Genomic DNA, 67363 nt, shown 5'->3' on the forward strand with positions numbered 1-67363 from the left:
AAGTCATTCGAAAAGAGTATACTAAATGCTGCCTATACGTAACATTTGCATAACAAAATGCATTATTCTTTTTAAAATTTTGATATAAAAATCTTACTCTGGATCTTCTAGTGCCTTTTAGAGAACACGTTTAAACAGTTACGTAATTTATATAATCTTACTGTGATAACAATAAGAAAAAAAAGAAAGAAAGAAAGAAAGAAAATAGAAAAACTGAAAGAATTTAAGGGTCTAATATTGATGCTTAAAATATGCCCTGATCATCATTTCTAAATAGAATTCCTCTGATGTAAAGTAAGACAAAACAATGTCTGGTCTAACACGATGAAGTATGGGTAAGTGTGAGATAAGTTATCGCGGATGAAAATCGAATCCTTGACAGGAAACGCAGCCAAAGCAATATTGCACCAAGCAGGACATTAAACGAATGAGAAGCAGAATTAAACAAATATTTTGTTTCTGTCATGACTTTTCTGCAATGTCGTGGAATTCGCTTGTTTGTAACTTATAGACATTATGACATTTCAAAATTGGACTATGGCAGTAAACTCAATATAATGACATCATAACATAGCTCAATTTTGTTGAAATTTTACTACGTTATTCAAAACTTGAATAAATTATTGCTAAATGTGTGAGCAATTTAAAAATATACGTGTACATAAACAGGTTTATTTTTTTTAAACTTTGTTAATTTTATACAGAAGTTGATGTGTAATCAATAAACCGCTTTTGGCCATACACATAAACGGACAAATGAGCCATGCCATGGGAAAAATAACATAGTGGCTTTGCGACCAGCATGGATTCAGACCAGCCTGCGCGTCCGCGCAGTCTGGTCAGGATCCGTGCTGTTCGCTTTAAAAGACTATTGCAATTAGAGAAACCGTTGGCAATCATTTTTGTTTTGTTGGGTTTAACGTCGCACCGACACATTTTAGGTCATATGGCGACTTTCCAGCTTTAATGGTGGAGGCAGAGCCCCAGCTGCCCATCCGTGCATTATTTCATCACGAGCGGGCACCTGGGTAGAACCACCGACCTTCCGTAAGCCAGCTGGATGGCTTCCTCACATGAAGAATTCAACGCCCCGAGTGAGGCTCGAACCCACATCGATTAGGGGCAAATGATTTGAAGTCAGCGACCGTAACCACTCGGCCACGGAGGCCCCTACAGCGAACAGCATGGATCCTGACCAGACTGCGCGGATGCGCAGGCTGATCTGGATCCATGCTGGTTACAAACCCACTATGTTGGTTTTCTCATGGCGCGGCTCATATGAATTTTATTATCACTCTTTGCGACAACGTTTTTATCAAGCCACTTGCATAAGTCCCAGATCACACATTTGGAAATTATGCTGGCTTACAAATATATTAGATAAGTTTTGTTAGTTTGTTTGTTTTGGGTTTAACGCCGTTTTTCAACAGTATTCCAGTCATGTAACGGCGGACAGTTAACCTAACCAGTGTTCCTGGATTCTGTACCAGTACAAACCTGTTCTTCGCAAGTAACTGCCAACTTCCCCACATGAATCAGAGGTGGAGGACTAATGATTTCAGACACAATGTCGTTTATCAAATAGTCATGGAGAACATACGCCCCGCCCGAGGATCGAACTCACGACCCCGAGATAAGTTATCTTATATATTTGTTATACATTTATATATTTGTTAGCCGGAATAATTAAAAATATGTAATCTAAGAGTTGTGCAAGTGATTTGATAAAGGCCCCGGGCCGAAACGTTGTCGCATAGAATGATGATAAAGCTATAAAAACAATCCGTATGGATATTTATTCAATATATTAATAAATCTAATTAAACTAATCATTTCAAAAACTTATTTACTAACAGAGAAGACAGCCTAGTCTGAGGGCTCCTGTGTTCAATTTCCGGCCGTGTCATACCAAAAACGTGAAAAATGGTACAAGTGAGCTTGCTTTGTGCTCAGCATTAAAAGGGCAACAGACGTCTCTTCTCTCATATTAAGAGCAGACGCAGTGGTCCGGAGGATATTATTATTATTATTATTATTATTATACCAGATTTATATAGCGCCCCTTTCATGATAAACACGTTCAAAGGCGCTTTACATATAGCAAACGCAACCACACAGGGCGCGAAATTCATCCTCTACTAGTACAGACACAGAGCGATCTGACCAGAGGGACAGAGTGAGATAAAGCCCCCCCCCCCCCCCCCCCACACACACCCCTAGAACAGACAGAGAGAACTTTTTAGATACAGACGTGTCCGGCTGACTTAGCCTAGCTCTTTGCAAATAGACAGTCTGGTTCTTTAACGTGCCCGGTGTATAGCACCGATACACGCGAAGCCGTCTTTCCTGGGAAGAACCAGTACAGGCCTCTAGTTAGGTGGGAGACACTCAAAAGCATCTCAGAAATTTCCAGTGCCTGGACCGGGATTCAATCCCCGAACCTCTGGATTGACAGTCAAGCGTGTTACCACTAGACCACCGGCCCACGGGTACACAGTCTAACTAGGAATCCAGAGTTCTTGAGTTTGAGCCCCCGTTCCTCTAATTTAGTTATAAATATTTGGATAAGAGTCCCGTGTATGGGTACTTTTAACTTTAAACCTGGCACGCTTAAGAGCCAGGGAAGCGTATAGAATTGGAGTGTCTTCTATATCTTGAACTATCCTCCCATTTAAACGTTACTGCAGTACTAACTAGTCTTCGTCTGGCTATTCCATTTATACACTAAGTGTAAAGTATTTAAATAAGGTTGATCGTAGTAAAAAAGGACATTTATTGAACAATTAATGAATAAGCACTTACAGATATAACGTAAAAAGTACTTAGTGATTGTGGGCTTATACGAAATCTACATCTACGACATTTTACTAACACAAGTACAAAAACACATTTTTATAACTTATCACGAACATACAGTAAATTAATAATTTACAATGAAAGAAAATAGCGTGGATAAATAATTCAAAACATTTGAACTCGCTACTAAAATATTAAATATGCTGCGGAACTCTACAATTGAATGTCTATTATAAAAATAGTAGGTTTCTTCGTAATTGACAGAAAAAAAAGGTTTACGGAATTTGATCGCACATATCATTGCCATTGAACAGTATAAATTTGAATGAGCTGTCGCACGTACGATTACGTCAAATCCGCTCATCATTCTTACATAAACTATTGACTAAAGCTAGTTTGGTTGCTCATAAGTATCTTTAACATTTGAGCAACCAAACAAATGCTATAATTATTTTCTTTGAAAATGCCGCGTAAACACTATAAACTTGAATTCCGAAATGCAGTTGATTGTTGTGTATAAAGCGTTGTTTGAGATGAGTGCGTTATCCTGTTACTTCAAAGAAAAATAGTGTTGCTTAAAATTGCGAAAATCAAAAATGAAATTCAACATGGGCCGGAACTGATGTCAAGCTGATTTTCTCTTAAAATATTTTTTTAAAATTATGTTTATTTTAGTAACTTTAAAGGTCTGACTCGTCCAAATATCTTGATTTGAGTTTTTAAGGGGAAATGGGACAGTTGCGTTGGTTTTTTATAAAGGCAAAGAAGGAGAAACTTTAACTAGCGGGGGGAATTTTCTTAAACTTTGCATGATCATAGATCATCATATTAGAAACAAATTTATGAAAAAAAAGAATGGGGGTCCCCATGCTACTTTTTGAGTTATCTGCCCCTGAATGGGAGTTTTTTGCTCTTTTAGGTCTTTTTCAAGGGCAGATAACTCAATGTAATGGTTAGTTACACTTCATTTGATTTCAGATTAGTGGTTGTTACTTTATTTCATGCAACTGTACAAAATTTGCTGGAATTCTAGGTGACGGATTTTATTCTATAGTCGCTTACGCAAACAAATTTCTTCCAATTATGCCCCTTTTTTCAAGAAAAAAGCAGTATGTTTACTCAATGGAACACAGCAAAAATTCTGTTTGATAGAATGGTTTAAAACTTTGCATAATGACTGGAAATGTAATAACAAAAAATAATGTGAAATGAAATAAGGTATCCGTATACTAAATTTTGAGTTATCTGCCCTTGAAAATGACCTAAAAGAGCAAAAATCTCGCATTCAGGTGCAGATAACTCAAAAAGTAGCACCGGGACCCCCAGATGTTTTTGCATAAATTTGTTTCTAATAGGGTGCTCTATGATCATGCAAAGTTTAAGAAAATTCTCCCCGCTAGTTAAATTTTTTCCTTCTTTGCCTATGTAAAAAACCAACACAACTGTGGCATTTCCCCTTGTCATAGTTTTAACGGTTATGATCTCTTAATTAAGGTTTCAACAGAAAAAGGTTTAATAGTAGTATTTTCATATTCTGATTATAAAGGTGGGCATTTCTCAGAACTTATCATAATTTATCTCGTCCTTTCTGTTAATTTCATTTTTAACGTCTTTATATGGAGAGGGGAGATGGGTGGGGGGAGATGCTGTTGACTGCAGCTGTCAACTTTAGGGGAGGGGGTGGGTTCCAGGCGGGTCGAGATTTGGAAGGTGAGGAAGGATGGTCGGGGAGATATGACTTTCGACACAGTGGTCTCTATGCGAAAATTCTGGATTTGCAAACTAAATCCGGAGACTGTTCAACCCTGAAGAGACGACAGTATGAAAATCAGTTTAAAGTGTACTATAAAGATTTGTGATGACTTAAAATTTATTTTTAAGGACACTTGGAAATAACTTGACCTGTATTCATGAACGATTAAAGCCTGAAACTTAAGACTTATGCTCAATTTTCTTTCAGCTCCGGCGCTGTTGATTCAGCACAGAGAGTAAAGAAACTGTGTGAATATCCATTCCATAAACAAAGTTATCACAACGTGTATATTTGCCATTCTTAACTCTTATCATGCTGGACATGACTGATTCTGCCTTTGCGACCAGTGTAGATCATGATCAGCACTGTTCGCCATTTAGTCAGTATTTTTTTTACAAGCACCCCTTTTAACAGTTAATGGTACTGTACAACAGGGTATGGGTTAAACGTTGATAAATACGGATCTTAGACCAATAAACTATTAATAAAACTTCATTGTCTTCGTCTAAGCACCACAAGTAACGGGTCTCAAATCGAACATTTGTTCTGATGAAATACTGACCATTAAATATATGTGTATATTTGCACAGCGTCCAAATAACTGGCTCTGTACGCACGGCGTTCCTTTAGGACATACACGTGTTCCCTGTATGCACGGCGTTCCTTTAGGACATACAAGTGTTCCCTGTATAAACACAAAGCGCAAAGCTTGAAGCTACTGTGAATATACTGGTGCTTCGCGTTGATATAGGAAACACGCGCTGACCCTAAGAGGAAGCAATATTTTCTTACAAACTGGAAAGTTTGTTCTTCATGAAAGTATGGTGGCTGTTAAACACTTAATTGTCTTTCCCACAGGTTATTTCATAATACGTGCCTACGAGTTAAAGTGGTGATGGTTTCATTCGCGGTTTTGAAGGGTTTCAAGAAATTTTAAAGTTTCATTGTTTGGCCGATTGTTTGATTGTCCATGTAATTATTTTCCGTGTTTTTATTTTCCCGCTTTCGTAATTTTCAAGTGTTTTTAAAGAAATTAATATTCAAGAGGTGTTTTTCGCGGTTTTAAAAGTGTTTCAAGATAGTTTCCATTTCGGTTTCAGTTTCTATTACACAATGTATTTTAAAAAATGATAATTTTCCGTGCATTTTATCCGCAGTCACCGCAGTCATTACAGTTTTTCATATACAGCAAAACTAAAGGCCACTATCGTGAAATGAAAAAGTTTTTTTTTTTTTTTTTTTTTTTGTTTTTTTTTTTTGTTGACAGTTATGTCTCTCAACAGATGATGTTTAGATGTAGCTTTTATAGAACTGGTATTTATAAGAAGGCGGTCTTTCGCACACGTTCGACTGTATATGATTCTAAAATGGTTATTTTACATAAAAGGCGTGCTAGAAAAACAGTTCTTTTCCTAGCGGTTCTTTATCCTAAAGCATCCATTAGAAATTATAGGAGTGATTGCAACATCGCTGGCACAATAAGAATACAACATAAATACTTAGTCTATATGCTAATTTTACACTTTGACAAAGACTCCATCACACATTTTCCGCGTTAATTTGAAAGTAATACAGAACAAGGTAACGTTTTCTCAAATAAACCTGTTAGTATTCACACAGGTCCAGTATCATCTCTTTGGTAAAGTATGCAAGTTTAAACGAACTTAAAGAATTTTGTTTTGGCTTAATGATGTCACTATCTATTTGCGACTGTTGGAATTAAAAATACAAAGGTGTCGGCATCATATGCATTTGTTCCTCGTCATGTAACGTTAATTTCATTGTAAAATTGTGTAGAGTTATATTTCTTTATGTTTCACATGCATGCACTACATCATTAAGCAGTTCAAGCATTCTATAAATAACTGCTGTGTTAATGAATTTCGAGTAAATATTGATGTTATCAAGTACCCCACCGCACGTACCCATCAGCAGTAACTCTGTGAATTCATTTAATATGTTTTACGAATCCCCTATGAATGTTATTTTCTTGTTTCTGACTTTGAGATACACATGTTTGGTGTTCAACCCCCTTTAACCCTTTAATGCCGATCACTTTGCTTTAGAAATATGTATTAGAAATTCTATGTTCTGAGTTTTGACACCTATGTTCTGAGTTTTGACACCCAACGCTTTTTGACAGATGGTTAAATACTAAATGTAGTCTACTAATACCAGAAATCTTAAAATATCTTTTATTTCTGTTTTTTTTTCTTATACTTAGTATACTAAGAATGGGCAATACAACATATGTTACCCGGAAACGGCCACAATACATAACAGACGTCACTTCAAAATTCCACATGCAATATCTCAAAAATGTGCCACGGTATTTTGAGGACTTTTGTTTCTGCGTTTCATTTTCTTACATACTACTTATTCCGCACCAAAAAGTTAATGTTGGAATTATGTCAACCCCAAAAGTTATTATGACCAGCTAAATATGCAATTAATTGAATGTTCACGGGACATTTATTATAATAGAACTATTCAAACAATACTATATATTATAAATATATACTCACAAGCGGGTATACAAAGTGTTAGTTGTCAGATTCTATTCTGAAAGGAACAAGTGCGTATATACATTAAGAGATGTTGTTTTCTAAACTATATGAGACAATCTCGAAAGTACGGATAATTGATTAAGTGCTTAGTTAGGTACATAGACAAAATTTCCCTTGCGTCCTATAATGGTACATTTTTTTTTTATACAGACCAAATATTTAAAGTAAGACGCAAACGCGTTCACTTACAGGGGACTATTTCGTTGTTTCCAAATAATGACATGCATTTTCTGTCAGAATTTTCTTAGGAGAAAGTCGTTCACTTATAAAACGATGTTTGCCAGTTTTTCCTACGTGCTTTGCCAGTAGTAACAAAATATCATCGCAGTTATAGCGAAACTATGCGTATTCAGTTGCGTGCTTGAATCTGCAGTTTTCAAACTCTTATTTCAAGTGCCCACTTGAGAAGCAAATGTGCTCATAACTTACTTGGCCCTGCATACATATATATTTGATAAAATCGTCCGTCCAAAGCGTTTTCAGCCATTTCATTGTCTACCGAGTATATTAAAATGTAGATACTATAAAATGTTTGAGTGAAATATACAAAATTAGGAAAAAGGAAAAAGAAAATGAAACAAATTACCCTTTTCGCAATTGTGCTGGTGATATTTATTGTTGTGCTGACTTTTGAAGACGTAAAGGCTTGGAGAGGGTGAGTTTTAAAACAATTTACAAACTTTTAAGTTTTGATTTCTACTTTGTCATATTTATATTTTCATTTTTTAAATATGTTAGAGAAAGCAACTATATTCGGAAACGAAGAAGTACAATAATCATTTAAATGTTTATAACTATAAACAGAAGTAAATAAAGGTATTAAATATTGTAAACAAATTTACGCCATATTCACAGTGGTCTCAAATATAACACACTTTTGTAACATGCAATTTAAATGAGAAAATGATGAACAAAGAATGTTTCCAGCCGTATCTTTACACTGGTAGGTATAATCTCACGATGCTTCCGCCTCTTTCAAAACTGAATCAACGGCACTTTTTTTTTAAATTTTTAACAATAGTTATTCGCTTATTTCTCTCTTCCCCCCCCCCCCCCCCCCCCCCCCTCCCCACCCCACGGTGCAAATGGGTGGTGGAGTAATAAACGACAAATAGAGTCGAATGTGTAGAAAAAGTACGCTGATAAATCTTGAATATATCTATTATGTTTTGAACATTAGTTAAAACAGTATACACAGTGAATGTATGCACTCATTGTGCTTGCATGATCGCATTTTGATATATATTAATCATCATGCAAGCACTATGAGTTATATATATATATATAACAATATATATATATATATATATATATCCATTATATATTTAGCCTTTTTTTCAAACTGGTAAATAGATCGGCAAAAGTCATCGAGCGAATTGTTGGGCTGGTGGATTGATAAGCTGTATCAAAACCATCTTGTTTTTATAACTTAATTTTAGAGTTATATATTTGAATGAAACTTACCGCCCCAATAGCCTAGTGGTAGAGTGTCCGTTTTGAGTGCAGGAGGTCTGGGGTTCGATCACCAACCGCGCCATGCCAAAGACGTGAAAAAATGGTACTGGTGGCTCCCTTGCTTGGCACTCAGCATTGATAAACACAGGTGGATACCTAGTTTGTCGCACAAGAGCATTGTAGCTCGACGTAAAATGAAGCTTATCTTTACCTTTACCTTAAGCCAGCAGGTAGCTGATCGTCAGACAAGAGTTGTGACTGCATTAAAAAGCTGTAGAATTATGCAACAAAATAGAAAAAGAAAACACTGTCTGCTCATTAATATAAACTGATTAACTAAGTAATTAAAACTAATTTTATACTGCTACAGTTTAATACATGCAATTGTTTTAAGTACTCTCAGTTCTACATGCATACAAAATTGTGTGTATATATAAAGCAATGATGCAGCTTTGCATTAATCATGTTTAACTGTGCGTTAAATTTAAGGAATTTATATCCAAATACTAGGTTTTGTTAATTCAAATTATGTAAGGTTTTGCTAACGTTTTGTTAACTTATGATGCGTAAGGTTTTGTTAACTCGTTTTTATCATATAACTGGGTGGACAATCATAGATTAATTTGTTTATCTTCAATTTGTTCATCCATCTTAAAGCTATATTTCACCTACTGTAATGAGGTTAAATATACAAAAGTATGATAATGCCAAAAATCCGAAAATTGAATGTCCGACAATTCTATCTATTTCGATATCCCTTTGCAATAGCTTCAAACTATTAATACGCTCACGTGACATTTACTCACAATTGCCATTCCTAAGAGCAGTAAATACGAAACGAGAAAGGCTTATGGTTGTAATGAATCAATACAATACAAAATTATTTGCCATTTTTTTGTAAAGATTTAAATGAACGTTGATATGGTATTGAGGGTAATAGAAAATGTTTGTATTTTACTTAGCTTTTTCTAAAGCATTTAAAAGCATGCATAGCAAATAACGAACACAACAAATAAATGTCAAAAACACTGACTGAAAATGAATATCATGTTACACTAAGACACACGGGTGAAATTTACTTATATTATTGTTACGGACGTTCTTCATTACGAAATTTCTTATGCAAAGTGCTTAAAATAGTGTTAGATAGATAGATAGATTTATTTCTGCATACAATGTACAATTTCATGGCACCATATATATTGTTTACCAATTATAGTGCAGAAAGCGAACAATACCTTCACATTACACTATATCACAGGCCTTAAATAACAATAGACATACAGACTGAGTGATAAATTTCTTTTATGTATCTATACTTTCAACGAACGAACCTTATACCTATGGAACGCTATTGATATCCAAATGTCATATTATTATGTATCTGATTATTATAACAATATGCCTTGACACACCTTAACACATGGTTAACATTAACATTGTTATAATAATTAGCTAGGTAATGTCTAAATGATGTGGCTACGAAAGAATACAAAACAACCAGAAGCAAAACATATTGAAATAAACCGCATTTAATCGCATACATTACTTTTTTCATTATCAGGATTCTAAACAATTTAAGTGCGTTATACAATGATCTGTTTTTATTTCAGAAGTAATTCATAAACTAGACATTCAGTACAGTTTATTTTGGATTTGTCCAGTTACTTTTTTAAATATGTTAAAGTCACTAATATTATTAAATACCTTTTCTGACTTAAATTCAGGGGGATATATGACCTTTTACCGGTTATTTAAAGTATATATTTACATGTTACAAGCAGGAAATTGTCTTTGAATTTCAGAAATTATTATAAGATAAGAATAAGCAGAGAGTTAAGAAAAGAATATTGTGCTTGCTGGTACTGGCAGTGGTGAGTAAAGTTTTACTTGCGTTAATTTAATGAAAAATATCTTTGAAACTTTTTAATAATTGAATGTATCGTTAAATGTTTAATTTTACAATTATCTCCTGCAATGATGTGTTCCAATCAATATTTCAGCCAGTCAGGGCCATACAGCAAATATGGTTTGTTCAAAGTTTGTCCACTGATAAAAAGAACACATTTTACAAAAAAAAAAAAAAAAACGAAAAAAAAAAAAAAAAAACACACACACACACACACCAAAAACAGCAAAAAAAGCAACTTGAAATTAGAAAAGGAATTAAATTAAAGCTCTGTTCAGAGACATTTCTATTGCCATGAAAATTCATTATCATCTGAAATATTTCAACCAATCCCGCTGACCATTTGATAGATGTACGACGACCTACAGATGCGTTTAATAATCGTGTACATATAACTATGCATTTATTACATAAATGTTTGCCAACCTTTAGACCAGCTTTCAGTTACTTCTACAAAAATCTGATATACGAAGGTATGAAATCGGTGTTCGGTGGGAAACATCACACACTGTGATAAAGTTTGAGACTAGAAAACTGAATTTATGATCTATGCGATAAATAGTTAATCGGTATTAATAAAACAATCACTGGAAACGTTATCATCCTATTCATCTACGTTACATAATACCCAAAAGCTTGCTCTATGAAACTCTAGTTTGCTCTAATAAACCTCTCAGTTTGCTCTATAAAAACCCACAGTTCACTCAATCTTTGAGAATTAGTTTCGACACTCACCCGCACGCACACACACACACGCACACGCACACGCACACATGCACGCACACACGCACACACACACACACACACACACACACACACAAGCGCGCGTGTGATGCATCATTAATTATATATTTGAAAGCATCTGGAAACTTCTAAAACAACTTATAATTGCCTATTTTAAAGACAAATTAAAAGATAGAGCAGGTATGAAAACACCACAGAATGTTGTAGTTATGTCACTACAGTCCCTGTACTGCACCCCGACAAGGTGCAAATGTGTCTTCTATGGATGCTTTGCAAAAGGAAATGTGTTTTCGGAATACAAAAATTGCCTGATGAATATCTTTTAAGCAGTTGTACATTAACGATGTGTCAAGATAGAAAACAATTTTTTTAAATTGTTTATGTTAATTTAGGTAATGATACAACCATTTTCTTATATTTATTAACAAATGTTTTCATCTAAATTACATCTAGAGGATGACAAAGTGTTTTGAAATGAATGTATGATCAAAATTACTAGTGTAAGAGTGTTTTAAGAAAAAAGCGTATTAGAATTTATTATAATGAACATTTAAGAACAATAAAGGCCGTCTAATGACTTACAGACCAATTAACCACGAATTATCGTTGATGTTTAAATATTTAATCACTCGAGTTAGCGTTCTCTGGTTCAGTTCCTGTGCACCGTGGTAAATCAGACGATAAACAACGAAAAAGACCGTTATTATTTGTTAAATACAAGAACATGAAAAGTCAGCTCAATACATTCGCTGTTTAAAGTCTAAATGATATATTCTAGTCTGAATTAAATGTATTTTTGGTAATGCTGGTTGCACCGTGAAAAAATTATGACACCACACTACTATCTTGTTTATAAAGTTTTTTTACAAATTTAAGTTGAAGTACTTAGCGCGTACGCTAGGCTGAAGAACAGACTTCATTCGAATATTTCATTTTCAAAATCTGTACAAAATATATAGCGCGCAAAGAAATAGATGTCTTTTCAAACACACGATCACTGGCGTACTTCTGGAATGGAAAAGTACATTTTACGTGCTGTGACATACATTTTTCCATCTCGAGGCGAGCTGTTTTCGATCAATGATTTCTTAGAATTTGTGGTATATAAGATAATGACAAAGTTACATAGAAGTTACATAGAAATGCAATACAAATATTATGTACATTTTATATGTTTGAAACTGAGTGTGCATTAATCAAATGTTGTCAGACTTAGCCCTGTTCGTATTTCAAAATGATTACAACGATGAAAATACAGTTTGTCTGCAGTAAAAAGTATATTCAATTACAGGGGATGCTCTTACACTAGGTGGTACTGGAAAACTGAATATTACTTTTACAGTCAATGTAGACCTGGATGGACACACAATGGTGACGAAAACTGTAACATACGTACGTTTTCTTTTTGTTGTTTTGTTTTAATTGACGCAAAATCAGTTTATTAAGTACTAGTATCATATTTGTTGCAAATACAATAGGATCTTAAGCTACAAACGCAAATATACACAAGAAGTCAATAATTTTATTGAAAGGTCCTTGGTAAAAATATGTAAACAACACGTCTAAAGGATATGTATTTAGTAATTAGAAAAGTATTCACTAATGCAAGGTAACACCTATAAAATCCAATCTTATGAGAGTGACAACATTGATACAAGTCATAACGTGCTTGTATTGTTTATTTGAATGACATTTCATGAATACATGTTGTATTAAGAAAAACACTCAACAATGTCAACAAAATTCCACATATATTCGTAAATGCATACGGAGAGTTCCCCGTCAGAAGTCAAAAACTCATTTGGCAACGCTTGTTTTCATGCTTTAATTTAGTTACGCGAAAAGAGAGAACAATACGAGGGATGATAATTTTTATTACAATGTTTTTGTTTCTTTGTCCAAGAGCGGGTATTTACCTTAAGTAATTTTCGGCACAAGGTAAATACTACTCCCTCTGAAATAAACAAACAGATATATTGTGAATTATCCAAAGCATCTAAACAACCTATGTAGTTTTTTTTATTAATTTATTTTCTTTTTATGTGATGGTAGAACCTATTGTACACAGCAATCAGACTAGTTGAATAAATATCTTCATGTAAAATATTCCTACCCGCATCAGCACAAAATCACAACCTCTCCAATTACAAAAATATAGAGCCAAATGTGTATTAAGCAGCCCACAAATTAGATAAAATGTTACAGAAAACACCATGATGAGTTACGCGACGTAATATTTCATAATAAAATACTGAAATATGTCCAATAAATCCTTTTGTATGTTTTGAAATTAATCTTACTGGTACAGTAGTACAAAACTTGTGATCATGCTGCCTTCAGGCTCGAATCCATAAAGCCCGCAATTGTATAGCTGCGTACTAAAACTGCAGCAGATGTCAACTGAAAAATATTAGAAACAATTTTATAATACTGGCAAGAGTCACCGATTTGTTGTTTTTGTAAGCCAGCTAGGTTGCTTTTTACATATGCGCTGAACATGTCCCTTAACTTGGCTCGAACCCAAAGCGGAGGGAAACAAGTAACACGAAGCACTCGTCATTATCTGTCAGTCACGGCGGACTATTTAATATGCTTTTTTTTTCAGATTATCATAATTATTATTATAATTGATATCATATTATTTTTTATTAAGTGCCTGAAAATCAATCGAGAAAAGAGCTGAAAAATAACTACTGATACACAGCTTTAATATCAAAACCTTTTACCTTACCTGTAATTCGTTTTACCTGATATTTCCCCCTAATTTCTTGGTATCAACCGTAACCTGAAATCCTTAATAATTAGAAGACATACGATAAAATATCGGTAATATGGAAATTTATCAAAAAATTTATTCACAACCTACTCAGATCAGTAACTGATCATCATCATCATTATTTTGTTATCATCTCATATCAACACAACAACCATCATCATTATCATCATCATATCGTCATCAATATCATTCCCCCATATAAACATATCACCATATAATCAACATCAAATTATCATCATCATCATCATCATCATCATCATCTCAGCGTAATCATTATTAAACAATATTACCATCATGATATAATATCATCTTCATCATATCATCTCCACATAATCACATCAGCAGCATATAATCATTTCATAAAATAATAATCAGATCAGCATCATATCATACCATCATCATCATCATCATAATATCATCATTATCGTCCTGTCATCATCTTCATACCATTATAAACATCACATATTCTATATCATCAAACTGGAATCATCATTAAACCATCATATAATCATGATATCATGTTATCATCATAATCATCATCATTATACAAACACATCAACAGCACGTCAGTGTGATTTCATCATATTAAATTATAATTATGTCACCACAATGTCGTACTTTCATCATCATCATACCACCATCATCAACGTTTCATAAACATTGTATATCAATTAACATATCATCCTCATATCATCATCGTCGTCGTCTTAAAAATTTATCACCATTACACACAAGCTCACGTTACGATGGTTGCAATTGAAAACTAAATAAATCTTTGATAATTGTTATCAAGGTCGCCAGCATTATTGTTTATTTGTTATGAAATGTATCTTGGTAACGTGACAAATGTCAGTATTCTTGCATAAAAACTACTTTTGTAACTGGATCTACCCATGTATTAATGGAAGAATAATCGTGTATCAACAAGGCGATTCGCATGCTTTTAACATGTGATTTTTTTTTTAAATGCTTTGCCAGGGATTAATATCTACTCCTGTGCAGATAGGACAACTGGTATCTACGTCGTGTTTCTTCCATAATAACCTCTTTTTATAGCTTAAAACCTATAGTATGTTTAGCTGTATTGGTTAGCGAACCGAGGCGCACTGCCCTCTCCCCTAATGTACTTACTTGCTTGCTTCTCCCTTTGTTTAATCTCTTTTGAACTCTGCGTCGGGTCAATTTTTATCGATTTCCGAGAATGTGAATATATTGAATCGCGTGTAACTTGTACGATTGCTTGTTTATAGGAATCATATTAATGTTTATCTAATTTCTCACAGAATTCATATAAATCTTGAGAACTTGTTAGTACGTCTGTACTTCTCCTTATTCGAAATAAGTGTTCGTACTCAAAATGATTCGAATGTGAAATCATTATTCTTGAAATTGTGTTCCTGTTTACCGAATTTTAAAATGATATCAAAAATATGAGTACTGTAAAATCATTTAATTTTGTGGGTATGAAATTTCGTGGTTTTGGTCAAAACAGCAATTTCGTGGGGATATGAATTCGCGGATTTCAATTTTTGAACATAAAATGAATCGGATTTTTACTTGTTCGTTGAAATTAAATTTCGTGGGTTGACTCAACCACGAAATCCATGAAAATTAGGCCCCCACGAAATTTAATGATCTCACAGTATTGTTATGTTTGTAAATGCAAAAATAAAAAAGAATCGTACAAAAACTTCAATGCATGCTTTTTGTTAGTGCTGTTGATTTGCGGGCCCCAGTTATGGATATTTAAAACATGTTAACCGTTTCCAAAAACAACAGAATGGTAAATGAAAATTGTACCGAAACGTTTAGTCATTACATATAAAAAGTTATATGTAGTCTTCACCTCATGTTTTTATGCAAGAATAGCGATAATACACGTTCGTTTGTGTGTTGACGTCTGCGGAAGCCCTTTAGATATGTTTGTGACCGAAGCCGTGGGCTTCTGCAGACGTTAACGCACAAAGAAAAACGTGTACTATCTCTAAAAGCAGGCATGTGCATAGAGATAGAATTCTGCAAACGCCGAACAACCAATGTTTCTCTGTTACGAAATAAAATTTGTAATTTGAAACAAACAAAAACAGCTTACATAAAAGCTTATCTGTATTTCCTTATCTCACAATACCATCTTACCAACGCAACAGCTGAATTTCCATACCTCAAGGAAGCCATTATGCAGTAATTTTTCTATCGATATTGTTCGGACGGTTTAAGTTGGCAAACTTGATCATCAGTGGTAATACATTCACGAACCTCTCGTGTATTTTGCCGCCAAGTGTGTAGATTTATAAAATTACGTTTTTAAAACGTAAAACAGAATGCAACTGATTTTGTATACCAGCGGATAAGTCATTAATGAGGAACTGAAAACATATTGCCACCAAAAAATAACATTCTACAACAGACTATGAATGCATTTGTAAATATATCTAACATAATCAGATCTTTGTTTTTCAGTCTTGACATTTGACCTCATAACATTGAATATAATAAACTGTCACTGGTTGTAGACGCAGATGGAAATTGTATACCCTATTTTACGTATTACAGAATTATAGATAATTTAAAAGCATACTTTCTTTGTACCACTCTTTCCTATAGTAGCATATTCAAACAAAGCGCGGGAATAAACGTCCGTAAACAGAAAGTTGCCACATGACGTATGATTGTGTCGGTGCCATATTTAAACCCAGCAAAAACACAACAAACTCAATATTTTTTCGTTAAAGCTGTTTGCAGGCCAACATGCCAAAATGGTGGAACATGTATAAGTCCAAATACGTGTAAATGTCCAAGTACGTCTCGTGGACCTGTATGTGGTGATTGTAAGTTGTTTCACTTACGAAAAAATGAATAGCAGAACCACATCTTAATATATCAAAAGAATACGATTGGGTTATACCCTCGAGGGCGTAGCTCGAGTGAATTATGAACGCCGCGTATAACCAATTCATATTTTTGAGATATATTAGATATCGGTTCTCCTATATATTATTTCGACTCTAACATGTCTTTTATGTAAACAAGTAGATAAACTAATGAAGCACTATTTCATGGGGAATGTATGGCGCCATATATAGTACGACGGTTTAACGTGTAAGCGGCGCCACAATATTTCATACTTATACGAGTTTTAGTAACCACTGGGCTGACATTGACAAATGAAAAAATGAACAATTAATTTTTAAGAATCTTTTATCTAAAAGTATTTATAATCTTATTTATTTCACTTACGAACCCAACTATTTAACTGTTTTGTTATTCCACTGAAATAACAGTCAATTCATTTTACGCCAACTTGTAAAGACTTTTTAGTTGAGACATAGCATATTTTGTATGTAGACTGTTTCGAAATTTAGAACATGAATATTCCACATAGGTTTAAATACTTTTAAAATTGATGAATATTTTTAATGAACCATTTGAAAATAATTTTCTTTTCAACCGATCATTAATTCATGTTAGATTTAAGCCATCAAAAATGTATACTTATTTTAGTAACGTGTTCATACCAGCTTCCATGTTATCCTGGAGATTGCACAGGCGGTACAGACTGTACATGTGAGCCAGGCTTTATCAGTCAGAATCGATCAGACGGTTGCATCATATGTAAGTTTTCTTTCCTTTGGTTTCCGTATTGTTACTATCTTTTAGGAACCGTTTTGCTACTATCTTAAAACAAATGAATGAAGGTTCCCTAACTGCTGCTCTCTTTTAATAATGGCTAATGGCTTCCGGATTGCTACTGTCTTTTAACAAATGATTTAAGGTTTTAGAATTGCTTCTCTCTTTTAATAAAAGGATTAAGGATCTCTATTAATATAAATGGTTTAAATATATGTTTTCATTTTGCTACTTTCTTGTAATAAACCTGTAACTACTCTCTTAACAAATGGTTTAAAGTTTAATACAATCAGTATTTCTATTCGCCGGAAACCTATTCTAAAGCGTCCACATGTAAAATGTGTGACTTTCCACAAATCGCTTAACTAAATTGATGGTGCGGAAAGGCAAAAGGGGTATTGTTATTCTTCCTTTCCTCGGCATATCTCCAAAGCTATTGCAGACATTTTGTTAAAGGCACTGGTCTCCAGATCATACGATAAAAATAGGTATCAGGAAATTAATGCTATATTTCTTAAGAATACTTTGAAACTTAATTACTGACAGACTATATGTTATGGAAACACATGAGAGTTATGTGTTTTTACCAATTTCGCAATGAGAACCGATTATAAATGTCTATATTTCACGCGTTAATTAAAACACATAATCCTCTGTCTGTGGCGGTATTGGTAAAGACAGCAGAAATGATTTTATTGCCTCGTCGGCCTTGGTTCGACTCTTTTGTCCGGAGAATAACTGCAAAACAATTGAAGATAACGGAATCTATGAGGAAAAGTGTAGTATCCAAGAGAGTTCAAAATTCTACATTGCATACTTTTTAAAATGTATCCCTTCAAAACGTTTGTCGAGAGCATAACTCCAAAACCATTAGAGCAACTTTGTTGTTCAAACAATGACAGTGGTTACGGAGAGGAAGTGCCGCATACAATTACTTTAACTCAACTTTACTCACTTTTTGAATTATCTCCCTTTAGTCAAATATACCTGTGCGAGCCATCAGACTAAATTTTTGCAGAGATTTTATTCAGACTGCGTACAAAGACGGAGGATATTGACGAAGGACAATGTAAAAACCCATATAGTTTTGTCCGTACTTACTTTTTGTATTACCTTTCTTTATTTGATTTACTCGTTACACCGATGTTTGGAGCAGAACTCTAAAATTATGAGGAATTTTTTATACTTTATGCAATGACTGAGGCTGCCTTCAAAGGCAGTGCAGTGCACAAGGACCATAACTGTCCTTTGCTTACTGCTTGTATCTCCCTTTGATAAATTTACCTTTCTAAGGCATAACAAGTGCTGACGGAATTTTTTTTTGAAGCTGCATACACAGATGGGTGACATTGTGGAAATGTGCAGTGTACAAGAACTATAACTGTACTTTTCGTACTTTTTTACTTATCTCTTTTTTGGTTAATTTACTAGAAACTTTAAAACGGCACTTATTTAAACTTTGCATGTGTAGAAATGAACAAGTTCAGAATCGTAGTGTGTATAAACAATAACTTTTGCATACATACTGAACACAGCAGTGCTTGATAACACTCTTTTCTTCTGTTACATATTTTTTATTATTTCAAAATATTTCCACTTCTGAAACAACTTTTATATGAAATCTTTTCCGAGGTACTGTTAATATAGATATAGTGCACTACCAGAAAATAAAATCATCTGCTATCTAATACAGTATGTGCGTTTTAAACTTTGAAGAACAATTCTAGCATATTTTACTGCAGTTGATTCATCGCACACCAAGCTACGCCCGATCGTTGGTAAAAGTAACGTTACACTATCCCATATTAGAAGAGCCGACAACAGAGTAGATTTCATGTTCATACTAGAAGGTCTTGAAGAAAAGGATCCTGGAAAGCTGGAAATCATTTGGAGGTAGAATATAAGCCAAATACAAGTTTCTTTATATTTTTCATATATACTTGTGACAGTTTTACATTATCTCGGAAATGACTGAAAGACTTAAGAGCTACTCAGACAAATGCTGGAATAACATTCTCCTCCGCAAGACAAAACTATAAGTGTATGGAAGGCAGATATGTATGGATAAATACTTAACTAAGAGGCTCGGTTGTCAAGAACAATCTCAATAAATACTCACTGCATGTGACTTTGTAGAACAGTAGTTTATTTATATCTGGGTGTCATACAATATAAAACAGCCAAAAAGAAATGTGACTTTGTGGAAAAGTAGTTTATTTATATCTGGGTGTCATACAATATAAAACAGCCAAAAAGACTCTCTCATGTTAGATTCAAGCAAAACAAAATTCTGATTCAAAGTCAAGATGTCGTCAAAATAAAGACACAAACACACCTATTCGTTTCGATTCGATTTTGATCGCTACATTCAGAAAAATGAGTTTTAGCCTTTATTGAATGTTATTGCCGAATTTGCGAAGTTCGAACGAGTTTTTCGAACAACGCCAGTGTATTCGTGTTTTTTTTGTGAATGACGTCTGATCTAATCACAGACAGTTTTGGTTAGGACACCCCACCCTCCTCCACCACCCCGCCCATGCCAACTGTTAGCAAGTATTTTCCAGCATTATAACACGTACTGAGCCTAAATGACTATCACGAGCTTTGTTACAATTTCAGCTTTGTTTTAAAAAATTACGCTCAACGCTCTTTGAAAATAAAGATGGGCATCTGTGAAATTGAAACTGCGAACATTTTTTTTGAGCTGGAACCTCGCTTTGTACCGTGGAGTCATAAACCAGGTACCAAAACTCTTACGACTATATTAAAGTCCAATTTTGGTAGCCGCCTACCATATGCGCAGTTACTGTACAAAACATGGAAGTGTTCCATCGCTGGTCAAGTAAAATTCATCGATTGACAATTATTGATTTCTCATCGGAACCTGAATGTCAATTGTCAGGACCGGTGTCATTTGAAAGAATGTTTGCAGAACCGTCGATTGATTCCAGGGATTCATAGGTAGGTACTATTCTAAAACTAAATCGACTCTTGTTTCCTAGTATCAATTTCACAGATGCCAATCTTTACTGTTAAAGAGAACTAACTGTAAAATGTGCATTTTTAAAACATGCTAGAATTGTAGCAAAATCCGTTTCATGATCGTCACCTATGCTCAGTACGTGTTATAATTGTTAAACTTATTGACTTACAGTTGGCAGGGACAGGGAAGGAATGGGGGTCCTGGCTCCAAATGTTTGGGATCTAGAATGAATGACTCCTTTGATATTAATGCATTAGTGTTGCTTTACGGAAAAAAAAGTTTTGTTTGTCTACTGTCGAGTTGCACGGTAGTTTAAACCCGACTTTATGAACATGTTATGAATCTTAAAACTTTCATATTATTTTCCAACAAGTCATTTGATTAAATGGGGTAAAGGCAAGTGGTTACACTGTCAGCGGTTTTAGGGTTCGAGCCCAGATGAAGGACATATGATAGTCTTGAGACATGACTAGCTAAAAACGAGGTCAATCAACTGACACACGTCTTATTACGTGGGTGCATAACTAAACTATATGTAAGAAAAAGCTCTACAATTTTCGTTATTATTTTATTTTAATGCTTGGCATGAAAATTTCCATCATGACTGGTAATTGATTAAGATAAAATGTTAAATATTAAATTTGATTTGCTCCGACGTCGGTCGCAAAAAGTTCAACGTTATGTTAAATTTTCGCCAGTCAAATACAATATACTGCACACTGATGTATTAAACTTAATATTAATCAGCCTATCTTTTCGTTTAAGCCATGTCACGTGCACCGACAACGGTTACACGAGCTCAGCTCCTGAGTTTGTATAGTTTGCTACTGCAACCTGCACTTCCTGTGCTACGTATTACATGAGTGTGTTTTCATCTGAATCCTTCGAACTAGATGATCGAACGTTAGCAAAACAGTCACAGTGTAAAATTAATTCCTCGTTTGTTTAAGAAGGATCTCATTCCAGCCATGATGAAGCTTTGGGTCATCTTGATTCCTGAAATTATAAATCAAACGCACAGACAACAGGGAGTGGTGGGTTGGGAAATTAATTTTTTAAGGATAATCGTGAAATAATATGCCCTCTACCTTCTCTCTGAGTTCCACAAACGTAAAAGGCCCGAGAATGGAAAAGTTCCTGCTTATATAGTGCGCTAAAAATAGCTCGCAGACTCAAAGACAACTGACTTGCTAGTGGTACTAGAATTATACGGTATTATACAATATGTCTGCTAGTAGCTGACTATGTGGAAAATAAATGGGTTTAATCTCTAACGATTAAACTAGTTATTATTTTCCAACAAGTCATTTGATTAAATGGGGTAAAGGCAAGTGGTTACACTGTCAGCGGTTTTAGGGTTCGAGCCCAGATGAAGGACATATGATAGTCTTGAGACATGACTAGCTAAAAACGAGGTCAATCAACTGACACACGTCTTATTACGTGGGTGCATAACTAAACTATATGTAAGAAAAAGCTCTACAATTTTCGTTATTATTTTATTTTAATGCTTGGCATGAAAATTTCCATCATGACTGGTAATTGATTAAGATAAAATGTTAAATATTAAATTTGATTTGCTCCGACGTCGGTCGCAAAAAGTTCAACGTTATGTTAAATTTTCGCCAAAAAGGTTCTCGAAAGATGAGAGAACCTTCCGCCAAACGGTTTAACATAACGGATGACAACCCAGTCATGATGTGGACATGTGCAAAATGTATTGATAACAAAAAAAACTCGGTAAACTGTAAAACATCATTTAATCAGTCAATCAATAATTCAATTAATCAGTCGTTACCAATTTGATAATACGTGAGCTTTTTATTAAGACAGCTTTATTACTAAACGAACGAATCAATTAGTCACTGCAATGGAGGAAAAACAGGCTGTTTTGTGGTATGGAAATAATAGATTGCTCCTGAAATTGTGTTCAACATGATGTCATAGCCCATTGGTGAAAGATGAGTGTCGTCATTGTCAAACATTTGTGGATTATCTTTTATATCTGGATATTTTATTAAATGGCCACCATGCCTAATAACATAGGTACTTATAGCACTGTTTATTCGTTTCCTTGCTCTTTCAGCTTGATGTACCTCAACGTACCTCCATGTACGCCGAGGAAGGATCTGGGACCATATAATTTTTGTTTCAGGCATCTTTAAATGCAGTTTGTTCAAAATGCACTTTAGCTGGCCAATTATCGCGGCTGATGTCATACTGCCAATGTCATTGCCTCCACAATGTATAATTAAGTAGTCGGGTGTTTCATTAAACTCTAAAATGTATCCTACTGACTGTTCAAGATGGTGTATTCTCATTCCGCCCATGAAATCCCACAATAACTTCGCCCCTATAGATTTGTAAAGTCCTAGATTTATACCGTCAGGCCTGTAACATAACCTCTGATATGCACCACGTACTAAAGATGAACCCAATATCCATACATTACAGGGACCTGAAAATTAAGAGATAAGTGGCCTCCAATGTGACTGATTAGATCGTCTTACCTGAAACGTATTTCGTTTTTAGGGTATGTATGCAAATGGGAAATATGGAGTTCACTTAATCAAGTACAAGTGTTATGAATTTCTCATCAAAAGTGAAATGTTAAGAAGTCAAACAGTATGTTCCAGACAAGAAAATTACGTAATTTTGAAACTGCATAGAACAAAATGTATTTATATCCGGGGTCAGTCTCCCTACTCGGAGCTAATATTTACAACTAAATGGATTGCCGGTCTGATAAAATATTTATATAAGCTGTAACACACACACATATATATAAATATATCATTATATATTTGTCTTATGATTCCATCAGGAAAATATATTTATCAAGTTATTTATCAGTATATATGTTATTTATATTTACTGGACACTCTAATCTTATACTTCATTATATTATGCATTACAAATCTTCTATGATCACATAATAATTATCTATGAACACCTAATTCAAATTGTATAGGAATCCGACAGCGGTCTTCCTATACATGGTAGCAAGTTACTAGTTACTAGCCAAAAGCGGATCGCCGGCCCAAAATAAATGTAAGAATCATTATATATTTATGCATATGCAACTCATTATCATTATATACGGCATTTGGCAGATCCTTTACATTCATTATGATTTTGAAATGGTGTAACTGCTACCAACTGGTTTCAAACTATGACACGGCATCCGGCACCTAGATCGATCGTTTTTAAAGGGGCAACTCAATTAAACTTTATTGTTGTAGCATAAATGTGAGTATGCAAACTTCGAATTATTAAACGAAATATGAATCATTACTTTCGTAATTAATATTAAAAGTGAAAGAAGTAAAACAATTAAACAACAATTAACGAGAATTCAATAACAATGAACAACGATATGTACATTTTGTAAGGGTTTGATAAAGTACAAACTAGCTTTGCTAATGGATGAGTGCAAATTTTTTTGAGAATTAATTTAAGGTATCAGAAGACAAGCTTTTAAAACTCTCGAAACTAATGATAGTGACCCGTCGACGGAGTCGCAATATGAGCCGGCGTCGGATTCATAGAATATCAATGGCGAATATATGACTTGTATGCGTTTGACCTCCATCTGCCTGCACTTTTTATAGTATTTACAAGACAGCCATCCCGATACATCCCAGACGCACCACCAATCCTAAATGAATGTGATTTTATGTTCTTGTTGCTTAACCCTATGAACTTGATGGCTTTTTTAAGAACAGCATTAAAACTGAAAGGAAGTCAAGGGGGTTTCGTCAAAATGAAAGAACAATGGACTAGCTTCGTCGCGCGAAGATTGAAACCTGAGATATGTCTGAATATGTTCATAACAGAACCTGTTCTGCTCATCTATATCGATATCGATAAAGGACTCGACGCCAGTTTGATCAGTCTTCGAAGATTTAAAGTACACTCATATCTTACTCGAGCCTATAATGAGGTCTTGTTTTCTTAATACAGAGTCACGTGACCGTTTATTTGATGACGTAAACTCACTTATCCGAAGTAAAGCTACGTAAGCCAACGAAAAGGCAGCTGCAAATAACATGTTCTCATACTGAGAAGCTTTTGTAATATGTGTATTGTTATAGGCTGCCTTGTATCATTTGTGCCTCTGATTATACGTAGGGCTTCAAGCATACGTTTAACTATAAATTTCTTCGTGTTATCTTCAAAGTCATTAAGTTTATTGACATAGCTGATTGCGGAAATATAACTATTTATTGATTTATATGCATATTGCTGTAAAGACATGTACGCTATATATTCAGTGATTTGCTGTACATTGGGAGGCCATATAAGCTGTTGACCAGATAGAGAGCAAAAGTTTGTAAACGAGGAGATGGCAGCGCTGTACTGTTTCTGGGTATTTAAAGATAGGGACGCGGTGACAAGTCTATTTATTTCCGGCTGAAGATCCGAAGAAAGGTTTCTGGGATGTTGCATGGCTGCTTTGCTGCGTCTGTCGGTAACTCCCGGTATAATCTTGACCACTGAAAGCGACTAATAGAATCAGCAATGCTGTTTTGCTTCCCGCGCACGTGCTTACCCTTAAACTGAATATTATTCTGTAATATTAAAAGCATTAAGGGCCGGATCAAGCTCATAACACGCTTATTTTTAGACGATTTACTGTTGAGGATATTTACTAAAGCCTCATTGTCAGATCTTATCATGATCTTTTTGTTTTTCATAAACGTTCCCCAAAGCTGAAGTGCTAGAACTATGGGAATGAGTTCGAGATACGTAATATCAAGAAATATGTCGGCCTCCCAGTGATCTGGCCATTGAAATACACTCCACTGACCTTGAAAGTAACAGCCACATCCTAAATTTCTATTACCAGAGGAATCTGTATATAATTCGAAGTATGTGTTTTCTAACCAATCTTTGTCATTAAACATCGCTACTCCGTTAAAATCAGATAAAAAAGTAAGCCAGATTGTCGCATCTTCACGCATCTCATTAGTAACTCTTATAAAGTGAAACGGCTTTTTTCCTTGGCACATGACATCATAAAATCTACGTAAAAATGCTCTACCGGTAGGGATAGCTTTAGTTATGAAATTAAGTAACCCCACAATGGATTGTAGTTCGTTTAACCGCACTTTTTTCAGTGTAACTAGACGAGATAATTCAATTTTTGCTTTATTTATTTTGTCTTCCGGGACATGGATTGTTTGGTGTTCAGCATCTAATTCCAGCCCTAAATACGTTATGACTTTAACTGGACCTATCAGTTTTTCAGGACATAAAGGAACACCAAGATTCGAACATACGTTTTGGAAGGAATGAAAAAGCTGTAAACAAGATTCAAAATTTACATGTGCCATGAAGAAATCGTCTAAGAGATGTGTTAGGTTATTTGTTCCAGATTCTGTCTTTACAAGCCATTCAAGAAAAGAAGCGAACTTCTCAAAGATATAGCACGCACAGGCTGATCCCTGGGGAAGCATTTTCTGAATCCAGAAACCTTGTTCTGTTTTAATACCAAGTAAATCAAAATCGCCCGGCCAAATAGGGCATAAATTGAAAGCTGATTTAATGTCTGCTTTGCAGCAGTAGGCTGTTTTCCCTAAATTTTGTACAATATTTACAGCTTCGTCAAACTGAGCATACTTAACATGACGAAATTCTTGGTCTATGTAATCATTAACACTTTGTTGTGGAGGAAATGATAAATTCGTTATAAGCCTCCAGCCACCTGTTCGTTTTGGAATAAGGCCTACTGCATTTACTCGGAGATTTGAAATCGGTGGTTTTACATAAGGTCCGATAATCCATCCTAGTTTTTTGTCTTCAATTAATTTTCCATGTAAAATATTTGGATTTTGTTTTGCAGACACCAGATTTGACGAGAAAATCGGTATTCTGGGGCCCGAGTAATTTAGCTTGAAACCATATTTAAACCCTGACAGTAAATAGTTTGCGTCCTCCTGATTATAATCTGACAACTTTTCCCCCAAACTTGATAGGTTAATTGGCGTTAAACCTAGGTCCCATAATCTTTCTGTTTGACTGGGATACTCTTGGTGCAAATGTTGGATTTTGTGAAGCAGGGTTGTTGAGCCTGAAACGAGAGCCGTTAGGTCTTAAATAACGCCCCTGAAATTGTTGTCCCTGATTTACATAGCAGTGTAAAGCTGGATGGTTGCCAAATCCGCATTTTATGCATTTATGAGCATAGGTACACTGTTTATTCGCACAATATCCTTTGTTATTAAAAGTGAAACATTTTTTCAAGACAGGGGTCGCAACCGATACACCGACAGAATGCATGGGATGCATATATAACATCCAAAGTTCGGGATCGATTGTCTCCCATTTTAATGTTTCATTAACTGACTTCTTTAACCTGAAACGCGAATCATATGTCGACCAACCCGTATGGTTGGATGCAGCTTGCCTAACATTCGCGATATATTGTAATAAATTGCTCATTTCTCGCGGATGTTTCATAATGTATATGGCAATAAAAATATGAAATGCATCAGTCCAGGTGCGAATATTTTCTAAGACCTTAGGCGACTGCTCTTTTGGTGCAATAATCAATTCCCCGTTCTCAAATTGTATTCTTTGTTTAGAATCGGACTCAGATTTATTTTTAGGAAGAAGGTGATGTAATTCTATGTACTTGTTTGCCCATATTTTTTCTTTAATAGCCAAAGGAACATGTGCGGAAAGAATGTTTGAACTATAATTATAACATGTAGGATTTACAGCACCTGATTCTCCTTGTCCTGGCTGTGGTGGATTAACAACACCCGATTCTTGTTCTGACGGTGGTGGTGGCGGCATGTTGTGATGTAGGTCTACAACACCTGATCCCCCCTGCTCTGGCGGTGGAGATGTTTGCATGTTGGTTCTAGACCTCTTTGTTCGGACCATGTCTGCCAATTCCTGCGTCTTTGCACGTTTCGGTGGCATCTCGTTATACGGCAGTAACATGTAAATGAAATTATCGAAATATAACTTCAAAGACTAATAGACATAATTTATGCAGAGACGTTCAGATGAGAAATTACGCGTTTCGAATAGCATTTATTTATATATTTATTTAGATCTAGATCTTTTTATTTATTTATTTATTTATTTATTTATTAGTATATCTATGTAATGTCACCCATGACTTGGATTCATCATAATTCTGAATAGCGCGAGGATAGATCTACCACGTGGCGGACGTATGGAAATATTTAAACTTGTAGTAAAACTGATTTAAAATAAATTTTTAAACCTCCATGTCAAGACAGCAGCGATTATTAGGTGTCTTATATATAATAAAATTGAAATTATATTTAAATTATTATTTTATTAAGGAAAATTAATTTTTTAAGGATAATCGTGAAATAATATGTCCTCAACCTTCTCTCTGAGTTCCACAAACGTAAAAGGCCCGAGAATGGAAAAGTTCCTGCTTATATAGTGCGCTAAAAATAGCTCGCAGACTCAAAGACAACTGACTTGCTACTGGTACTAGAATTATACGGTATTATACAATATGTCTGCTAGTAGCTGACTATGTGGAAAATAAATGGGTTTAATCTCTAACGATTAAACTAGTTATTATCATAATTATTATTTTGTATGATAAAATGCTTCACTTCTTCGTTATATTACTGACATTTACCTTCAAAGAATCTGAACATAGTTTTCTTATTTACCTATATTAATCTTTTACAGCAATCAGAAAAGGTTTAACAATTTACGATTTGAGTACGTGACATACTTTGTACCACCGGAAAATCTTCCAGAGAGACCAACCTACGTGCGTGAGTCTGGAATTGGAATAGTTGAGAGTATAATCGAGGCAAATGTGAGCAAAATCCCGAGAGATGGTAAGGAAAAATTATGTTTTTTGAAAGTATAACCTCTTTTTGTAACACAACCACACACACTTTGCATACTTCAAACAGAAGGTATAATCTACATTAAAAGTATGATTATATATACTGAGACATACCTTAAAGGTCTAGCAATAAATAACTGTATTCTTTTTTTTTTGTATTTACATGTTGGTAATAACATATAATTAGCAAGCAAACTGAGAAATACAAGTATCTGGTTACAAATTGACAGAGGCAGCAGGCCAAGAAAATGTGTTTAATATCTAAACATTTTATGAATTAATTTACACAGTATTTGATGAATTTAGTTAACTTCAGAACTAACTTTGTTTTAAAAGGTGAATATACGGCTTGGCTGAAGGTATATAATAAAAAGGTCAATAAACGGCTGGTTGTGCCTTCTTGCTATAATGGCACACCTAGTGTCATAATTGCCCGAGGGCAATTATGACGCTAAGTGTGTCAATCTGGCAAGTGGGAAATATATAAAAATCAATCTACGGCCGGGATACCCTCTGGCAACACCTGCACATCTACTTCAATAATGATCTCCGGACGAAAGCCCTCTGGCCATTATTGCACTACATATGCAAATAGAGGCCATAAAGCACACCGCAGTCGTATAAGGAAAATGGCGCGAAAAAATGTTAGTCACATAATGGCGGATACAAATAGTCCTCACATTTTTTGCCCTGTAGAGCTATTTTCCTTATATTCTTTCCATATTTTTTGCTAAAGTCACATGACAGATCTATGCTTGACATGTAGATAGCATTTTCATTATGAAATAACAATATGACAGAATTTTTCATGGAAACTTAGATCATACACCACCACTACAATTTGGGGTCTCATTTTTGTAGCTGATTTTGCAGTTTGTGTGTTTGAGAATATTTTTCTTGCATTAAACATGAACCCCTTTTTTCTTTTAATTTTTATCCAGCACTGACAATATTCTTCAAGAAAATGTACGTTACAGACATTTAAAATGGGTCCTGTTGTGTGCTGCGGCCATTTGAAATATGTCGAATATATGTTATATAGAATAAAGAAGAACAGCTATTTAGGGTGTTGTAACCTATAATAAACACTTAATAGCATATTTGAAGAAATTTAACCAAATTTTCTGCTTAAACGTTTTGATTTTATAACTCTCAGGGGGACGTATCAGAGATACGCCAGACGGATCATTCAAAATCTATAAATGTCAGAGCGGTTTCTCAAGAGATAACCCAGAAAAAGAACTAGCCACCTGTGAGATAAACGATGAACAGTTCAGTACATTAATAGAGCACGGAGACTGGTACGTCTGACGAGTTTATTTACAAAAGTGTTACTCTCAAAATAAGAACCATAAGCTAGTTATAAAGCGTATACTTTTATTCCTATATCGGTATTGCTATAAAATGATACTTTTGAAGATTGCGAACCAAGTTATGTCGGTCCAGTATGATCTGTTGTTTTCGCTATTTGTGAAATTTAAACATATGCCAGTGTACCAATGGGTAGGACATATTTCTTTCATTTATTTAACTGATAGACACTGAACCAAAAAGGCAAAATAATGTTGATTTCTTGACATATCTAAGAAGAACATTTAATATCTGTCTGATTTCCCCTTGGCCATTCAGTTTGAATTAAGACGTCGCGCTTCTCTAATTGAATAAAGGTTGAATATAAAGTTCATGTCAACATCTGGGGGTTTCCAGAAACTTGTCAACATTGACCAACAAAGTAAGCCATATGCCACAAAATACTACAAAGGTTTGCAAGACGTTAGAGAGGTATGATTTTACTGATAATTTAAATCGTTCGTTCATACTCTTCCATACATTTGTCATTTTCATTTCATTTTGTACTCGTTATTAAACTTTTTAAAGTATTTAAATGAAGACGGGCCATTAAACTAGCATTTCACCCTTAAAGGTGTGTGGTATATCTATACCGTTTTCATTTGTTTGTTATGCGAAATACTACAAGTTACTCATCATTTCCTGCTTGCTTTCTTATTAGAAACACATCGACTTAAATTGCAGATAATTAGTCGGACTAATATTGAAATATTTAAGGTATTCGCATTATAATATTACATTTTTTTGTACATGACAAGCTACATCTCTGCTAAATCATAGATCCATTTTATGAATGTATTTTAACGTATATTTGTATCGTTGTTATCTAGCTATCAATTTATACGTTTATTTATCCAGGTGCAGTTCAATTTCGATTTTATTGCACCGAAACACTGCTCAGAAACTGATGCCTCGAAAAGATGTAAGCCAGAATCAGATATACTTCGTATTGAAGAAGAATTTACAAAGGTAAATAAAATACTTAAGATACCTCTTATTTTTAGAGAAAAGAAGCAGTTACTGATTGATATCATTCAAGGTCTTATTTATATGTTTAATCATCTTATTAGGCAATGGCGGAGGAAATTGTAACCAAAATTCCTTTGAAGAAATGTCCTTTCAAACACAAAAATGACATCTCTAACTTGAAATAGTCAAGTTATGAGTTATTTTTGCATCCTAACATAACGGTATTCAAAATACACTAAACGATAAATTTAAAAGACGTTTGGTGCACAAGTAGAGACATATGTCATTAACATAAACTGTGTTTTATCTACAGAATCCAATCAGTATGTATTGGTCTGGTTGGACTGATGAACTGTCCGGCGTTTTGGAATACTACGTAGAGGTGTTCAAACTTACTCCTGATGCATACAATAAGCTGGTTGAAATGGAACCTTTATCTCCAGTATTTAACACAACCATTCCACACAGAAAATATAGAAAAAATATGAAGTATCCAGAATACAGGCCAACGGAACCAGGCATGTATAGGTATATACTAAGTTTAATTTCAAGCTAAATTGTTCCACAGGTGATGAATTGAGTAGTTATTATAATAATATTCATTTGCGAGTTCATTGTGGGCTATATCCTGATGGAAATATGAATTTTGAATGACATCCCTGATAAAATATACTTAAATAAACGTGTAAGTTTTGACAGACCTGTTTACATCAATCTAATTTTGTTCTCTACCAAGTGTTTTGGTAGAAATCAGAGACACGGCCAACAACTCTAGAATAGCACGACGACTTGTTTTATTTGATGACCAGTCTGAAATTACGTTCAATGAAAGACCAAATGGAAAACTCTACGTGAGTTCGGCGGTAGAAGAAACCGGATACAAGTGGCAGACTGTAGCTAAAGGTACATATTCTTCGCAATAGAAACTTCTTAATCCATATTTATTCAAGCTGACCACAGTCAAATCAAACGTTACCCTAGCAGGACTAGTTACTCGCAGTCTAGATATAGTCATTGTCTTTCTTCCTTTCCCATTGTCCTTACTAATAGCATCGTGATTTCTTCTGCTTTGCTGCATTTCAGTATGCATTTGCAGCAGTCGTCTGTAAAAATCGACATATTCCTACCGCATGTTAGGTAAAAATGTCGGCGTAAGAACTTTGGGTAAGTTCACATCGGAGCTCTAGAGAAGGGTAGGCTGTTGAGTAAATGATATTTACTCCCACAAGCAAAGTAACCGACCAATCAAAAATTGGGCCCTGGAAATATGTAAAACGTTTTTCCCCTGCACATTGAGCGCTGTGATGAAAAGCAAGGAACCAGTAAACCTTACCTCACCGTTGAGTTTGCAGAGTTCAGCTTTTCAACATGGAAGGTATGATTGGTGTACTAACTTTTATCTTGCCTCCTACAAGTTTTTCGCATTTCTATTGGTCAATAGACGTCACTTGGAGACAGGATATATTCCATATCCTGCAAGTACATTCAGATATGAATTTTATTAAAACAAAATGGCTGCCGCATCGCTGGTATAAGTAAATCAAGTCAGATTTTCAATAAGCTCCAGCTGTAGACATCGTTTCCTTGAGTAAATTTAGTGTTTTCTTGCCGTTTTCATTTTTCTACATAGTTTAGGCTAGTGAAGTTTGACAGAAGTTAGCTGTAAAAAGCGGAATAACTCTGTATGGGAGACGCGGATGTTAAAATTTTGTTTTAAGTTAAATCATCGTAACACAAAGGAATTAACATATTTGTTACTCAGCAGTTTGATGTAGGATTATTTAATCTTCGTGCAGGATAAAGGATTTAACATGAAACGTGATGAAAGCCAAAGTTTCAAGACATTCATAACTTTATCATGACATCAACGTACCTTAGTGGTTCTAACTGACCATTCAGAGAGCTGCACTTTCGAGTACCTGCCAGTTTCCACTCGGGTATAACAAAGTATATTTCCACTTGGGTATAACAAAGTATATTTACAATGAACATATAGTGACTTTAGAACTAAATATCACACTATTTTCGAAATCAGATTAAGATTTTTTAATGCACATGCCCCAGATGAGGCTACAAACAACAAACTTTTGAAGTTTCATTGAAATATTATATGGATTTAAAATCTTTATTTTAGTTAAAAGTTTGAGTTTTTACCAAAAGCGTCTATGATAAAGTCCGAGTAAAATGTAATCAATACCCAAGTGAAATTAGTATCATTCCGCTATGTTGTGGACATGTTAAAATTATGAATTTCTGACATCGTGAAATCCGGTGATTTTCGAATAGATTGAACAGTCTGATCTAAACCCAGTTCATAACCTGTGTAAATAAGCTTTTGTGTTTTGTGATTTAATAAAAAAAGGTCATTTTGCATTTTATGGCTGGTGTTAATCAACTATAAACAAAACACGATGACCAAACAAATGATTGCAGGATTCCAGTCTGCACTGTAAGTAGTCTAAATAATGAGACCTCGGGTAGGCCGATTTTACATTTTGATATTTTACGTTGTCTACCTAGAGCGGATATCGAAGTCAAAAAAATATAACGATATTCAACTCTTAAGTACATTTATTTGGACTACACTGTAAGTAGCTTTGTTAATTTAAAATGATTCGATTATAGCATGTACGTAAAGGGTAGTCGGCAGAGTAAAATCGTTACACAGCTTGTTGGTGACAGGATACGGGATATGCACTGTCTAGATAATCCATATTAGGCTCGCCTGATATGGATTTCCTCAACAGCGTATATCCCGTATCCTGTCACCAACAAGCTGTGTAACGAATAATAACGTTCAAGTGGGTTATCGAGCATAGTGTTGGTCTCTACCCTACCCTAGAGCTTCGATGTGAACTTACTTTATGTTTCAGACGAAAAGACGGTTGTATTTAATGAAATGTATCTCCGTTATATACTAGTTAAAGCTTACATTTTCTTTTTTATCGATATAGCTCTGTATTAACTCTCTGACAAATCTGTTATTTTAGATAATATTGAAATATTAAGTGAATTTAAAGTAGGATTTAGTGGTGTTTAACCTTGAAACAAATACTTCTCATATTATTGGTGTATGTAATGTATTTATTATGACGTTCGTTTTCAAAGCTCAATATTGCACATCATGTTAGCTTGTGACAAACGAAATTCTGGTGATCTTCGTACCTTTATTTACTTTTATTTTGGGCATGATTTATAGCACACTATAAGTTTGCTCATTTAAATTTTGTCATATTAATTGACTTTTTCCCCATTTTTAGCAAATAAGAGAAGACATAAATAATGTTTGAGTGACATAATACAGATTTACACGGTTAGTTATTTTACAGGCCAGGATGTGACATTTGAAGTGAGCTGGAAAAACTATTTCATCAACAAAATAATGGAAGAGAACATGTTGCTAAATTCTGTTGATCCTTATCCAACTCAATTCAAGGAGATAGAGGATGACGGCGTACTTTTCAGCAAAAAGTAAGATAAATGTTTTCTCGTTATTCCACTAACATTAAAAGCAAATTTTATTAGATAGTTTTCGGGTCAGATTTGCTGATTAACAATGAGTCTCTTCAGCTGCATTACATCGGCTTTGCAAGACCTTGAAGGATTGGCAAAATCTGCCTAATATCTCGCAGTTTTGATCAGAATAGAAGGTTCACAAACTGAGCCTATTAAAATTTTTGCTTTGTTGCGTTTTGTCCTTTCATACGAAATTTTTTTTTATTAATCCATGAAATAGTCACAAGGATGATATATTTTACGTGCTGCGTGTTTACAGTGAAAGACGCCCTGTACTTTATAAGTCATTGTTGCTATTACTTCCGTTTCCGGTCGGCACTTAACACTTAAAGACGATTGTTGTGATAGTTAAACATTTCAGAAAATAGTAAAAATATGCTTTTTCAGGCAATTTCAGTATGAATCCTTTTTAAAATTACACTGGTCAAAACATGTTACTGTGTCTTCATATTATGAAAAGCCATTTATTCATACAATTCTAAGATTAAAAATAATTTTGAGAATATCCAAATCTTGAGTGTAACAACCAACCATGTACGCATTTTTTGTTGGTAGGAGGACCAATAAGTCCTGTCGTATGTATTTTTTTCCTTCAGGATTTTAAAGTCATGGAACAGCTTGCCTGTAAATTGCTGCATATTGGCACGTAATGCATAGCACTGCAAGACAATATGTGAATATTAATTAATAAATGTCGTTAAAACTATAAGCTAGTATATTTTACTTAATGATTTTGAAAGTGTTTGTAATGTTCATTGGAAGTCGTTTCATACATTGTGACCAAATCTTATCGTAATCAAGATACGTTCATGATTCCCTGGACGACCATGAAGGAAAAAGAACACGTGATGCTATCACAAATTTTCATGGAATTGTTGAATTTGAATGGGCCAAAGTATTAACGAAAGATGAAGATGAACCAAAGGTGGGTTGGACAACAGTATCGCCACTTGAAGAGCAAACGTCTTTCACGTCAAAACTTGATGATGGTTAGATCTTTTATTACTGTTACATTTTACTCACAATTTTAAGCATTTTATCTTTGTTTATTCTTTGTAATACATTCTGTCTTATAGATGCATCTAAATGTAATAAAAGACAACATGTTACTTCAAACCATAATGAAAACTGTAATTTATATTTATGAGGTAGGTATCAGCCATTCATCAATTAAATATAAACATTTTTTACAAATTCATTATCAAGGGTCCCTTTTCATCGGCTTTATGAGTTTCGTTCGTTCTTAATAACATTTTCATCTCTAAGCCAAAAGCAGTAGTACGTCCTCCATGCGAATAAAACAGTAGAACGTCCGACGATTATAATTCGAACGGCAAATGACGTAACGTAAAAGACTTTGAAAGAAAATAAACAATATAATGCGATTGTTAGCGCCTTTTCTTTGACTGGAAGGGGCATCCGTGCCCGAGTGCTTAAGGTCGCTGACTTCGAATTACTTGGCTCTCACCGGTGTTTGATTGAGTGTTTCTTGGAGCCAATATTTCTTTATGTGAGAAAGCCATCCAGTTGGCTTATAGAATATCGGTGGTCTTACCACAGTAGTCTCTGTAGCTTGAAAAGATGCCCGGAGTGCACCTAAAGATTTTCTCCACAGTGTAAAGCTGAAAAAAGTCATTATATGACCTAAAGTGTGTCGATGTTACTCTAAACCCTCCAAACAACAAACAAACAAAAACATACAAGGGCAATGTGCAGAGTTTGATAAGCACACAAAACAAAAAATTGTTCGTCTGTTTAACTAAAATTAATTATCACTCCATAGAAGTAAGCAGCATGACAGCGAAGAAAAGATATGCATAATTCGCACAAATTTGCCTTGTCAAAAATACTTAAGCTATGACTTAATATCTCATTTTGCTCCTTCTGTAAATTGCTGATTTGTTTTGTTAAAAACTTCATAACAAATTCTTGCTTCTAAACCTTTGACGGAAATGATTGCTTCTGAAGCGTAAGTGGAAAAAGAAAATTGTCGTAAAGAAAATGTCTGAACTATAGACGAACGATTACGATACCATTTGTTATACCACATATCAAACCAGGACATTTGTGTTGCACGTGCATATACTTAACTGAATACCAGCTACGAAAGTCATATTCGGACGTATATTTAATTCATTTAGTATATGGTTTGATTCAGGGAGTCGGATGCGCGTATGGGTTCGTGCGACAGATGTAATGGGCAACATAAAGACAGACAGTACGATTGTAACTGTTGATGGATCAAATCCAAAAATATCCAAACAGTTGGGAGATGACCATAAATTTGAAGCGAACGTCAAACATGCTACATACAATTATACGTCAAGGTTAAGAAAATCTAATAATAGCTTTTGTAAAATTTAATCTTAAGTTAGAAACCGTTAATATATATCACTTAATTATACATTTTAAGTACTTGTTTTATGATTGTTGTCTCAGTGGTACAGTACCCAAATTATTTTGTCAATCTGTTTTATCAGAATAACTGAAACTTGAGGTTGTATTTACCTATTTTGACGAAAGAAAGTTTGTGTTCAATTTCAATTTTCCTACTATCGATAGCACTTCTAGCTAGTAACATCTCCATAGCACATCAAGACAGTAATGTTCCTCAGTGATCACAATTTACATGTGTATTTTAAAGGATACGTTTTACTGCCAAAGACGATAACAGCGGAGTACATAAAATTGGATTTGCTATCACAATTAAAACTTCTGGTAAAGCTGATCGAATAGTATATGAAGGTTTTGCCCCGGCAAATATGAAAAATGTAAGTAAGGCACCGATTTTAGAACGGCAGATTTGTACCAGCATTATTTCACATTTTTGATTTAATACTATACAAATATAAACTCTTTTTTCTATATCACACTATATTGCACAAGCTGTTTTATTATATAAACTTGAATAATGGATACTTTTGGAAACTGTTATTGAAAAATATACAAACACTTTTGGTGAAAGTTTTAGACAAACATTGCGTGACATATCAGAACACATTTTATCAATGTCAGTTTCATACAATAAACTATGTAAATGAAATTAACGAAGAAGTTGGCACTTTACCGTGCATTGTAGTTCCGAGCATATTGATATAGCGCAGCGACTAAAATACTTGACGTGAATTTAAAAAGTAAGAGCTGTATTGTAGCTATTCAATATTATTAACTTCGAACTGCTGTGTAATATGACTTTGAACAGCGTTATCTGTTTCACAGGGCAAAAGAGAATACCTTTACCGATGATTTATATATATTAATTTACATTGATACATGGCAATATAAATTGCCGGTCCATAGTTTATCCACAGTTTGTACTATTGACAGATATTTAGTTGACCGGCGTGTATAGTATTTCACTCTTATCACTTTATTTAGAAGTAATCGAACACACATTAAAACCAGAATGTGGTTACCAAAGGCTTGACAAGCACATCTTTCGATGGCAAAAGGTAATAAAAAATAAAATAGAAATATAAATTCGTTTGTATATTTGAATGCGATTTCGTAGTTGTTTGTAAACGTATATTTTTTAATGTAAGAACAAACAATGAAACAGGAAAACTGTCTAAATTTCAGACAACTGATGATCCCCTCTGTGACATCATAGAAAACAAGTGTTTCATTGCTAATCAGAAACTGGAATTGGATAACTGTTGGTTCATGATCAGCAAGAGTGATCTCGAAACAAGTACAGCTTCTGTAGAAGTTACAGCATATAACCAGGCATTGCTTACGGCGTCGACAACCTTTGATGTAAGTTGACGTACTAGAAGTAGTTGTATGTAAATTTTCCGAACAGATGATTGTGCATTCGTGAGAATCGACAGTTTCATAATATATCAACATATTACTGGTATTTCAGTTAGTTTTTTTTTCCATATATTGCTGTTGATATATATACAGCAAGATATGAAAAAAATGAGAGCAATTATTCGAATTAATAGTAGATGTAATGTTTTAACTGTTTGATAAGTAGTGTTGCAACTATTTGCAAATTGATCCGTTATAGTCTCACAATATCAGTAAAAAAGCAAGATATGTCTGAGATCTAGACAAAACAATGTTTGTATTTAATAGGTTGGTCACGTGAAACATCTGGAAGGGCTTGAAAAATGTAAGTGCTATGTTTTCTTTTTAAATGTTACTTAACGTTACCTAATTATCTTTATAAGTGTTTTACATTCCATATTCATGCACAGACAGTATCAGCTCACTTAAAGCTTCTTATTGATTTTGATGATATCAAAGGGTTAAATGCAAAGATTTGACAACTTACTATGCGTTTTATATAGTTCATAATTTTATAATACATTAAAACTACATTCCGTTTCCCTATATTTTCAACTTAAAACAGAACTATAAGAAGATCTTTCGGAAGAATAGATCTCGTTCGTTTTACACGAAATGTTCAGATAATAGTTAGATGCTCAAGACACGAAAACAGAAATGTTGTATCCAATATTTTTATAATCTATCATATTATCAATGCTATTTACATTCTTTTTACATCTTGTCCATATTTTATTTTTAGCTCATCTGAGCTCAGGTGAGTTTTTCTGATCACTCGATGTCCGGCGTCCGTCGTCTGTCGTCTGTCTGTCTGTCTGTCTGTTGTCTGTCAACATTTAGCTTGTGTATGCGATAGAGGCTGTATTTTCCAATTAATTTTCAAGAATTTTGGTCAGAATGATTACCTTGATAAAATCTAGGCCCAGTTCGAAAATGGGTTATCTGGGTTCAAAAACTAAGTCACTAGGTCAAATAAAAAAAAAACTTTGTGTATGCGAAAGAGGCTGTATTTTTCAATTAATCTTCATGAATTTTGGTCAGAATGACTACCTTGATAAAATCTAGGCCGAGTTTGAAAATGGGTCATCTGGGGCAAAAACTAGGTCACTAGGTCAAATCAAAGAAAAATCTTGTGTATGCGATAGAGGCTGTATTTTTCAAATAATCTTCATAAATTTTGGTCAGAATAATTGCCCTTATGAAATCTAGAGAAAGTTTGAAAATGGGTCATCTGAGGTCAAAAACTAGGTCACTAGGTCAAATCAAAGGAAAAGCTTGTACATGCGATAGAGGCTGTATTTTTCAATTGATCTTCCTGAAATTAAGTCAAAATGATAACCTTTAAGTTAATGAAATCTAGGCCAAATTTGAAAATGGGTCATCTTGGGTCAAAAAGTAGGTCACTAGGTCAAATCAAAGAAAAACCTTGTGTATGCGATAGAGGCTGTATTTTTCAAAGATCTTCATGAAATCTGGTCAGCATGATTGCATTGATGAAATCTAAATCAAGTTTGAATATGGTTCATCTGGGAACAAAATTAGGTCACTAGGTCAAATCAAAGAAAACCTTTGTGTATGCGATAGAGGCTGTATTTTTCAATTGATCTTCCTGAAATTAAGTCAGAATGGTTGCCTTGATAAAATCTAGGTCAAGTTTGAATATAGGTTATCTTGGGTCAAAAAGTAGGTCACTAGGTCAAATCAAAGAAAAACCTTGTGTATGCGATAGAGGCTAATTTTTTTTCAACTGATCTTTATGAAATTTTGTCATAATGATAGCCTTGATGAAATCTAGGTCAAGTTCGAATATGGGTCATCTGGGTCAAAAACTAGGTCACTAGGTTAAATCAAAGAAAATGCTTACTTATTTTTGCTCCAATTTTAATAATTGGTCAGAATGTTTTTCCATGAAATCACTAGGTCAAACATGTTTACACTTTCTAATATGTTGTGTTATGGTGTGTTTCTCAGGTGAGCGACTCAGGGCCATCTTGGCCCTCTTGTTTATTCTTTAACCCAATTTATCAAAAATAAAACCAATAAAATAGGACTAACAAAAGGTGCAAGAATTGTCTAATTCTATAAACATGTTTTTTTGTGGAATTCTAAATTGCCATTTTTTTTAACTTCTTTTTCTTCCTCTTGGCGTTCACCTAACTTTTTAACTTGAAACAATTTCAGACAGCGGTCCGGAAAACATACGCATTGAATCACCCACTCCTAACGGATTTCGTGTCGCCTGGGACCTTCCAGAGAAATTGTCGTGTTATGGGAGAGCTGAAATAGTTATAGTGTTGCTTAAAAAGGTAACTGACCATGTGAGGCCCATGAATGCCTTGAATTTCAGAGAATTTATTGTGCTTTAGGTAAACAAGAACCTTATCAATCGAGTTTTGGTAGGAGGGAGTATATTGAAATTATTTAGTCATATACGTTTTCACGAAATGGAATTGAGAGAATTTAAAGAACGACACAAAACTGTAAATCGGTCCAATCTGTTTTATATACGTGATACTTTGTTGTTTAATGTGTATGGAGAACTGTGTCGAAACTCGCAAAGAATTCTTAGAAAATTCCTCCGTTAACTCAATAAAGTGTTTTTATTTGTCTGGATACAATGAGCAAAAGCAACTAGTCCATCCATTTGCCTGTCTTGCCTTTCCTTATATCCGCCAAACTTGTCTGGAGAAAACTATAAAAGCGCTGAAAGAAATAAAATGAAATTTGATAGATGATCTTAGGGAAAATGCATTGCCTAAAAATTTTACTTTAGGAATTTGTTTGTTTGTTTCGGGTTTAACGCCGTTTTTCAACAGTAATTCAGTCATGTAACGGCGGGCAGTTAACCTAACCAGTGTTCCTGGATTCTGTACCAGTACAAATATGTTCTCCACAAGTAACTGCTCACTTCCCCACATGAATTATCAGAGGTGGAGGACTAATGATTTCAGACACAGTGTCTTTTATGAAATCGTCACGGAGAACATACGCCCCGCCCGGGGATCGAACTCGCGACCCTGCGATTCGTAGACCAACGCTCTCCTTACTGAGCTGAGCGGGCAAGCATAGGAGTTTGTCCGATTAATAAGTGACAAAGATGGGAATCTGTCGGATTAATAAGTGACAAAGAGCGGAGTTGCAGGTTAGTGTTTGAAATTGTCTTAATGTTTTGTCCTGATAATTTCTTATAATGTCTATGAGAAATACAAGATGTAAAAGAGAAGAGAGAAAATGCAAAGCGCAAAACTCATAACAGTAAGTAAACGCTACACATAATAACTTAATAACATAATAGATTTTCGCCCTTTAGCCCATTTAACAACATTACTGTATTTTAAAGAAATTCTCACAACGTTAGAGAGCAAAGTGAGGAAGTGCAGTGAATATTTTTTCGATCAGTTAATTTCTTACATTTTGGTAAGTATTAAAAGCTTTGCAAATTCTGTACGTTGATAGACGAGAATAAGCGAAAGAGGTAAACTTGTTGATTACTGATGTTATATCACCACGGTTATATAGCACAGTGGTGGGCGTTTTGGCTTCTCTTAGTTTAAACAGTATTTATTTCAATCAGTCAAGTACACATAACATAAACATCATTGTAACAAATACAGTTAGGATTAGGAAAAAAGTTACAAGGTAACTTATATGAATCCATTTCCTAATACATACAAATAATTGGCTTCTCTTGTCGATGAGATATTCGCTCCACTAGTTTATAGCCGTAAACAGATATAAAAATAACTAGAAAGAACTAATGTATAATCTAGTATTAAAGTGAAGTATTGATATTTTTCTTTATCAATCTACTATGCAATTTGCCACATGTATGTAGGTAGATTCTTCATTTGCACTGCATTCCTATTGGTGTTTATCCATACGGATTTGTAAATACCACCGCTGTATAAGTATTGTTATTCATTCTAACTCTTCTTCATTATTCACTTATTTTCTTAATGTTACTGTTCTAGAATTGTCATGAAAATATATATATGAATATTCAATATACTTTCATGGTATGAGTTTTAATCGTATAAGTTTAAATGAGTTTTGTTTTGCTCTACAGACAGCCAGTGAAGAAATCAAGCTTGAGACTTACTATACTCCTGGAACTAGCAAATACTTTGACATTCTTGGACTTGACGCTGTGACAGACTACCAAATTAATTTTGCGTTGAAAATGCCAGATGCCGCCGCAGAACAAGAGACAGGCCTCAACTTAAATGTGAAAACACGTATAAGCTATATTACATAATTACTGCGAAGCTGATTTCATTCGATCAATTAATGTGTACTTACATAACGTTATTTATCATGTAGGAAAGACATGTATTTGGTACTACTGTATCAATGTCTAACTCCTATTGCTATGTGTACAGAGGTTTAAAAGGAATAAGGCAAGCTCTCATGGGTATCTTTTTGCCATCAATTTTAAACAAGAAATTACTACAGTCCCTAATTTCTACCTTAAATTTTATATAAAGTATGGATTATGCAAGTTTTAAGTTCCGCTTAAGCTGTTGTTTGAAGGCGTTAGAGAATGCCATACTGCATTACCTTGATCAAACCAAGTCAGCTTTTACACGTAGTTCGCTTCATGCATACTACTATTTGTATAATGAATTGTAATAAAGCTAAATTCAATAATTTGCTGTTTAAATATGGCATTTATTGATATTGATTTTGCTACGATATGCCAGTCACCTGTGCATGTGTAACGTTCCTTCATTTGTCTTGAAAATTGTATGTAACACACAATTTATAAAAATTACAATGGAGAAGTTCCTTTGCATATGTTTGAAAATATTCGACACGCTGTAGGAAATATATTCACACACAGATTGATGCGATTCTGTTGCTGAACATGACAATTTTAGAATAAGCGTCTTCAAGTAAGATTTTGGTTTAGATTACATCAGTGAAAAATCGACAAGACTAATCAGGCTTTTACAAAATGATATCATGTAAAAGTGGTATGCTTAAGAAAAGATAAAGTCAAAGAACTAACCGCCACGCCTCCGCCAAAAGAACCAACTTAATTTACGTTTAATTTATTTTGATCTTCACAGCGGCACCTGAAACAGCAAGTGTAGATGTAGGACTTATCGTAGGAATCGTTGTTGGTACGTTGTACTTTTAATTTCTAAAACCTTTGTCCTTGTTTGTTTTTTTGTTTTTTTCTGATAGTTTATTTATTACATTTAAGTTAACCCTTTACCCAGTAATATGAAATATTTTTGTCTTTGATTGCGGCATTTGTAAGTTTTCTCGTGCCCAGTCCAGATTTTTACCATTAACTTCATATGATTTAGCATAATGTTTCCCAGGCTGATAGGCAACAGCAGATTGTACTAAAATATGTTCACAGAAATAATTGCTAAAATTAACGATAAACTATCTGTATTGCATATATTCTAACATTGGCGGATTAGAAATTTATCAAAACTGACAAAACGGAGAAGTCGATAATTTAAGGTATTAGGTCAATAATAGAGTATCTCCTTTTTGAAGAGTATTCAATTCCTACCATAAACTTACTTTGACTGCAATTTTCAGGAGGGGGGGGGGGGATGCGTAGGTTCAAGCCCCACTGGGACCAATTTTTCCCCTTATTTTCCTTTTTTTCTAGTAAGTTTTTACTTCTTTCAAGACTTATTATTGATTTATTGTACAAAAGTTGGAAAAAACCCATTTGATAAGCGATTTCTTGCTGTTCAAAGTGAATTTACCTCTCTGAAACAGAAGGGGTAGCGTTAGACATCTTTAAAAATACTGAGTTACATGCGGCAAAAGTTCTCTATTTTTGCCGTCGTTCTTTAGATTACATATTGTGGAAGAAATGTAGGCAGGTTTTACTTCTGTCTCAAGGTTATTTTTGAATGAAGCGAGCAAAATTCAAAACAGACCCGCAGGATTCGACCTTATTTTTTCAATGTTGGAGTTAAAATTCTGTCTCATTAAATCCGTTTATCCTACCCTCATACAAGATAGAGCACAAAATCGGCCTGCCTAATAAACTTTGCTTTATCTAGTCAGTGTCAAGATATCACATTTGCGGGAACTTTTGAAATCACATATTTTATCAAAATTTTGCATTGAAACCATCACTATTGTATTGGAAATGCTTGAACTTAGAAAATGAGTGGTCAGATTTTAGGTTTTTATCCAGAAAAAAAAAATGTTATTACTATTTTTCACTTTTACAGCACTTCACTGTGTTGTCTTCAGCCTGAAATTTTGCAAACACCTTTTTTCCGAATTTTTCACAGAAACCATTATCATTGTATTGGAAATGTTCTTACTAAGAAAATAAGTGGTAATATCAAAAGTTTTTATCCAGAAACAAAGAAGTTATTGCAATTTTTCAGTTTTATCCACAAATAGAATTGCACTTGCAAACGTAATATATGACGTCAAGTCTGCACGCTGTTGCTCTTTCCAACGACTTTTTTCCCTATTTTCTGAACAGGTAGGATAAATAGAATATTAGATTACTGTCTGAAAAATTTAAATTTATTAGTCTCGTCTACGAAAAAAATATAAGGCTCGGCACAGCCTCGCCTAATATATTTTCTTCGTCTTGCCAAATAAATTTAAATTTATCAGACAATAACCTAATATTCTCTATTTACTTGCGGCGCCCTAGAAAAAAATGATATTGACAGTTTTATTTTAAGTTTTATAATTGTTTACTTATAGTTTGTTTGATGTTTCTTTTATAAAAAATAATGGTATAATGAATTCTCTGCAAACGTTTTGGGTAGAGGCCATCACTTTGAAATTTGTCTCTACTTGAGCTTGAGAAAATATCATAAATTACACAAAATTTATAAAATACAGCACGGTAAAAGTTTTTAAAAATTTTCAACGCAGTGCGAAGCACGGTCAGCTGTAAGAATATACCAAGCAAATGCCATTTTTTAAACATTTCTATTAGGGATCTAATACCTTAAAGTGTTAATACCATTAGTTAACGCGACATTGTACATGTGACATTATAAATAGATATTCGAACGAGTTTTGCACAGAATGATAATATAAATGGTTTTAGATTTAGAAAAATCACTTTTTTTACATAATAGGCGTGCTGGTTCCTGTGATCATTGCTTTTTTGGTTATCATCTTCCTTATCAGACGGCGTTACATACGTCCTGCACAGCAAATCCAGAATGTCAGGAGAGCTGTTAGCAGGAAGATCAGAAGTTCAATGCACGGTGATCTCGATAATTCAAAACCAAGTGGCTCTCGATCGAGGAATGTGGCGTATGATGTAAGATTTAAGTAAACCAAAATGATACAAGCAGGCTTCGTTTTGTTCAGTTCTCTTCAGACCGCTTGTATCGTGTTTAGTTTATACTAGTTTATAATATGTCGGTTGTGAGGAAAGTTCTAAAATTTACTTTAACCACTCTCGACACCTCGTTCCTGAAGACATGAGAAAGAGAAGCCAGATTCTAATTTTAAAAGCTGTGAGCACCAAGCAAGAGAGTTACTGGTATAATTTTTCGTCCTTGTTATGTTGCGTCCGAGGATCTCCCGCACTGGACGCGGACGCTCTACCGCTAGGCTACCGAGGCATGTGTCTTGTAAAGGGCATTGAATAAAATGTATTTTCGAACAGTAATTATCGTAACTACTTGTATTACTTTTGTTTATGATTTATTCCTCAGAATCGAGACGATGATTTGTACATCTATGGCGGAATGGATATGGAAGTACCACAGATATGGCATGTCGACCGGAATGACATAACGTTTGAATCATTAATCAAGAGTGGACACTTTGCCAACATCTACAAAGCCAGACTTAAAAGAGGAAAAGGGTCTGAGGATGTTGTTGTAGCTAAGACCTTAAAAGGTATTTTGATATATATATATATTACTCTGTCGAAACGAATACTGGCATTACTAGTATGAAACATACTTTCTTCAAGAACAGAAACAATATCTCTATAAAGCATTAAAAAAAGTGAATAATCGATCAAACATACATTTTCATGCAGGAAACCCAAAACACACTTGTACTGTTTTACCTTTAGCCTGCTGGCGACAAGTGATTCTGCCTTTGCGACCAGTGCAGACCAAGATCAGCCTGCACATCCGTGCAGTCTGATCATGGTCTGCACTGTTCGCTGTTCAGTCAGTAAATTTTCAGTGAACACCCCTTAAAACAATAAATGGTATTGCCCAAATTGGAAGATGGACAAGTCCATTTTAGAAATTTAGCAGGCTAAGGGTTAAAGATCTTCAATGCCCATCTTTCACTATACCATTTTATCTTTAGACATTTACCTCCAGTGTACAGAATCCTCATTAAATGTATTGAGCTTTACTAAATATATTAATTAAGTTTGCATATAGAGCAACATGCATAATAATAAGATACCATGCAGCAACACTCGATTGTTTAAAAACAACAGCCTGTTTTTAGCGGTATACCAGTTCACATTTATATTGTGCTTATCTATATATACGCTTAGTGTGTACTATTTTAAACCTATTGCATTGTACTGTAGATACAACTTGTTATAAACTTGTTAACTTTATGTTCTTATATACACTATATGAAGTAACTGTTCCTGTTTTAATTATGAAATTTGGATCAGATATACTTATAAAGATAGTGTTTTGTAAAGTATACAAAATATTTATACGAAGTCTGTGAAAAGAAAACATAGTCACGTGTCTCTTTATACAACGGTAAAGAAAATTTGTAAAAACATGTTTATGAAATGTAACTTAATTGAAGAGTTGCTTTCTATTTACGCAGAGAGATTCACACCTGAAGATGCATTGTTGATGAAGGCCAAGATCAACTTTACCGGTGACAAAGTCGGAGACCATCCAAATATCCTAAGATTTATCGGCGCAGTTGTCAGTGACGACGCCAGTAATATAAACCTGTTCAATAACTTGAATATAGCAGCAAAAAATAAACCGTTTTTTTTCTACACGCAATCCACGGTGCCTTATCTACCATCTGAACTACCAAATCCCCTATTAGATGTGACTCGACTATATTTCCTTTTTGACTAATTAGTAATGATGCTGTTTTAATAAAGACCCTGTATTTTGTTCACAAGAATTGCCATTGAAACAGTCTTGACTGTCTTGATTGTCGATGTTCTGTCATGCTAATAAAGCAGAGCTTGAAATAAATCTTATCTTCAACCGTACTACATTTGAGCCGTGCGATAAGAAAACCAACATTGTGCGTTTGCGACCAGCATTGATCCAGACCAGCCTGCGCATCCGCGCAGTCTGGTCAGAATCAATGCTGTTAGCTGACGGTTTCTTTAATTGCAATAGGCTCTAAAAGTGAACAACATGGATCCTGACCAGACTGCGCAGATGCGCAGACTGGTTTGGATCCATGCTGTTCGCAAAGGCATAATGTTGGTTTTCTTATGGCGCGGCTCATTTAGCATTTCAGAATTGATTACAAGTTTCACTTTCTCCTTCTAAGTGTACAAAGTTAAGTTACGATTTTCAACAATTTTGATTAAACTTCTTTCAGCAAGTTTGTGTTTTTTGAAGGCTTCAAACGGTCGAGAGCACTGTCATTAGATAGTTCGTATTTAATATATCATTGTAATGTAATTGTTTTATGTTTATCCAGTGGGTCCATTTATTATTTATGAATACTGCGAAAACGGAACAATGCGGGATTACTTAGTCGATCGGAAGAACAATATTACCCTGGACTTACAGGAGAATCTGTTCCGGTTTGGTCTTGACATTGCAAAAGGGATGGAATATCTTGCTGGAAAAGGGGTAACAGAAACATTCTATTTAACGTCATACTTCTTCCTATTTATGTATATTTCTATCCAAAATCAGTTTTACATCTGACGTCATGCAAAACAAAAACAAATAACCCTGAATGTAATATATTTCAATTCAGATTGTCCATCGTCGGCTAGCTGCTCGAAACATTCTTTTGACTTTTCATAACGAGGTGAAGATTTCAGGCTTTGGTCCCCAACCTTCAGAAGAGGACGGGGGAGACGCTGACAAAGGAAAACGGGTATATTAGTTATTCAGAAATTAGATTTCTATGATAATGTAGTAGATAAAATCCAAATACGCAGCCACTTTATGAAATGAAAAATATGTACTAAAATTTTCAACATTTCGTGTACGTGTCTTCATCAGGGAATAATAATTAACAATGGATATAACGTCAAAGCAAGTTACACACAGATGGGGAAACAGATTGCAGTATAATGGATGCAAAGTGTACTAATGATATTATGTACAAGTACGTTTAAAAACGAAAGAATTTTAGTATTAAACATAAAGCAACAATAACGTGACGTATAATATAAGGCAGCACAGGATCAGAATGATCAAAATGTACCTTTCTACGGGCAGTTTAAAGAGTCCAGTTATTACATTTGTTTTGGTTAGTTGCATTAAATGTTTCTAAAGTATCATTTTATAGAGCTTGTTAACTGTAGCAACAACAGTCTTTAAATAGCATGTGGTAAAAGTATAAAGTCTCCCCGTATGCGGACTCTGTGTTGGTTGACTTCAATCAAATTTAAATTGTAGTTATTACTTAACTTATAGTTAAAACTTTAACAAGGTCTTAGGATGAAAGCAATGCATGCATATCTTTATAAGAAACGTCAAGTTTGAAAAAAAAAATTTAAACGTTAATTTGCAAAGAATTTCATACAGGATATCATGCCTCTTACTACACAATAAAAATACTTATAAATAAGATATGTTCAAAATTCAAGAAGTTTCTACTCTTACCCCAGAGACTGAAAGAGTTATGTAAATATTTATTTGAATATCTATATAAAGAAGAAATATTTTGCCATAAGTCTGTAACAGAACAAGTCAATCAATTAGTGACCTGTAATCAACGACGGTAGTAGCAATAATTTGACAAACATAATTATTATTATTATTATTATTATTATATTACCATCGTCATCAAGTTTTCTAAATATTACTATTATCATTATTATTATCTGCATTAGCATCTCAATAATCTTTATCTGTTTTATCATATAAATAATGTTATTTCCTATCATTTTAGTTAGAGGAGTTTACTGCTATGGAAAAATTACAATTTCTAATTTTCAGGAAAGAATACCAATCAAGTGGGTGGCACCAGAATGCATGGAATCTACCCGTGATGCAACAGAACAAAGCGATGTCTGGTCGTATGCCGTGGTGCTCTGGGAGATATTCTCTCTTGGTTTGTAATACCTTATGTTATATGTGCTTGCAAGCAGAAATAAGAAGTTCTTACATTAATTAAACCTTTGTCTTTTTATTGTTTACATTTCTATCATTTAGGCTAAAACGTACTTAAGCTAAAGTATCGGTGAAAAATCCATTTTTTGCTTTCACAAGCATCATGAACTTGTAATAATTTATTTTAACTTACTAAATGTAATTTCATAACAGTATAAAATAGGTGTTCGTGGCATTTCAGCCTTCCGGATTAGATTCAGTTTTATCCTAGTCAGTTAGTACTTGTAAGAAGAAAATAATTATGATATTTTATTTCTATGCTAGGAGACACGCCGTACACGGGAAAAGGTACTGATCTTCCTAAAAGACTGAAAAAAGGCGAAAGACTTGCTAAACCCGAGCAGTGTGACGACACGTAAGTGTATTTGAGCCGCGCCATGAGAAAACCAACATAGTGGCTTTGCGACCAGCATAAATCCAGACCAGCCTGCGCATCCGCGCAGTCTGGCCAGGATCCATGCTGTTCGCTAACGGTTTCTATAATTGTAATAGGCTTTGAAAACGAACAGCATGGATCCTAACCAGACTGCGTCGGTCTGAGTGCACTTTCGGGAATTTTATAGGTTACTAATAGATGTAATGCAAGCATAAACAGGTTTTCTTTATAAATCTTTTGTTAGATTTCGATAATTCAGATAGATATTTAGATCGCAATTAGCAGTAAACAGGTTAACGTAACAAATACACTGCCTGTCTGTCTGTCGGCCAAAATTTTCTGTTCCGAATCAAATTTCATGTATTATGAACTATGAAAGAAGCGTACATATGATTATAATAAAAGTTTTGGCTTTAATTTTATTTTGCCATTTACAGGTGGTATGCGGTCATGAGGAAATGCTGGTCTTACGATGCCCGAAAAAGACAAACATTTTCCGATATTAGACAACAGCTGGATGATCTTTTCGTGGAGTCCCCTGGTGACGACTACTACTTTTACAAGCGATAATCGTGCATAAACATAACATAGAGGATCGAGATCTTAAATATCTGCTATAAACATTATTCGGGATGCTATTATATTCATTTTAGAAGACAGTTTTTTTTTTTTAGAAAAATCTATTACATTCGTAATTGGTGTTAGACTGTTAGCTGAAAAATGAACTTCAAAAGGAGATCTAACATGGAAGTTGAACATAGTACACATATTAATTTAGAATACATGTAACTTACATATATTTAGAGTTTAATTTTATTTTGTGGTTAGATCTCAAAGATGTCTATTAAGTGCAGTGATGAACTTGTAAACAATTTAATGGTTATAACGCTATTGATTTTAAGGTATTGGACCCCTAATAGTAATGTTTAAAGAATGGCATATTCTTAAAGTTGGCCGTGTTTCGCACCGTATTGCAATTTTTAAACAACTTTTACTGTGCCGCTTTTTGCAAATTTTTTATAATTCATGATATTTCCTCAAGCTCAAGTAGAGACAAATTGTAAAGTGATGGCCACTATCCAAAACGTTTGCAGATAATTCATTTTACCATTAATTTTGATAAAAAACATCAAACTATTGGTAAACAATTGCAAAACACAAAATTAAATTTTCAATATAATTTTTTCTTGGCTGCTTTAAATAAACGGATTTGATGAGACAGAATATTAACTTCAACATTGAAAAATTAAGGTCGAATCCTGCCGGTCTGTTTTGAATTTTGCTCACTTCATTCAAAAATAACCTTGGGGTAAAAGTAAAACCTACCTACATTGAATACTCTTCAAAAAAGAGGTACTCTATTACGGGTCTAATACCTTAAAGCAAATGGAATGCTAGAAAATGTCGTATATACTATCTTTGTTTTCTGTCTGTCTTTTATGAATAATTAGTTGTAATGACACCAAAATGTCAAACAAGAATAATGATAATGATAATAACCAGACAGGAAAAAAATATAAAATTATCATCGTTTGGGTTTGTGTAAAAATTTCATACATTTGACAGATACATTTTTCTTTATCATGGTTTCACTATTGTACATATTCAGCATATTATGATACAGATCAAACACATAAAATATATAACATAGTCATTTATTCATCAAATTTCTAGATAGGAGATATTTTGTATTTTAAAGACACAAAAAAATAAGGCAGAGTTTTTACACTTAAACAGATAAAATAAGTCTCATATTCCTTCATTTTACAAAGCACAGAGTCTGTTATGGTTTAATTTCTAAGAAGTAAACAACAAATTTAAAGCCCTAAAACATATTTTGTTTTAAAATTTCAGAGACACAAAAAAGTAGATTTTACGCTTAACAGATAAACAAAGCTGCATATTCATTCATTATACATAGAACACAGTATTGTATAGCTAAATTTCTTAGAATTAAACAGCAGGTTTATACAAAACAAAATCTTAAAAGAAAGATTTGTTGTAGATATTTATTTTAAACCTACATATTATATTCAATCATTTGACTTTTCAGGTTCAACCTTGTTTGCTACATAGATTCGTCTCTTAGCACAAGTAAAGTGTTTTGTTACGCGACCCACTGCCCTTCAGGTGATTCTTTAATGGACTTTGATCATTTCTGATAAACCACACTGCAAAGATTTGCACGTTTTTATTTTTAAAGTATGATGTTTCCGACGAAAGAGAGATAATTTGCAATCGAAATTTTTGTTATAAACGGCAATTTTATTTCAAACAGAATTCTCTGCAAAATGGATTTCCTAATTGTTCTGAACAAATTTTGTATATATGCATGTATATATAAAGCTGAATGAAGAACAGTGTTTTGTGAGATATAAAACCCTCAACTACAATTCATTTAAAGGGAGGTAACAAAAGATTTTACATGATCCATCCTGTCGTCAATGTCATTTTTTCAACCTACTAAAAACTCATAGACCACCTTCAAACACATCATGTTTCAAGACCCAATACAATTCTCTCCATATTCCCATCGATATCGATTCGTATTAAAATCAGGCTTGAAATACAACACGCTTAAAATTTTCATTTACCTAAACAAAATCGCTTTACAATTTGCATAAATCATTCTTCAAATATGCCTAGAATATGTTTGAAACACGAATAAATAATACATGAAACACAAACTAGGCTTCATAAAGTCATAGTAATTGTCTCGTCATGCTTATTTTCTCATAAATCGTCCCAATTTCTAATGCCATAAATCATCCCAATTTCTAATGCCATGCTTCAGAATCTCAAGCTCTCTTCATAAACACGCTGAAAACATTTCCATTTCCACAAGGCTTCAAAAATATGGGAAACGCTTTTCAAATGTTCATGTTTCTTCAAAGCTTGTCAACTGTAAATAACTTATGTGACAAATAAGCACTATGCAACGTCATACATAGTTGGAGCTAAGCTGATCATTGTTTTACATTACTTTGAAAATGTTGGTGGTATGTTCTGATGATTGGAGAATAATGAAACACCAAATTGCCAAATTGCCGTGAAAAAAAGTTATTATAACTGACTCCTTTGATGTTTTTGTGCTAAAACTATTAGTGAGACTACCTTTTACATTATGTTTTATAACAAAGCAAGTCCTGTCGTTTTACTTTACAATAGCCATAATTATGCCACTAAACTCACCAGTGCCTTATTAGCCTATTGTAACTTCTTTAAAAATGGATAACTTAATCGAAGTATTTAGTATTATTATTTATGCTATGTAATTGTTTACAGCTACAAATGTTTAATCTTCTTTCGCATGCTTTATTTCATATGATCTTGCTCGTCTGACGTACTTTTTAAGCTAGAATAAAATTAAAAATCGTAGTTTCTGTGTTGTATTTTTTCTCTTAAAGGTATGTTTTCCTTTAAGTTTTTCTTCGAATAGCCGAGCGAAAACCTTAGGTGCACAAGTTCACATGCTGAATAATATTCCTAACAGGTTTCATGAGTCTGGTTGAATTAAGATATATGCTTCACAAGCATTTTATGTGTATTTGTCACTAAGTCAGGGACCATAACTCCAATTTGACTGATTGAAATCCCAAGCAGAATACCAAGGGCGCAACTTCCTTCACGTGCTATATAAAAAATCGCTAATGTTTTATGACTCTAAGTCAAATACATTTTGATATGCGTATGACACAAACCCATTTATGCATATTTTTGAAAATCAAGGGCCATAACCCTGGTCTAACTAAAAAAAAATCCCAGGTGCACAACTTCATATGCTTAATGATACTTTATGTCTAATGTAGCCCTTTGTAAGATTATACATCAATGTAATAAAAGCAAGTTCTTATCAATTCTAAAATTTTCAGAGAATTGGCGGCCTTTTCTTGTGTAGATCCTACTTCCCTTTCGTATACATGTGAACGCCGGCTAAGTACCTGCATACATCAACACAAATAAATATGAGACGTACTAACAAACAAACACAAACATGCACGAAGAAAGATCAGTAACACAACCACCATTGGAGAGTTTAAACTAGCTGGTAGTAGTTACTGGCACCAGACCATCACATTTTAACTCCAGTAGTTTTCCTATATTACATGACAATGTAAATACATATAGAATTAATCACTTCCACATGAACCTATCACACGCATAACAGTAACCACCTGAACACATGGTCAGAACAAATATGCTCATGTAATGATAGCAAAATAAATAGATATCAACGGAAACATAAACATTTTTATTCAATAAATTTGCAGACGTCATAAGTTCAAGAAAAAAAATCACCGTTAATAGCACAAAGAAGCAGGGAAATGATTATCATCAAACCGGTCAATCCTGTGAGGATGTTTAAAAAGCTACGTGCCATAAATCCTTAACCTGCCCTTTAGTCTCACAACCAAATAGGAAATGGTAGTGACTAACTGTAAAAGACCTGAAAACATAAGCTATCACAGATGTTCCAGAACAATACAGTAAATGTCTCTTTCTAAGAAGTTTTAACAACAGTCAGAAATGGTTATACCCAAAGAATAATGTTTACATCTCCATAAAACATGACTGTGTGGTATATGGTATTGAAGAAGTGTCATCAGATTACAAATTCCGAAATAAGGTAGTAAAAGTAGGAAAAACTGATGCGCTGCCGGTGAAGCTTTTCGGTAATTGTAATGTTATGAAAGTTAATTTCTCCAGCATGACTAAACGGTTTTTGCAAATAACCTGTGAAATATAAACCCAATGAGATGCATGGGATACACCTTCATCAGGGTCAGGGAATTTGGAAATATCAAAATTATTGTAATCTCTCTTGTCATCTTGTCTTTCATGCATTTAATACCATTATCAAAGGAGAGTTGTTAATCTAAATAAAATGAAATTCTACATTAGAAGCAATTATATCCACATTATTAACCTTACCAAACATCTGCTCCCTAGGATCAACGAAATGATTATCCATGGTTCATATATCGTCCAGAAAGCTTGATGTAGATGTCATCTGCATGCGTAGGTACATCCGGGAAAATACGGACATAAGTATAAATACGGACACCAACAGGGGAAACTGATATCGTCAAGTATTCTACTTTATAAGCTTACGAAGGAAATATGCAGAACAATTAATGACATCCCCTGTCCACACCATTCAAAAAGCCATGACGTTATAATAAATATGACACCAGGGAACGTGCTCAAAGACAACTACGAATGCTCTTTTTCCATTCTTGTGTAAACATCGACACACTAGAAATTTACACCAATCAGGTTTAAAGATCTATTTCAGGTGTACCATCGCTCTAATCATTATATAAAATGTTCGAAATCATTTTTCAGTGTTTAATTTCTTTAACAATTGTATCTTTTAAGCTTATAAAGTACCAAAACACCAAAAATAAAGCAAAAAATAAACTGTCCGAATTTTTCCTATCAAATTTGCATTATAGTGAAAATACGGACGTGCAATTTTAGAAACCAGAAACATGTCTTAGAAAAAAAAAAAAAGGCCAGGAAAAGAAAATGGATCTGACTTCTTGTTGATCGTGTTAATTTTCTCTTGATCAAACATATTTGCTAACGTTTTGAAACTTCGGTTAACGTCAAAGCCCGTGTCACAGTTGCCAAAGTTATATTATTATTATTATTATACCAGTTTTATATAGCGCCCTTTTCATGATCAATTTCACGTTCAAAGGCGCTTTACATAGTTCAAATGCAGCCACACAGGGCGCATAATTCACCCTCTACTAGTACAGACACAGAGCGACCTGACCGGAGGGACAGAATGAGACAAAGCCCCCACGACAGAGAGATCAGAAATCAGATACAGGCTTGCCTGGCTATCTTAGCCTAGCTCGTTGCGAATAGACAGCCTGGTTCTTTAACGTGCCCAGTGTATAGCACTGATACACGCAAGGATTGCCTGGGTTCCTGACCAGTACACCTCTAGTTGGGTGGGAAACACTGAAAAGCACTTCTGAAAATTCCCGAGTAGCTACCGGGAATCGAACTCCCGACCTCAGGATTGGAAGGCCAGTGTGCAAACCACTGAGCTGTCCGTCCACCCAAAGTTACACTACAATGGTAGAATTATATGTTGATGATTGTGTGGAAAAGATATAAAAATGGATCTGACTACTTATTGATCGTGTTAATTTTCTCTTGATCAAACATATTTGCTAACGTTTTGAAACTTCGGTTAAAGTCAAAGCCTGTGTCACAGTTGCCAAAGTTACACTGCAATGGTAGAATTATACGTTGATTGTCAACAGGATTTAACAGTCTATTGGGACATGTATACATGAAAAATACTGTTGAACCGAAAATAAGCGTAGCTCGAAAAAAGTAGAAACATGACATATGCCAAACGAAGATTATAGGCTATAAATATGTAAAATCCCATGTATCTCTGTTGAGGACCACGACTGGAAAATTTTATGACGTCACGAATAAAGATACTATCATGGCTGTAATGTAAAGCTATGTATGTACCTATGATGTACATTTCAATCTTAGACAATTAAACAAGTGTTAAACAAGCACAAATATTGTTGCGAACCGCAGCAAAGGGAGCGTTGCACCGAAAAAGGGAGCAGGTGTATAATTTGAACAGTAGCGTATTCTACGGAAACATGTGCCAAATCAAGTGTTATATCAATACTACATGACACGCTACTCTCGGCAGCAGATATAGTGCAGTATAGGAAGATGTTTTCAACTAGATGTATCACAAACGTGATGAACCCCCCCCCCATACCCCCCCCCCCCCCCCCCCACACACACACACACCTCCACCGCCTCCCCCAACCGACCCCATCGCACCGCTTTTGATATAGTAACGACAAGGTCACACATACCTAAATGATAGGACGAAGCACTTACAAGTATACAAATGCTGAGAGCAACAATGAAGGCCCTGCCTGTAAGGGTTCTCATATTGTGAAAAAATGTAAAATTTGACCTCTGTGGCCGTGGCCTTTGACCTAATTACTCAAAATTACCCAACAGTTTTTGATGACAGCAATTGTTCTTCAATGTATTAAGGTCCTAGCTGTAAGAGCACATTTATTTTATGCAATTGTAAAGTTTGACCTTGAAACAGTAGTAATGTGCTTCATGTACATATTACCTTCTATTCATGTATCAAGTGTCATGAACCTGTCTTGGATACATTTTGAGTTTTTGCAAGATCCAGATTTGGCAACCATTTATCGAAATGCAATTAAGTAATCATTACGTTGACAGAGCATTCTTTACCTAGGACTATAAAACGCAGCAAACATTTAAAAATAGCTTCTTTAATAAACTGCCTAGAACACAACAATGTAAATAATGCGAAGAAGGTGGTACTAATGAACGGAAAATATGGACCAAAATCATGTAAAGCAAGTTTATACAGGCTGTCTAGCACCATTTGACAAAAGGGAATAATACAAAAATTGAAGGCTAAAACGGAAAATTTGTTGTAATTTTTAAGAAAATACTTGGCTAAATAAAAAATTTAAGTTTGTATTAAAATGACATTTAACAATTAGAAAAGACAGTAAAGCTTTTACAGATGAATATAGAAAAGAAGATTGTACTGAGCATAACACATCAACTCATTATAGGGAAGAATTTTGACAAACATTATTTGATGAATGGCAGAGTTATTGACAGGACAAGAAACATACAATGTAAACCTTTGATTTTTAAGTGTGACCTTGACCTTGAAGCTAGGAGTCTTGCGTCTGACAAGTCATCTCAATATAGGGAACGTTTATGCTAAGTAATTTTAAAATCTCTTCATCGATGGAAGAGTTATGGAACGGACAAGAAACAGACCATGTTAACCTTTAACCTCTAAATGTGACCTTGACCTTAGAGTTAGGTGTCTGGTTGTTGTGCATGACACGTTTTCTCGTTATGGGGAATATTTATGCCAAGTAATTTCGAAATCCCTTGCTGAATGGCAGAGTTACGAACCGGACATGAAACATACACTATTAACCTTTGACTTGACTTGTGTGACATTGAACTTGAAGCTAGGGGTCTGGGTCTTGCGCATGACACATTGTCTCATAATGGTAAACATTTATACCAAGTTGTTTTAAAATCCCTTCATGGACAGAGTTACATACCGGACACGAAAAGATCCTATTAACCCTTGACTTCTAAGTATGACCTTGACCTTTGAGCTAGGGATCTGGGTCTTGCGCATGACACATTGTCTGATTATGGTTAACATTTATGTGAAGATATTTCAAAATCCCTTCATGGATGGCAGAGTTATGGACCGGGCACAAAAACAGACCCCGTTATCATTTGAATTCTAAGTGTGACCTTGACCTTAGAGCTAGGGGTCTGTGTCTTGCGCATGACACGTCGTCTCATTATGATAAATATTTATGCTAAGTAATTTCAAAATTCCTTGATGAATGGCAAAGTTACGAACCGGACACGAACCGGACACGAACCGGACACGAACCAGACCCTTCTAAGTGTGACCATGACCTTGTAGCTAGGGACCTGGGTCTTACGCCTGAAACGTCGTCTCATTAAGGTAAATATTTATGCCAAGCTATTTCAAAATCCCTTCATGGATGGCAGAGTTACAGCCCAGAGAAGAATTTGCAAAGTTTCGGTCGGACGGACTGACTGACAGTGCGGTTTTAATATGCCCACATTCGGGGGCATAAAAATCAAAGAACTTACTGTAGTGAAAATGAAAAGTTTTTTGCTGAAACATCGTTTAAAGATGTAAGGGAGTTATTATTAAGTAAATAAAAACCTAAAATTATCAAATGTTTTCGTTAAAATTCACGAAAATAACCTAATAATAACATAATATATCAAGCCGCATTAGCTGTAGTTGGTTTATTTGTGCACTAATCAGGAGTGTACATGTATTTACGACTATGCTTTGCACGGAATGTCACGGGTCATGGGGGTAGGTAGACTGGCTGTACTCATCACTATAACTCGGCGCTGAGTTAACAAACTATAGAGAATCAAAAGTGGTAGTATATTCATGGCATGCCCTTGTCCAACTGCGCTGCGCGCATCGTGTTTTTGGCTATTCCATTGATACACTACGTGTAAAGTTTTATTAACGAAACTGCAAATTTTACAATTTTTTGAGAGGAAATTTCAACAGCCAAATCCAGGTGCGTTTCAGAGACTATATTCCCTTAAAGAACTAAATCGCTACTTTAGAAAAACAAAAAGAAAAGGGGGTGTTAACTATTATATAAGAGAACTGCAGTTCGTTAAATACAACCCGCTAATTTACTACGTTTTGCTTCTTTCAATTTCTCTTTTCGAGACATTAAATTCTAACGCCGCCATTTTACCTAGCATGCGATAAGAACATGCCGATTTCGATAGCATGCAAAGTGAAATATACTGAAATGCGGTAGGGTAAAAGTAGGCACGTTGCTGTTGAGAAAAGGCACTAGGAAAGGAAAAAAGATAAGCGCTATTTATATTTGGACTACTTGTGATAGACTAGCGGAGGCTTACATTCTATTTTGCAGTGATCAGCCTTAACCAACCCCAGCATGCGTTAACGCAATTAATATTTTATTAACTAAGGAATAGCATTTGGACTATTTCTATTTGGTTTAAACAATATTTTATTAATCACAATTCATTTACAACATGTATATATATCAAACAAGAAATATCTTTAAAAATGATGGTCGGCGAATTGTAATAAGAAAAGAAGTTTATGAATTTTTCATTTAACATTCACCTTTCATCTAACATTTTTCAAATAGCAAAACTAAACACCGCACTTTAACAATTTAAATGGTTCTCTTTTAATTTTTCGCAAAGGTTTCGTAGGGTTGCAATTTTGTTTCGTTTATCCTTAGACGAATAATTACAGCAGTAGTTTGATGAAGATTCATGAAGCGGTTCATGAGAAGAGGTCATTAAACGTGTTTATATTTTAGCTAACTTGGTCCCTATCCCCATTTGTAACAAAATAGCAGGAAACCTTACGATATTGTTACACATCGAGTTTGATAAAAATCCATTACATTTTAGAGGTTAATGCGAAGAAAGGCATATCTACTTTTAGCTATAGTGGTCCATAATAGGGCCCAAGTTCCTATATAAATAAATTTGGAAGAGGACCTTATAATGATGTTCCAGACCAAGTATGACAAAGATCCACCAAGCTGTTCATGAGACGCTGTATAAAGGCATTTCTAGTTTTAGCTCTAGCAGCCCCTAAAAGGGGTCAAATGTCCCAGCTGAACAAAGTTGGCTGCGGGCCTAATAAAGATGCTACAAATCAAGTTTGATTAGAATACATGAGAAAAAATCAATTAAAGGATTTTTTTTATTTATTATTTTTATTTATTTCTGAAATAGGCCAACTGATCCCGCTTTAACAAATGCATATTCGCTATTCGTGAATCTTTGGACAATGACGTCACACCTATAAAAAGTGAAGGTCAAGCAAAACATACAATTGTAATTATTTTAATATATCTGTTTCATAAGCAAAGCTTGACTATAGTTATATCACATATATAAACTGTATGCAACGTACCTTCATTTCAGTGTAATGAGATTCATTGATTATATAGCATAAATATAATGAAACAGATTTCAACTGAGTTCAATATTTGCATAACATACTAAAGAAAAATCTTCATATATAACAAATCAGTTAAATAATTTGTAACAAATATATCAAAGCAAGCAAGTACTCATTTTAATATGCAAACTGAATAAGTCACAAAAGCAAGAAACCTTTTCATATACAGACGACAATTGTAATAAGGAAAATCTTTTAAAAAGCACTTCTCTACATAAAAGACTCTTATCACACCCTTATTCATGTGATACGCAGACCGTATTCAGCTCGTTCTTTAATTTGATATATGTTGGTATTTGAACAGGTTTTTATCATATTTATTAAACTTACTTATTATTTTGAGATATATCAATATTCTTGCTAAATATACCGAGCCAAAGTTAGCTTTAAAACTGTGAGCAGCGTCGTTTAGGATAAACGCTTTGTCTACATTTCACTCAGCGTAGCACAATCAACAGAGTGAAAGAAATTGACACTCTCGTCCAATCAGGCAGAGTGTTGCATAAATCTTCCATTTTGATAAATTATCTATAATGCGTTATCAAGTAGTTTGATTGGCAAACTGAAGTCACGTGGCATAGGTAAACGAAAACGAATTTAGACGGCGTCGCCGAAAAAGCATACATGATTGAGTAGGAAGCTGAAAGCTTATTTGAAACTCTCTCCAAATGCTATTCCTTAGTTGAAACAATACATAGCCGATGCAAACAAATCCATGATTTTATCCATACGACGGAATACGGCCTCAGTTTAGCAAATCTTACCAGCCTTTTTAACAATGTTGTAGCAAAATCGCAACTAAGTATTCTTTTATTTTAAACCACCTATTAGCAAGCGTAGCTCGCCTTACGGCAATGTGTAGGCGAATATCACAAAAGTGTGCCGAATGAGGTAAAGTGATGTAGCTGAAAAACCTTCGTCCACGTCGACTATTTATAAGCTGCGCGTGCTTAGAGAATAGTAAGTCCTAGCCAATACCCATCCGAGGAGAGAGGTGCTAACATTTGTGAATGAATTTGTATTTATATCCAGGGAATCAAGCTAACGTGCGATAGCAATCCTTATGAAACAAACATTACATGTAGTTTCATCTAGTTTCAATTCAAGGACATTTACACACGAATAATGTCCTATATGATGTTTCTCTTGTTGCTGTACCTTGTAGTACCAAGGCAATGAATACATGCGTGTTTGATTCATAATACATTTGATGTGTTAACATTTCATGTCTATATTATGATTCAACTAGTGGAAATAACTTTAATTTATGTACACTGCCCTTGGACATGCATGTTGAAGATTCAGTGTGAGCACTCTAGGTGTATTTTTGTCACAGACTGTTACAAGGCAGTCTGGCATTGTCTTCCCATGTTCCTCGACTCTAAGTCACTAAATCAGGAATCTTATTGTTCTTTCGAAAACCTTGCCCAATTGATTCTGGCGAAGAAAAAAACCTCAATAAAGTGCACGGCTTTTTTACAATTTATGCCCAACGTATAAGACTTACCTTAATACACACGTTCCAATAAACAAAAAAAAAAAAACAAAAACAAAAAACAAAAAGAAAATTTAACGTGTAGTTCATGTTTTGGATATCCTCGAGTTCTTCGACATCTTAATATTGAATTTACTGACGATTTCACAATTATAGAGAAATAAAGTGCATGCTTATTTTGATGCTGATAATGTGCACGGCAAAAAAAAAAGTAGACATATATCGATTGCCTTTTCGTATCGCAGTATTTCTTGAATCTCTTGGAGCAACATGATGCGCTCATTCAAAATCTTTTTTAATCAATTATATCCATTTCTTTCGCATATTGAAACAGAAAACGTCCTGCTATGATATATCATTATTTACTTTCGTTGACGTTCTGTTTAATTAACAATTTGATTTTGTACACATTTCCGTGGGCCAAAGTTTTTAACACCGTTGATATGATGTAAGAAAGATAATATTATTCTATACCTATTTTATCTATCCAATCGCGAACGTTCATTTGCAACACGTGACCGTACAATATATTACGGTATTTAGATGCACGTGCGTACAAAAATCCTGTATTTTCTGTATTTGGACGCACGCGCGTACAAAAAAATCTGTATTTTCTGTATTTGGACGGTTCAACAGTCCCATGTTAAACATACGATAAAGCCCGAAACGCGTGAAAATGTTCCGAATGTAAATTGGATGAAGTTGGCGCTCTATGTACAGAGTTTGATTATGCGTCTTGACATCTGGATTTAATTTGAGTTTTTTTGTTTACAACACACAAAAACGATTCAAGGGATAACAATGCTATCTGATTTAGATATTAAAACGTTCGTTAATAATCAAAAACTTAAAAATACAGTAAAAAGGATCATCAGATGTTGGAATATTTGAAAAGTCGCTTAAAGATGCCGTTCCGGACGAAACCTAGAAATTGGTATCAGCCCCGACTGTCTGAATAGCTACCTCAGCTGTTTTTATTTAACGGTTAAGAAACAAAATGGAGAAGATTATGAATGGCAACGGACGGGCGGTCAGCATCCAAAACATGTCTGCTCTATAATTCAGTTTTCGTCGGATCTTCACCAAACTTGCTGACAATGTTTGTGGGCATTACATCTCGGCCAATTTCGATAACCAGCCAAATTGTACCAGGCATTCTTTGATTATAGTCCTTGAATTACTCGAAAAACGGGAAATTTAGCATTGTCCGCTCTTTGAAGTCGAACAGTTTTCATCCGATCGTCATCATACTTGCTGACAATGTTTGTGTGCATAATATCTCAGCCAAGTATTATTACCACCCAAATCGCCAAATGGCTGTTGTAGGGAGATTGCACCATATACTTTTTTTAATGCTGATACGCAGAAAAAACAACATTCAATAAATTACGTATATTACGTATGAAGTGAAATAAATATAGAATAAAAAGGTTACTAGTATTTAAGGTCTAACATTGTTCTGTATAATATATATTTGCACTCATACCAAGCAGGAAAAAACTAGAAAAGGCAGGAATACAATATTCAGTGGAACATTTTTAATTTTAACTGTTATAATAGTAAGATAAAATAGATATAGAATAAAAAGGTTATTTAACATTGTACTGTACAATACGAGATATATTTGGACCCGTGCCCAGCTGAGAAAACCATATTGAACTCGCCTAGCGGCTCGTCCAATATGGTTTTCTCAGCTTGGTACTCGTCCAAATATATCTCCGTATTGTACAGAACAATGTTAAATAACCTAATACTGTTAACATGTGTATTTTGGCATATCTTTCTTCTCCAGAAAACAGTTAACGTGCTTGGTGAACGGTCAAAGCAGTAACAGGAAGAGGCGCATATCCCTTCTGCACCGTTGATATGATGCAAGAAAGATAATACTGTAAAACTTTGTATGTTGATATATTTTTCTTCTTCAGAAAACAGTTAACGTGCTTGATGAACGGTCAAAACAGTAGTTAACACGAAGAGGTGCATATCAATTCTACTGTCCATTTCGCTCAATACATAACACGAAAATAACAAACAAAAAAAACAAAAAAAAACAATATTTACTTGCGTCTTCCTCTTTCATTTTGTGCTCCTGTTCACACGATACTATTTTTCAAAGATTTATTATGAAACAAGGTGCCCCTGTAGACAATATTTCAGACACAAGCAAGCGCCTGGGTAGAGCCACTGACCTTCCGTAAGCTGTATGGACCTCAAGCAAGGTTTTAAATCCACAGCGATGATTCTAAGTCAGCGACCGGAAACACTCAGTTTCAAACACAACTGTACATGTTTACTTTAGAAAAAAACAAATACAAATTTAATGTGCCTCATATCTAAGATGAACTCTGCCTGACCCAGCTTGTGATGTAACCATGGGCTGGAATACCTTATCATTGATAGATCTTATATAATCTAAATGGTCAGTGTTAGTGGATACAGGTTGAATAAGAACTGCTTGTTCATTGATAATTCATCCGCATTGTTCATGAATGGGACTTTTTTGTGTAGCACATGAACATCATCTGGATGTGATTCGGAATACAATAAAGATGCTATGATTGTCAGAAATACACTTTAACTTTGGTAGCGGGATAAACCCGCAACCAAAAATAAGGAATTTATGTTCTTTTGAGAAATAATGTTATTTTTCAGTATTTCAGTAGGCACGCGACAGATATAATTTCTGCTTATTCTGTTATTTCAATCCAGACCATATAATATAACGTGACTCACGAGCAGTTCACGGTGTGGTCATTTTATATTTCAAACAGGTTGATTCTTTTAAAAATAGCTTAGCAGGCAAGTCGACACTTCGTGTACAAAAATACCCACCCTCCTTACCCCAACACTCTGCTGTCGTGTTATATATTTTCAGCGTCAATACACCAGGTCATGCCTCATACTGCCGCGCCGATATACGGTGCCTTTTGTGAACAAAGACAATTATTCCTGCCAAGAAATCCAAAGATTGCAACAAAGGATATGCAGGCTTCGTTGTGGATGGATTTTGTGGACTTTGAACAGTTAAAAAGGCAATTGATATTTACTGAATATTATGTATTTGGCCTAAGTACAAGTCCTTTCACGTGTACTGCAGTAAACACGCATGCAACACGGGCTTAATTATTTTGCTGCAAAGTTTCATCACACTAATATTAAGAAAGCTAAAAATATCATGTAAGATTTTAGTTTCAATCGACAGTCGAGACATTTATCATTATCATGGCTTATATATTACTGCATAAACACGGCAGAAAAATGGTCCAATAAACAGGTGCAGGAGCAGTAGTATCCTATTTGGCAGTTTTATTCTAACTTAAAGAGTAACTAATGTCCTCCCGTTACGTGTGAGCTTATAAATAAAAATATGATCCATAAAACTAGCTTGCCTTTGAAGGGCTTTCGATACAGCGATTGTATCGTAAAAATCCAAGCTCACTTCCTCGGTTGGTCACTAGATCAGCATTCAAATTTTAGCGGTCGACTCTTGCACTGTCACGTTTCGACATCATTGTGCAGCGCTTCACAATTGTAAGTGTTACCATCGTAGTGTCGTGCTTTGCCATCGTACTTTTGCGGTTCAACATCATAGTGCCACCACCGTGCTGTCGCGCTTCGCCATCGTACTGTTGTGCACACTTCACCATCGCATTCTCGCGTTTCGTCATCGTACTGTCGCTCTTCGCCATCGCATCTTCGCGTGATAGTCAAAATATAGAAGATAATTTAATGTCTCACTGTACTGAAAAATGAAAAAAAAAATGCATTTCATTAAATTTGATAATTATCTCTCGGTGTTTTATTAGAAAGCATATTAAAAGTGGGGTTATCAACTTTTCATAGTGATAGTTTGATCTGGGATGTTGTATTTAAGTTTGTAGCTCTATACAGTAATTTAACAAAATAATTAAAATTCAAATATCTGGGACATAGTATTGTTACAAGAAACACATTGCAAAAATAATACGGAAGAAATTCAATGGGGCAATCAATGGGGCGGGACAAGTTTTTGGGAAAGTAGCAACAGCGCGACGAAAGGGGTCGCTTTTCTAAATAAACCAAATCTAGACATAACAGCGAATAAAACATCACGTAAATTTAATACGGAGGGCAGGTTAATAACGGTAGATCTTGTTTTGAATCATGAAAAGTTATATAGAATATCTAGTTTGTATGCACCTAATAATAGCTCTGACAGAAATTCCTTCTTTCAAAAAGTAAGCGAATATTTGTGCGAGTCACAGTCTACATACCAAGTTGTGGGAGGCGATTTTAACTGTACACAACATAATCAATATGACCGCGCGGCAAAAAATCACGTGATGCATGAAGATAACACCACACGTGAGCTCCTTGACTTTCAGTCACTGCTGGATTTAGAAGACGTCTGGCGTAGACGAAATCCGACCAAACAAGAATTCACATTTTCACGCAACGATTCCAAGTCGAGAATTGATTATTTTTTAACTTCAAAAAGCATAGATAATGAAATAGAATACACCGGTATTACATATTTCCCGTTTTCAGACCATGATTCTATCTCGATGAAAATAAATACAGAGAATGTTCAAAGGGGCCCGGGGATATAGAAATTAAATGTCAGTATACTTAATGATAATGATTATATAGAATTTAGCGAACAGTTTTGGGATATTTGGCTAATAAGGAAGGAAACATTTAATTCAATATAGGACTGGTGGGATATGTTCAAACATAATGTAAAAAACATAACAATTGATTATTGTAAAACAAAAAGAACTTCGCAAATAAATATAGGTGTTTTAGAAAATAAACTTCAAAAAATTCAAGACAATTCGACTTCAGATGAAGCTGAAATAGATTCTTTGAAAACGGAAATAAGTGAATATTACGAAAAGCAAGCAGAAGCCGCAAAAATTCGTTCAAAAGAGAAGTATGTACAAGAAAATGAAAATCAACATCCTACTTTTTCAATTTAGAAAAGAAACGGGGAAAACCAAAAATTATGGTCGAAAATACGATCAGATTCCGGTCAAATAAAGTATGGAATAGATAATATATTAAAGGAACAATGTCAATTCTATAAAAAAGTTATTTACGTCGGAAGGGGTGAATGAACAAGCTGCAAACTATTTACTGTCGAAGGTCTCGACAAAAATTTCACAGGAAGATGCAGATAAACTCAATGAGTATATTTCACTCTCAGAACTAGAAAACGCTGTTTTCAAATTTAAACAATCAAAATCTCCTGGAGAAGATGGTCTACCTGCGGAATGGTATAAAAAAATTTGGTACTTAGTCAAACATGAATTTCACTCGCTTTCAAAACTGATCCAAGATAATTACACTCTGACGAATTCGCAATATAAAGGTATTTTGTCACTCATGTATAAAAACGGAAAACGCGAAACATTAAAAAAAACTGGAGGCCAATCACCCTTTTAAACGTCGACTATAAAATAATTGCTAAATGCTTATCGGATAGAATAAAACCATTGCTTCCGACTATAATAAATTCTGATCAAAAAGGTTACGTTGAAGGAAGAAACATTAATGA

General features: G+C 34.5%; 1 protein-coding gene across 2 annotated transcripts; it reads left to right on the forward strand.

Moving 5' to 3' along the window:
* Positions 1-7551: 7551 nt before the first annotated feature.
* Positions 7552-53113, forward strand: LOC123562440 (uncharacterized). 2 transcript variants are annotated; one of them, XM_053537474.1, is made up of 29 exons: positions 7552-7771; positions 10377-10445; positions 12516-12616; positions 16733-16828; positions 17502-17612; positions 19370-19520; positions 28297-28451; positions 29619-29763; positions 30130-30244; positions 30671-30781; positions 31095-31309; positions 31518-31684; positions 34111-34252; positions 35099-35286; positions 36456-36624; positions 36942-37068; positions 37877-38053; positions 38378-38414; positions 40271-40395; positions 42156-42324; positions 43159-43212; positions 45172-45359; positions 45760-45946; positions 46859-46978; positions 47708-47862; positions 47993-48115; positions 49186-49300; positions 49624-49714; positions 50173-53113. In XM_053537474.1, exons 1-29 carry the CDS (start codon positions 7689-7691, stop codon positions 50303-50305), a joined length of 3819 nt encoding a protein of 1272 aa, XP_053393449.1. In that variant the 5' UTR covers positions 7552-7688; the 3' UTR covers positions 50306-53113. The 2 variants fall into 2 exon arrangements, with proteins under 2 accessions (XP_053393449.1, XP_053393450.1); XM_053537475.1 differs by lacking the exon at positions 10377-10445.
* Positions 53114-67363: the final 14250 nt, after the last annotated feature.

This window comes from Mercenaria mercenaria, chromosome 2 (assembly GCF_021730395.1).
Source record: "Mercenaria mercenaria strain notata chromosome 2, MADL_Memer_1, whole genome shotgun sequence".
In the NCBI taxonomy this organism is placed as follows: Eukaryota; Metazoa; Mollusca; class Bivalvia; order Venerida; family Veneridae; genus Mercenaria; species Mercenaria mercenaria.

Bases quoted from the DNA above. Each gene is read 5' to 3' on its own strand.
- LOC123562440 (XM_053537474.1), top strand. From the start codon at position 7,689: ATGAAACAAATTACCCTTTTCGCAATTGTGCTGGTGATATTTATTGTT. The intron at 38,054-38,377 runs GTAAGTTGACGT...TGTATTTAATAG, and splicing joins CGGCGTCGACAACCTTTGAT to GTTGGTCACGTGAAACATCT. The intron at 49,301-49,623 runs GTTTGTAATACC...TTTCTATGCTAG, and splicing joins CTGGGAGATATTCTCTCTTG to GAGACACGCCGTACACGGGA.